The sequence below is a fragment of the Glycine soja genome, chromosome 17 (genome assembly GCF_004193775.1).
Source record: "Glycine soja cultivar W05 chromosome 17, ASM419377v2, whole genome shotgun sequence".
In the NCBI taxonomy this organism is placed as follows: domain Eukaryota; kingdom Viridiplantae; phylum Streptophyta; class Magnoliopsida; order Fabales; family Fabaceae; genus Glycine; species Glycine soja.
In genome coordinates this window covers 4,006,662-4,076,943 of record NC_041018.1, presented here as the reverse complement: position 1 = coordinate 4,076,943, position 70,282 = coordinate 4,006,662, and the positions used below count along the sequence as shown (strand labels likewise).

At 32.2% G+C, this 70,282-nt stretch overlaps 8 protein-coding genes across 13 annotated transcripts; 2 read left to right on the top strand and 6 right to left on the bottom strand.

Annotated features, from left to right (window-relative positions):
* Positions 1-4,035: 4,035 nt before the first annotated feature.
* LOC114393339 (casein kinase 1-like protein 1) lies at positions 4,036-10,331 on the top strand. The gene is made up of 14 exons (XM_028354638.1): positions 4,036-4,399; positions 4,485-4,525; positions 5,575-5,644; positions 5,783-5,931; positions 6,044-6,139; positions 6,225-6,295; positions 7,569-7,630; positions 7,745-7,808; positions 7,884-7,968; positions 8,054-8,180; positions 8,329-8,411; positions 8,490-8,553; positions 9,259-9,338; positions 9,535-10,331. The coding sequence occupies exons 1-14, from the start codon at positions 4,324-4,326 to the stop codon at positions 9,829-9,831; spliced, it is 1,365 nt and encodes a 454-aa protein (XP_028210439.1). The 5' UTR covers positions 4,036-4,323; the 3' UTR covers positions 9,832-10,331.
* A 2,812-nt stretch (positions 10,332-13,143) lies between these two features.
* On the bottom strand, positions 13,144-13,925 carry LOC114392259. Its single transcript, XM_028353311.1, has one exon. The coding sequence runs from the start codon at positions 13,750-13,752 to the stop codon at positions 13,381-13,383; it is 372 nt and encodes a 123-aa protein (XP_028209112.1). The 5' UTR covers positions 13,753-13,925; the 3' UTR covers positions 13,144-13,380.
* A 1,005-nt stretch (positions 13,926-14,930) lies between these two features.
* LOC114394172 (diacylglycerol O-acyltransferase 1B) lies at positions 14,931-23,070 on the bottom strand. 4 transcript variants are annotated; one of them, XM_028355794.1, is made up of 16 exons: positions 22,680-23,070; positions 22,251-22,331; positions 22,048-22,121; positions 21,862-21,937; positions 21,641-21,708; positions 21,080-21,203; positions 20,476-20,574; positions 19,074-19,175; positions 18,800-18,936; positions 18,050-18,131; positions 17,913-17,933; positions 17,524-17,586; positions 16,867-16,914; positions 15,865-15,927; positions 15,514-15,567; positions 14,931-15,404 (listed from the first exon to the last, which is right to left on the bottom strand). In XM_028355794.1, exons 1-16 carry the CDS (start codon positions 22,995-22,997, stop codon positions 15,300-15,302), a joined length of 1,515 nt encoding a protein of 504 aa, XP_028211595.1. In that variant the 5' UTR covers positions 22,998-23,070; the 3' UTR covers positions 14,931-15,299. The 4 variants fall into 4 exon arrangements, 2 of the variants coding, with proteins under 2 accessions (XP_028211595.1, XP_028211596.1); XR_003662650.1 differs by having other exon boundaries at positions 15,102-15,404; positions 18,046-18,131; positions 22,680-23,064; XM_028355795.1 differs by lacking the exons at positions 14,931-15,404; positions 15,514-15,567 and adding an exon at positions 15,574-15,792 and having other exon boundaries at positions 22,680-23,064.
* A 4,050-nt stretch (positions 23,071-27,120) lies between these two features.
* On the bottom strand, positions 27,121-37,683 carry LOC114393500 (ATP-dependent RNA helicase dbp8-like). Its single transcript, XM_028354857.1, has 18 exons — positions 37,296-37,683; positions 37,101-37,132; positions 36,914-37,009; positions 36,433-36,509; positions 35,443-35,488; positions 34,940-35,000; positions 34,799-34,852; positions 34,599-34,679; positions 33,553-33,592; positions 33,290-33,402; positions 32,549-32,659; positions 31,952-32,068; positions 31,730-31,811; positions 29,848-30,051; positions 29,565-29,634; positions 29,303-29,409; positions 28,426-28,856; positions 27,121-28,057 (listed from the first exon to the last, which is right to left on the bottom strand). Exons 1-18 carry the CDS (start codon positions 37,500-37,502, stop codon positions 27,422-27,424), a joined length of 2,565 nt encoding a protein of 854 aa, XP_028210658.1. The 5' UTR covers positions 37,503-37,683; the 3' UTR covers positions 27,121-27,421.
* A 2,069-nt stretch (positions 37,684-39,752) lies between these two features.
* Positions 39,753-42,475, bottom strand: LOC114393365 (peroxidase N-like). Of its 2 annotated transcripts, XM_028354671.1 has the most exons (5): positions 42,053-42,475; positions 41,481-41,666; positions 41,075-41,240; positions 40,465-40,524; positions 39,753-40,371 (listed from the first exon to the last, which is right to left on the bottom strand). In XM_028354671.1, exons 1-5 carry the CDS (start codon positions 42,275-42,277, stop codon positions 39,950-39,952), a joined length of 1,059 nt encoding a protein of 352 aa, XP_028210472.1. In that variant the 5' UTR covers positions 42,278-42,475; the 3' UTR covers positions 39,753-39,949. The 2 variants fall into 2 exon arrangements, with proteins under 2 accessions (XP_028210472.1, XP_028210474.1); XM_028354673.1 differs by lacking the exon at positions 40,465-40,524.
* A 2,944-nt stretch (positions 42,476-45,419) lies between these two features.
* Positions 45,420-48,400, bottom strand: LOC114393366 (peroxidase N-like). Of its 2 annotated transcripts, XM_028354675.1 has the most exons (5): positions 48,249-48,400; positions 47,863-48,011; positions 46,919-47,104; positions 46,518-46,683; positions 45,420-46,069 (listed from the first exon to the last, which is right to left on the bottom strand). In XM_028354675.1, the coding sequence occupies exons 2-5, from the start codon at positions 47,923-47,925 to the stop codon at positions 45,645-45,647; spliced, it is 840 nt and encodes a 279-aa protein (XP_028210476.1). In that variant the 5' UTR covers positions 47,926-48,011; positions 48,249-48,400; the 3' UTR covers positions 45,420-45,644. The 2 variants fall into 2 exon arrangements, with proteins under 2 accessions (XP_028210476.1, XP_028210475.1); XM_028354674.1 differs by having other exon boundaries at positions 47,863-48,283.
* Positions 48,401-57,008: 8,608 nt separating this feature from the next.
* LOC114392396 (U-box domain-containing protein 34-like) lies at positions 57,009-64,375 on the top strand. Its single transcript, XM_028353523.1, has 10 exons — positions 57,009-57,164; positions 58,687-59,038; positions 59,120-59,241; positions 60,011-60,126; positions 60,578-60,705; positions 60,879-61,168; positions 61,305-61,406; positions 61,946-62,374; positions 62,885-63,634; positions 63,750-64,375. Exons 2-10 carry the CDS (start codon positions 58,879-58,881, stop codon positions 63,933-63,935), a joined length of 2,283 nt encoding a protein of 760 aa, XP_028209324.1. The 5' UTR covers positions 57,009-57,164; positions 58,687-58,878; the 3' UTR covers positions 63,936-64,375.
* Positions 64,376-64,579: 204 nt separating this feature from the next.
* On the bottom strand, positions 64,580-66,715 carry LOC114392397. The gene is made up of 5 exons (XM_028353524.1): positions 66,532-66,715; positions 65,603-65,771; positions 65,421-65,504; positions 65,133-65,336; positions 64,580-65,011 (listed from the first exon to the last, which is right to left on the bottom strand). The coding sequence occupies exons 1-5, from the start codon at positions 66,598-66,600 to the stop codon at positions 64,917-64,919; spliced, it is 621 nt and encodes a 206-aa protein (XP_028209325.1). The 5' UTR covers positions 66,601-66,715; the 3' UTR covers positions 64,580-64,916.
* Between the last annotated feature and the right edge of the window lie 3,567 nt (positions 66,716-70,282).

Here is a 70,282-nt window from a genome sequence, read left to right as displayed (position 1 = left end):
CGGTTTTTCTTTTGTATCACCTTTTTTAACAGTATATTAGCTTAGTGAAAATCCCATTTTTGGAACTTATACGGAAAGTGGGAAAGTGAGAATGCTAAAATGGCCCAACTTTACTCCACTTGGTTTCGCCCTACGCGTGTTAGGTGTAAAAAAAATGTCCACAAAACTAGGGGATTTCAATTTTTTGAATTGTAAGTATTAAAAAATACAATTTTCAATTTGGGGAATTAAAAAGAAAATGGTCCAAATTTAAAGGACAAAGCAGAAGAGGAATAGAATAAAGGAAAGGGAAAACATATTTAAGACAAAAATAAATAACAGAATCGTACTTGAAAGTGTAAGTTATTTTTATAGCAAGTAATGTTGGGTTACTTGTAAGCATATAGGTTTGAGTTTTAATTTAGACTTGTTTTACATGAGTTACAAGATAATTATGTTTGTTCATCTAAAAAAAGACAATTATGTCTGTTCCCTTTAAAAAAAAAGACAAGTATGTTTGTTCATTTTTCCATAAAAAAATAATATTTAAGTTTTTATTTCATTGATTAAAATTTTTGTTGAATTAAATTCGAGGAAACTCAAATATTGATTAGAGATACACCAACAAAATTTACCTATCAAGAAGGTTTTGACTCACAATGATTGTTAGATATGAATCTAATTCTTGCAAACTAGTCCAATATTTGTTAATAAGTTTTGAAAATATTTAAGGAAGTTGTGGAAATTTTTTGAAAATAATTTTGTTTGAATGTACATTGAGGGCTAGTTTGTTTAAAATGAAAATAAGTAATTTTAAAATAAGTGTTTATTTAATGGATATGGGATTTGTTTACCAAATTAAATACAAATCTATTTAGTTTAAGTAGAAACAATTTAGACAAATACATTAGAAAAATATAAAATTATTTATTTTATTTAAAGAAGTGTTTTTTTAACAAATAAGTTTAATGAACTAAATTGTCCCATGCATTAATATGAGCTGAAATCCAAACCACGATTACCACCTACAAAAGTGTTTAGCTCTCAATATACCGTAAATCTCAACTAAGTATGGACGAAGAGCTTAATTGTGTGAAATTATTGTTTGATACTTTGTTTACACTTTTAATACCATATAATTATTAATTAGGTCGATAAACACATAGAATTAATATATTATAAAGTAACGGTATAGAAAAAACACATTCTTCAGTTACATGACACGAACCATTCCAACTAGTCAAATTGAATATCTCATGACTTAATCTTTAAGTTAATTTGATCCTTGTCTATGATTTTTTTTTTTTTTAAAAGAAAACGTGAATCGGCCAACTTTCGGTGACCCTTTGAGTTATCGAAGATAGTTTGATGTATTTTTTAAAAGTAAACTTAAAAAAGGACTAACTGTAGGGGATATACGAATGTTTTTTATTATGTAATGAAAGTGCATTTTGTTATTAAATCACGTGTTCTTATTAACTTGTGTTGTCAATGATTTTTTTACATCATAATATGGGAATAGTTTTACAAGAAATTTATCCACGTAAAACATTTCTAACACATTATTTTTATAAAAAACATTTTCCAAGAAATATATACTTAAGTTGATCACTTAATTTGTGATTTGATTGCTAACCTCGAACCTAGTTTTTACAATTTTTATTTTTATTTTGATATGACTAATTTATTCAAAGTCATTGAATTTATTTATGAAAAGTGTCGCGTCCTATAAAATATTTCAATTCTAGACGAATGACGTGCTAGTTATGGTAATATTTATCAAAGATAATTTTGTTAGAAGTGAAATCCAGCATCCTGTTAAGATATATAGTGTTAATTTTTGTGGAATATTCTTGTACCAAAACATTTCTAAATACATGGATATATTTTTGGATGAGGACATATCTAACACCTCCATCTTATACATAACCAATAAAAATTTAACAAATAATAAAATAAAATAAATATATTTATCATTTATTAGAATTAATATGATTATTTTTAATAAGGAAATAATATAATTTATTTCTTCAAATAACAATTTTATCTTATGAAGATATATTAAATATTTACATAATAAATTTGTTATATTTTGTTTATAACTAACTAAAGAATTCTTTTATAAATATATTTTATATGTATTTTAAATATATTTAATTCTTTTAAAGTAAAACTGAAGGAGTCCTACGTATCCATTTTTCTTCTGAACTTATTTTTTAACTAAAATTCTTGATTTTTTAGGTGGCAATGTGACCCACCCATTTCGCTTATGCACTTTTTTTTGGTTCTTTATTTCTTAAATATATTTTAAATACATTATATAAACTATATTATATAAAACATATCAAATAGATTATTGTGTATATATTTATATGCACATTTTAAAATACAAATAAATATTATAAAAAAACATATAAAATTATTATTCTAGGTATTTTTACTGCGTTCTAGGCTAATTTTTAACAAGTCAGATTATGAAATTTTTTAAAGTTTGTTTAATTGAAAAATCAGGTTTAAAATCAGCACATTTTTGAAAAGTTTAACAAGCCAATAACAATAATACATAAAATATATTTATAAGATTTCTCATTTAGTTGGTTAGTTAAGTATTTTATTTCACATAAATAAAAGATAACAAGAGAAATTCAATTTTTATTATATAAATATTTAATACATCTATGATCAAATTGTTATTTAAAGAAACAAATTATATCACTTTTTATTAAAAGGAATTAGATTAATTCTAATAAATAATAATTTTTTATATATTTTATTATTTATTAATTTTTTATTAATTATATGTAAAAATGAGGTGTTAGAATTATATCTATCCAAAAATATCTCAAATACACCATCTTTAGTTTAGTAGAATGATATAGTGTAATTTAAATAGTTAGGTTTACTTACCGAGATGAGACTTTTACTTAATTTCATTTATTATCTTGCACAATTGTTTTAATGAAATAAAATATTTTATAAAATTTATCCAATGAATAGATTTTAAAATTACAATTAAACACTACAAGTGATAGCTTCTCCTGTCTATGTTTTTCTCTAAACATAAGATTATAAAATCAATTCCAAAATATTTTAAATTTAACTCAAAGAAGAAATGATGGCAGTGAAACATTTAATCTAGTAATATAACCACTTTAATTGTTCTATACCTTCATTTTATACTTTTTCTGTCTTTTTTTTTTATGTTGATAATCACACTAACACGTTAATATTATTCATTTTACCCCATCTTAAGGTGTAGTACAAAAATAATTTTTTGATGATAATATCACTGTCCAATAGTAACAGTTTGCATTTTGCAACGGGAGGAGTACCATAATAGAGGCATTGCCCCATTGGCAACTTATATAAATAAGTAATGATTGCATCACAGGTTACAAGGTTAGAGGAGCCAAGAAGGGCGATGACAACCAATTTTTAAAGAGTATCTTTAAGCATAATGCTCATCAAAGTTGCTTAATCTGTTTCGTTACAGCACACTACGTTTTTTTATTCATAAATAAGCAGTTTTTCTCCATAACAGAACAATTTTAAAAATTTATCAAATAAAATCACAAATCAGCACCCATTTTTATTCATCGTTCAAACTTAGACTCTTTTTTTCCCCCTCATTTTATGCAACAATTCCTTGAGTAAAGAATTGTTACATGAAACCAATTAAAGTAGATAAAAGTAATAACATTATATCTATAAAAAATAAAATAAAATTTAAAAGAGGTGACTAATTTATTTTGTCTGTAAAAAGTAATTACATAAATAAATATAGATATCGTTATTGAAAAAATCTGCCTCCAAATCCTGAATTCATGTTTGGTTCCAAAATTCCGAATGGTGAATGGACAAGAGGAAAGTGATTAAATTACTTAGGCGCAATTGGATCACGTGTGGATTACGGCGAATGATGATAGCGGATGATGGATAAGTCACGTGACGGTGGGTCCCATCAGCTACAGGAAGGAAGGAAGTTGCGCCACGCGTGGACAAACAAAAAAATAACCGACGGTTGCAAGAGTGAGAGAGAAACACCAACGCCGCACCACACCTCACCGCACCGTATCATATCCAATCCCATCACTCTTACGCCTTCTTTCTTTTTCTTCCCAATTCTCTCTTTCTTCTAACCTAACCCTACAATTATGCCCCATTAACACAAATCGCAATTACCCCAAATTCCTCACCCTACCGTAGATCCATCTCCTCTTCCTTCGTGAATTCTGGTTCAGGGTGGTTGCCATGTATGGCACTTAGTATTTTTTTCCCCTTTTTAGGATTATTAGGGGTGGGTGGGTTGTGTCTCGCTTAGGGTTCCAAAGTTTGTCGCTTTGAATGGAACCTCGTGTTGGGAATAAGTTTCGCCTGGGTCGGAAGATCGGAAGCGGCTCCTTTGGGGAGATCTATTTAGGTTCTTTTCTTTTTCATGCGCCGTTTTCTCCTCAATTTTTATTAATTTGGCTGTGTTTTGATTAGTTTTGTTGTTTCTCGTGCAGGCACTAATATTCAGACAAACGAAGAGGTTGCAATAAAGCTCGTGAGTCTTCTTCATCAATTGGGTTTTGGATTAATTCACAATTTTATTCATGTTTCCGCAATTTTTTCTTGATTTTTTTTATTTGCCTTTTTTTGTTTCTTTTGAAGCCTGAAATGGAGGAAAAAAATGTGATTTTTGTTTATGCAGTTTAATTTGTGTTGTGTTTGAAATGGGTTTTTGGGAAAGATGGTTTCATGCTTTGGATTATGTGCAAGGGGTTGTGAAATTCGGTTTGGAGTTGTAGTTTTATCGGGAATTCTTAATGACATTGCTGTATGCTTGTATTCTGGATGTCTAGTATCATTTCCGAGTTTATTCCTGCTTCTTATTTCTTGGAGGGTGATGAAGTGCCCTCCTAAGAGGTTGCCTGTGAATGGCATTTGACGTCTAGAAACGATTCTTTGCATTTGAAAGCTTTAAAGAGACGCAAGGATGTAAGTAATATTGTGAATAAAAGTTGGGTTGTGATAGGGAATCTTTAGCCATCAGAAAACATTGTGAAATTTTATCATATGAATCAGAGATATAATTATGGTAAAGGTAGGTTGTACTTGGATCCCATAAGTAATATGCTCTGTGGATCAAGTGCAATGTTTAATGAGCTAGAGCTGCTAACTTGATGCTTGGATGTAGTGCAAAAAGAAACAATGGTTCTCGCATATTCTTCTATAGAAACTGGTAAAGGAGTTAGCTCAAAAGAATGGAGGAGGGGGATAAACAAGAATTAAACACTTCTTGTTTATTCAATCAAATTCCCTCACTCCTCAGCAAAATATTGACATTTCCCTGCCTATTCAAGACTTGTGATACATTATTTTGAAGGTTTTGGATTGGAATTTGGAAGCAATGTCATACTAATATGGCTTAACTTTATATATTGGGAACCTTTTTTTAAAAAAAACTTGTTAAGCCGGTGTTTCAACTTCAATATTGCTGCTAATCTTGGAATTTGTTTTTCTCAATTAGTCACTGGATTCTTGATATCTTCAAGTGCACTAGAGCTGATTTACTTGAACTTTATTTCTGTTCCTTGCTGCGTTTTAAATTAGGAAAATGTCAAGACAAAGCATCCCCAATTGCTGTATGAGTCCAAGTTGTACAGAATTCTCCAGGGAGGAAGTAAGGACCATTCTTATATTAACTGTTTTATACTTCTTTTGTTTGCATTCCCTGCAAGGAGCATAGTAGTGCCTCCCCCTGTAAAGTTATCTCATTTATAATTTATATCTAGCTGTAACCCAAGTTTGTTTTTGGCAGCTGGAATTCCTAATGTCAGATGGTTTGGAGTGGAGGGAGATTACAATGTTTTAGTGATGGATCTGCTTGGACCCAGTCTTGAAGATCTATTTAACTTCTGCAGTAGAAAACTATCACTAAAGACAGTTCTCATGCTTGCTGATCAAATGGTAGGCTGGGGTTAATTTTGTAAACTTTTGGTATACACAACCAGTTACAGACACAAACTTTTGCCTTTCTTTTTCCTGTAAATTTAAAAGAACTTTTTTTTTAATTATCCAGATCAACCGTGTTGAGTTCATTCATTCAAAATCATTTCTGCATCGGGATATCAAACCGGATAACTTTCTAATGGGATTAGGAAGGCGTGCAAACCAGGTGACTAATCTTGTTAAAATGTGGACTTTGTATATCTTGTAGGTTCCTATATATGGAGGTATTTATTGCATTGATGTGCATGTAGGTTTATGCTATTGATTTTGGTTTGGCTAAGAAATACCGAGATAGTTCAACACATCAACACATTCCTTACAGGTACGAATAGTTGGTGTGCATTAAATTTATACTTATCTAGGTTATTGCTGTTGTAAGGCCTTGATGGCATAGTAAAATTATCATAACTTAATTTGAACTACATTTATCTGGTGTAGTTGTATCTTGTCAAGTTGTCATATACTAAACAACTACCATATGAAAATGGCTTTGTTGATTTGGGAGGATATATGCTATTATGGCTTTATTGAGAATATAATATTATATCAAACAAAATATGCAGTGGCATACCGCCATACATTTTTAGAGAGTAGATATACCAGTAATCCAATGTTGCTACTTGCTGCTTTTCTGGGCATTCACTCTAGGTGAAGGTTCCAAATGCCAATCTATTTATAATTCCATATACTGTATTCCTGGTGGGATTTGTAACTTCTGGCTGTAGCTAAACTGGGGATTACCCAAGTTCTATGGTTTTAGGTTGCATGATAAAAACAAGTTCTGCGTTGTTTGAATTTAAACTTGTTATCACAAATCTATCTAAATTTGAATTGATTTCAGTGTTTCCTAGTTTTATCAATAATTTGGTGTTTAACTAGCTTAATGCCAGATATTGTTTAATGCTGCAAACAGACTGTAAACAGTAATTAAATAAATAAATAAGGAAAAACAGAAGAATGTAAGGAGATTAAAGGAGATAGAAATTGACTTCAAAATTAAAGTTTTTCAACAGAAAATTCTTGTCAACCCACCTCAAAAGACTCAATTCTGAATTTTCTTATTAAGTAGATTATGAATTCTTATATTCTTGGGAGGGTTCCTGTCTCTGCTGTACAAGAATAATGCCTGGACCAGCCTGGCTGCTAAAAATTGGAAGGAAGCACTTAAAAAGTAAACTTGTTGCACAAAAGAATACCTTGTTGAGTTCTAGTCTTAGATTATCCTAATACATTCCTGTAATTATGGTCCTGCCCCTGCATACAAATCCTCCCCGTCTCCTAAAAAGTTATATATATATACCGTCTCCTTGAATCCCTCTTTTTGTAGATGACTTCTCATTTTGCGTTGATATCATTGCTTGATTCTTTTCTGAAACAATTTATTCACCTGATGATTTGGGGTGATGAGAAGTGCATTAATTACGCATACTAATTTCGTCTTCTGTTTATTCTAGTTTCTGGTTTCTAGGCTTACGTTGTGATTGTTATAAGTAATATCACCAATATTTGAGCAAATATTTTAGAAGGGTAGACTGCTGCTGTTTGAATATCAGTTTATTTGTAATGTGTAATCTATTCAATCATTAATACTACAGGGAAAATAAAAATTTGACTGGAACTGCAAGATATGCTAGCATGAATACTCACCTTGGCATTGGTATGTGTTATTTCATGATTCTTTACAAACATTTGTATGATAAATGGTTAAATTTTGCTATCTAATACTAATAGATACATGTTGCTTCTACTTCTCTGGTGATTGATGCTTTAGAGCAAAGCAGAAGAGATGATCTCGAGTCTCTTGGTTATGTTTTGATGTACTTCTTGAGAGGAAGGTGATTGTTGCTATCTACCCTACTCCAGTGTCTACCACAACTGTAAACTTTGTCTGATTTCCTTTTTCTTTGTAGTCTTCCTTGGCAGGGTCTTAAAGCGGGAACAAAGAAACAGAAGTACGAGAAAATCAGTGAAAAAAAGGTTTCTACCTCGATTGAAGTAAGTTAAATTATAGGCCTTTTTTTTAATGCATATTAGACGTGCATTTTCATGAATTACACCGAGAATTTATTGCTTATTCCAGGCCTTGTGTCGAGGTTATCCAACAGAATTTGCATCTTACTTCCATTACTGCCGATCATTGAGGTTTGATGATAAGCCAGATTATGCTTATCTCAAAAGGATATTCCGTGACTTGTTCATTCGTGAAGGTTTGTAATTTTTCTTATATAAAAAGGGCCCCTTTTCCCCCACTTCTTAAGTTTATCATTTGTATACTTACTCATATATTTCTGCATTTCAATATATGTAGGATCGTATTTTGAATTTGCTTTGCTTACCAAGTTAACATTTGAACAGGATTCCAGTTTGATTATGTCTTTGACTGGACCATTTTGAAGTATCAGCAATCACAGCTAGCCACTCCTCCAACACGGGCCATTGTAAGTGTTATTCTTATTTCCCCTTTTGGGACTATTTTTTTGTCTGCAACTGATGAAACTTCCCAATGTTTTGTTTAGGGTCCTAGTGCTGGAACCAGTTCTGGAATGCCCCCGGCTGTTACTAATGCTGATAGGCATACAGGTAGTTTGTTCAAGTTCTCTTGTCGAGTGATAGGCCTCTCATATTTTTATATGCATGTTCCTTTATCACATTGTACTTAAGTAATTTTGGTGGCGAAGTGTTCATTTTCTGTTTTCTTTCATTTTCTGAAAATAATTTTCATTTTCTGAAAATAATTTTCATTTTCAGATTTTCAAGATTTAGAAAACATGTATTGAGAAGAAAGTACTCTAAGGTGTCACCGCATTTTCACTTTTTCAGAAAAGATTGAAAACGTTGATTTGTTGTTTTTAGTTTTGGGCCTGTTTTTGAAAATATTTTCTGAGAAAATGTTTTCTTAATTATAAACAAACATATTTTCACTCTTATTTTCTGTTTTCTTTGAAAATGAAAACAGAAAACACTTAAACCAAGCGTCACCTTTATTTCTCAAGTGTATGTTTTCCTTTATATTCATGTAACCATGCTTTTCTAATAGTGTCAGAAATGATCAATTTTTTCTTGATTTAACTCATATTATTTTTATTCATTCTACAGAAATTATTGATTTTTAGCCATCTTCTATTCTTCCATGTTGCTTTCTTATTACTTTCTCTTTGTTTTTCAATGATCCATTGATTTAGGTTTTGAATAGCATGCCTCTTGGAATTTGTTACTTGAGTTTTTAAATGGTTTCTAATTGCCTTCTGATCTGTTTGGTGTTTTTCTATATTTCCCGTCTCACAGGAGGGGAAGAAGGGCGACCTCCTGCTTTGGTTTCAGTGGATTCCTCGAGGCGGAGAATGTCAGGGCCCATTTTAAATACTGTAAGTTTCTCAAAGCCAAAAAAAATTGATCACCAACTGTTATTAAGGATGTTGTTCTGAGTTTTTAGAGAACATGATTTACATGTGGTTCCTTTTGCAAAATAAGATTATCGTTACTGATCTGTAAATTGTATGTGCAATCATAGGTAGCTTTACTTTTTCTGACTTAATAATTTCCTCATCTATGAACATGCAGTTATCAAGTGCCAATGTCTTGGGTCAGTCAAGTGGATCATCTAGGCGGGCTGCTGTTTCTAGTAGCCGTGATGCATTTGTTGGTGCTGAGTCAGATATTCGGACTCGCACTGCTGAGGCTAGCCCTGGAGCAGCACATCGAGGTTTGAGTGGGCAAAGAAGTTCACCAATTGGATCTTCTGATCCTAAGAGAGTTGTATCATCCGGGAGAAATGCTTCTCATGTGAAAAATTATGACACTGCGCTTAGGGGCATGGAAGGTTTGCAATTAGAGAATGATGAGAGGACCCATTATTAATTTCACACCACACCTAGTGAATTTGAGTTGATAGGCACTGCCAACGTTGCCTGTGTTGCTAAGTTGAGCTGTGAGGAAATTTGGATCTGAACTTGAAATTCTGCCTTTGTATTGTTAACTCATCTGGTCAAACCGATGAAGCTGTGAAGCTGAAATAATTTGAGCTAAACCAGGGATTGTGCTTGCTGTAAAGCTCAGTTTTAATTGGCACTCTGGCTGGAACTCCTAAGTTTTATAACATATTTTTCTGTGAGTTATTATATTGGCTTACCAGATGTTTACAGTTTCACGCACGTGGACTGCAAATGTCAAAACTATCAAATACCAGCAAAAAATGTAATTAGCCATTGTACTCTTGTTGGATAAAGATTCCCCTGGTTTACACGATGTAATTGTCTGGCAAATATTTTGGTATTAGGAACACTTGAATGTTCTTATCTGTGAGGTTCCTTCAAAAAAGCTGAAATCATAGCATCTCTCTGGTTTTTCTTGGTTCTATCACAATAAACTTGTATGCATTTTATGTTGATCTGTGAAAAGGTTTTCATTATAAATATAAATGGGATGGATTGTCCGCTCTACTCATCATGTCTGAAATTCACATACTCCTTTCATTTGCTCGTTGATGAAACTAGACTTGCTTAGCAAATTCAATATCCTTATTTGCATGGTTGCAAACTCGAGCTTAAGAAAACTCAAGCTTTCAAAAGCTTTAGTTTAGACTAGTAAATTGAGTTTACTGAATTTAAATATTAGGTTTAATCAACATTTTAGTTCCTGTAAAATATTTCTTTTTGTTTTTAGTTATTATAATTTTTTTGTTCAAAGTAGTCTTTGTAATGCCAGAATATTTTGTTTTGATTCTTATCGTTGCTTTCCGTTAAGGGCTTGTGACTCATGGGATGTCATGTCATATAGGATTATTCAATAGCAACAGTTTTATGTCAGAAGCCAAAATGAAAAAAAAAAACTATTGGGACTATTTTGGAAAAAAAATAAAAATAAAACAAAATAATATATTTATATTTTATATGAACCATACTGGCGTGGCATTCTGTGAGCCATGTTAACACTTGATAGGTGACTAGTAGCAGACTAAAATAAAATTAAAAAAAAATTCAATATGACGTGGACTCATTCAAATAATTTTTTTTGTAAGAACTAAAAACAAAAACAAAAAAGTATAGGAGCAAAATATTAATTAAGCCTAAAATTTGTGATGATATTCAATTATAACAAATCTATCACAGGTTATAATAGACACAAACTTGCATGCTTGTACATATGATTGGTTATCATTTGATTTTACTCTAAAATTATGGTCCATCTACATAGTTAAAATGTTACAAACTATGGTCACATTACATTTCGCATCATAGCATGTTAGAACTTAGAAGGATATAGTTGATAAGTTATTGCTATTGCTACTGCAATGCCCTTTATTTAGCACATATCCTTGATCCTTGGCGATGAGTTGACAACACCGGATGCTTTTGATGCTGGTTCACAATGAATGTTAAGTTCATAGGCATTCTCTTGTGATAGAAGAAGGATCACATGTTGAAAACATTAAGTTTAAAATGGTGAGGGTTTGATCAATTAGTGTAATTAATTCAGTAAAATGTCACATTTATGTTGGCTTCGCAGTGGTAGGTAGCATAAAACACAGTCCTGTCAATTGGAGGCAACAATTATATTGGAGACCCACTAAATTGTTTACTTGAGGGTTTTGTGAGTTTTCATAAACATGAATATATCCAAGTTTATCTTCAAAAAAAGTTTTACAGTAAGTTAATCTGTTGTTCTCTATCTAAGAAAATGGTAAATTCAAGTAAGTCTTAACTCAGTTTTACAACAGTGTTCATTTATCTGATTTAAAATCTGATGTACGAAACTAATAAGATGATATTCATTTGCAATGGGAATATGTTATCTGTATGACCCTGTTATCTAGGAATTCTGTAGAAGTTTTGCTCGTGAAAAATAGTGTATAATGTTGATTGATTTGTAGTAACTTGTTCGTTAATTGGTAACTCAGATGCTAATGCATTATGAATTCTTGGCCTTGGCAGTAGTGACAGTAGCCAATTGTGAGTTCCGCAAATGCGTATGCTTTGTTGACCCATAAGTAACTAAAATCTGATGCTTTGGGTAAAAGCAAGGGATATAGTATATACTTTTTTCGAAGCCTCACGTTTTTTTAGCATCTGGCTATTTTTACATGTAAATTGCCGTCTTAAACTTTAATAGCTTCCTTTGGACTTTTGAATCACTATTCTTGGCCTCACTGGATTGTAGAGATAATCAAAGGTTGAATTTGACGAATACAGACATCTTGAATGTGATCGCTTGTAGAAATCGGGGGTCGGCAAATGTCATCAAAGGGATTGTTGCTGAACAATCCTTCTGCTATTTACAAAGGGCGGATACTATCAGTCAGATTGCTAAGGAACATGCTGACAGTGGGCATGTTGAGTTTCTATCTGAAATGTCGGATGGAAAAATAGAGACTAACACATCTCTGTCCTTAAAGGTTGGTCAGAAAGACAAAACCAGTTGGTTTCATTGGTGAAAATCCTAACGCAAGGCAAGTTATATAGTGTTTGCCATGTACCTAATACTATTAGAATTATGCAAGTCCTATAACTTGTTAATACACTAGCTGCTTAGCAAATCACGATGATCCCCAGATAGGATTTACTTCTCAACAGGGAAAAGAGTGTACATAAGAAACAATTCTGCTGAAATTATGCAACAGTGGAAGAATCATTCAAGAATCTGGAAAGGAATATTAAGAATCATTCAAGAATCTGGAAAGAAATATTAATTGTTTTTTTTTTTAAAATAAAATTAATAAGACTCTAACATGCATAAAATTCACTTCATTCACCAGGTTCTAGTGAATCCCCCCGCGTACTGAAGAAGTCTTCACAAACTCTAAAAGCAGCATGCAGCATCGAAATGTTTGTTCCTGAGCCGTATTATCACTCAGAAAAGGTCCTTGTGGGCCCCGAATCTCAACGACTCAATCAATTCAAACATAAAGTTACTTCAAAGAAGGCTCCTCCTCCTACTAGCATTCAAATTTTCATCAATTTTTCGGATGTGGGGAAAAAAATAGAAGAATATCAACTGGGACAACCAGTGAACCACATTTACTATTAGATATTCACTCGACACATCAAAACGAGGGGGGCACCGATTGAAAGTTATAAGTATTGAACATACATGCACTAATTTTGTCCAAATTATAAGCAACCATTATAAACTTCAGTCTAGAAGGAAATGAAACTCCAAATGAACCAACCAGAGTGAGAAAAGCAAGCAAGCAAGGTGATTGCACTCTTTTGACGGACCAGAATGAACACAAGAATCACAATTTCTCTTCCACATTACACCCATTATGTGTACTTCAGCAGGCACAGAAAAGAAACACTAAAAAGTGCAGCAAATAAAAAGAAACAAATACAAATAAATTATAAAATTAGTATTCTTACATCATATATAAGACACCCCAATCCCCACCCATAGTTGATGTTGTTGTGATTACTAGCCATAGACAACTCTGTTGCACCTGTCCTTGAGCCACTTGAAACTCTTCCTGAGAGAGCCTTTGAGTTTTCCTTCAACAGCATAGACCTTGTAACTAGCGACCCTCTTTTTCCTCTGCAATTCGGGGTCACTAAAGCTCCAACTTTTCGATGTGGACCCGTTTGTGGACTTTCCCTTCTTGAACTTGGCTTCGTTGTTGTTGTTTCCTCCCAGCTGGGTCTGCGTTGTTGTTGTTGTTGTTGTTGTTGTTGGGTGCACCGAAGAGGCGTAGGAGGCGCTGTAGCAGCGGAGATCTTGAATGTTCGCTCCACGGTAGGCCTCAATCTGCATCCTTCCGTCACCGTACGATTTGGATCTGAACTCTTCCATCGTTGGAACAACCTAAGATTTGAGAAAGGGGGTGTTTTTTGTGGAGCGAGGTAGTAGCTGCTAACAGCAGAGGCAGACCATGTTTGTTTATGTTTTCAGCGATGATTTTTGCGTTTTCTTAATGGACTGGCACTGATAGTGGGGCGCTGACTACTATGCCTTTTTGGCGTCGCGTCGGTGCTAAATTTATCTATGAAAAGAGAAATATTAGTTATACTTTTTTTTATAAATTTATTGGAATCATCATTTTTTTAGATTTTGTTATTTATTTAATAATTTTTTTCTAAAATAAGATATAAAATATGATAAAATTAATGATTTTTATTAAATTATAAAAAGTCTTTGATTGAGAATTCAGCTAGCATTACTCTTCTAAAAAAATTAAAGGGTTTTTGTTTTGTTAGAGCGTGGATCAAGGTGCCAATTGAAACGTGCCATGTGTAAGTGTCACGTGACAACCACGCCGTCATTGAAATTTGTTAATTGGATTTGGGTGGTCCGAATTGGATCATGTGCTCCTGCTCTACAGTGATTTATTGCCACTTAATCTGGCATTCAAACCTCACTTTTTTTAGTTTTCTCCAGTAAAGAGTTTTCACTAAACACGTTTGTGTGTTTCACACAAACCCCTCGTTTTATCTAATGTAACTATTCAAGAGTTAATTATTAATTAGTTATACTATAACTAAACTTTTTTGTTAAAAATATCATTAATCAGTAACAAAATTATAAATATCTAACCAATAATTAAACTGATCAATAACAAGATATAAATTTTAAACGACGAAAATGATAATACGCCTTCTCGATTGAGAAATTTAGATCAAGCATAAAACCATTAATTTTTCGTCAACGAAAATTGGACCGAGCACTTGCAGTTACTAAAGTTTTCTGCCAGACGCAAAGCCACTCTTCTGAACATTCCAAGTAACCTTCATGAAGTGTTTAGGGAAAAACTTGTACACAATTCTTTAAGTGTTGTTTGTACTGTTCTTTAACCAGAATTATAGTTTTATTTCGATGATTTATATATATATTTTTTAATGTTAACCTTGATCATGCAGATTATCAAAGTGAAACTTCAATTATGATCAGCAAAAACAACACAAACAATACCTTTAAAGTGATATGCAAGTTTTGTAGAAGAAAAAAACTGCTATAAAGACATCATTCATCCGTGGAACTTGAAGACTAGGAGGAAATAAATATATTGAGCATAAACCATTTACATCTAGCCCTCTACTAATTAACAGTTAACAGAAAACAGTTAGAGTGTTCCTTGGCAGTTATCAATGCCAGTGTATGGCTCTCAAAATTGCATATTTTGATACAATTGCCAGAGGAGAGTTGGTAAGTACATAGATCAAGATAATGAATTAGCCTCGTGAACTGGCATATCCCGTGGAATTCCTTCAGAGCAGCCAATGCCATGGTAGATGAAAGCATTCGTAGAAAACAAATATTGACCAACATATCCACATCAATTTTACAATCTGAAAACTGAAAAGCTCATCCATGTGCACCTTTAAAATGTAATGGCCGTAGCTTCAGTCAAGTTTGCCTTTCCTATTCATCAAGTCATGGTAGTATAGCAGTACACACATAGGTTGACCAAGGATACTGAATATGAACCAAAAAATCATATTTCCAACCTGGCATGAAGAAAATAACATTAAAAAACCAACGAATCAAATTCAAGATGATGGGAGTTATAAGATACATTATGATTTATGAACTGATATACTTAAATAGCAGACGTACCATTGAGTTTCTGAATTTATTTTGCAGATAATTAGTGATCAAGACCAAAGGAACCTAAAAACCGGGCATTCATGATCATGTCAATTGAACCAAAAGTATGGATGATATCATAATCATCAACTACTTCAAACATGGCACAGATTCATTACTTCAGAGAATACTTTCTTTCATTTGGCCATAAAAGAACAGGAAAAGACAAAATCTGGGCAATCCTTCACCTTCTTCGTGAGGGAAGAGGGGAGAAGTTTGGTTTCTTGGAAAATTTGTGTCACTCTTGCTCTAAATTAAAATACTTTAGTTTAATAATAGAAGATGGGAAAACAGAAGTATAATACGGTAATTTGATTTTACCTGAAACATAATTCCACCGAAAGCCCACAACTTGAATATGTGGCAAGGAACAGCAATGCACAGCTGCACTCAGATGATAGAGATATCGTGAAAAAAATTGCACAACTGTCTGTGACAATTAAGTTATCAAATTATTCTTATCTGCGTATGTACCTTTTTCAGGAGGAAAAGATGACAGGATTAATTGAAAACATAATTACAACATGTGAAAAAAATTATTCATGGCTAAAGAAAGCATCCTTGAGTACATGTAGGGAAATTTTGGTGCCAAAGTTAATATTGCAAGAACTCAGGTGGAAACTAGAAAATGTGACAGTCCCTCATAATTGTTATGTCAATCTATTTTAAGATATGGAAGCTGTAACATCTACACATGCCAAGGTACAGACAGGCTACAAGTTACTTGAGATTTTGGTAACTAGCTGCCTAAGGCTAAGGTTTCTGAGGCCATATGAGGTTGTAGATAGTTCAAAGACAAGTAACGTAGGTCCTATACCAATTTTTAACAAATCAGCCACAACTTAGTATCTAATTTTCAGTTCTCTCCCACAGTCTGTTACGAACCCAAAGCAAAGAAAGAAATAAAAGAACACTTTTATCATCTAAAACAGAAAATAGGAAAGATAACTCTCCTCCAAGGGTTTCCCCCTCACAAAGGATTTTTCCTTTCAAAATAGCAAAGCTCAATTCTCAAATGATACCAAATAGAATGGATCATTTCCTCTTAATACCCCCTATTTATATCTAACCAAATCCTGTAACTGACTAATTAACAACTCTAACCGTCTGTAACTAATTTTCCCTTCCCTTCTATCTAACTCCTAACACAGTCCAAACAGCCCAAGGAAAAGAAGGAAAGAATATTCCAAAAATATATTGATTGCAAGATGCTTCCTGACATTGATCAGTGTAGAATGCAGACAAATACTCAAGCAGAAAACCATAATGACATAATACCAAAAAAGGAAGAGAGAAGGCTGTACAGAGAGATGAACAACACACCTCATGGAATAAAGCAGAAACCAGGAAGGCAATTAAAAGAGCAGCAGCCTGTACAATGATGAAAAATCAAAACATTATCTAGAACTGAAAATTAAAATACCAATAATGCTTTAAAAAACAAGAGCCAATCAAAATATTAACCAATGAGAAACAACTATGTTGATAGGAAATTGTTGATAGCAAAGACCAAGGAAAAAAATCACAAAGGTATCAACCATGATTACATAAGAAAAAAAAATAATGGAGTTCGTTTGCAGTTCTTGTTTGTGTTAGTCAAGTTTATACATTCCAAAGTCATTTATCTGAAACGACAGAACAGAAATGAAGTTCAACTATTGTCTACCAATTGCAAACTTTCTACATATTCCTCCAGTGCATCAAACATATCAAACCATACAATTAGTGCAAAAAAAATATATACATACTTTTTTAAAAAAAAAAACTTATGTAATAGGTTTATTGATAAGTTTTTACATAACTGTGATTATTAGGATATAACTAACATACATGTTCCTTTTAATTTAACTATGTTAAATGTGATCATCTTAGTGGCAACCTGAGATGGTAAACAGAGGCTGACAAATCCTAAAAATGTTTTAGAGTTTAGACCAAATAAATTCAGGATCCATTCAGCAACACAGGAGGATGCTTGATTACCTTTGGTAGACCGTGCCTTAAACATGGAAAATATAGGTGGCGGATCATCCATTTGTGAACAGGCTGCAATGTAAAAGATTCCACTCAGATTATACTAATGGTTTGGAACTTTAAGTGATGAATAATCAATGATATGTTCTGAAAGACAGTTTTAAAACCATTTATTCAGTAAGATGGCAAAATGTTGTAACTTCTCTTTCTTCCTTTGTTAAAATAGTCTCGGAGAGTAGTCAACCCTCATTATACACTTAAGGGATAGTTATATCAAATATATGTGTGTGTGTGTGTGTTCACTTGAATTTCATCCCAACAAGAAACCAGAAAATCATTTTGCTGACAACAAGAAAATCAATTTGTTCATCAAAATTAAGTCTGAAAAAGAGACATACCATATTCCACATCCTCCAATACTGATGGAAGCAGCAACAACAGCAAAAATACAAGAAAACAATAAGTCACAAATTCTCTTTATGAAAGACTGAAAATACTGTAAGTAAACAACAAAATATCAGGACAAATAACTTGCATCTTCGACAGTTTTGGCATTCCACCAATCCTTGTAGAATTCACGATCACCAAATCGAAGAAGCTCTGCCAGGATATTTAACCTACATTGGAACAGTCACTCCAATGATAAGCTGCCTCAAATATGAACTAAATCTTAAAAAAACAAAGGTGAACATTTTCTAATATCTAGAAATGAGACAATCAGATCAACATTTACGCATGCACAAAGAGATCTAGTTTTTTCTAATAGTAGTTCTATTAAAGAGGAGAAAAATCAAGCATACATGAATAAAATATCCTCACTGGCCACAGGAAAAATATACAAATCCATCAATAAAATAAGGCTCTAAAATCCCTTCGTATATCTGTCAGAGTGTCACTTAAATTAATCAATTGTGGCACACCAAACAGGCTATAAAGTTAATTTTATATCTTAAGAAGTATATACTCCAGAGTCCAGACAACAATAGTCTCTACATGCACACCTTTAAATTAGCTAGATCCTCCCATTGATGATGTAATTACTATTTAAGGTGTTTAGGAAGGTGGATATCATTTCAACGATGATTTGAAAGATTAATCAATTACAAACTTATAACATCATCATCATCTGAAAATTGCCAGGGTACAAAAGTCAAGGCATTAAACAAAAGATACAAGAACTACAGCTATTCAATTTATGGCAGGTGAAATTAACTTCATAGTTCAGACTAATATCTTATAAGAAAAATGCACACACACATGTTGAACCAAACAAGAGATGGAATACCAAAGGTGGAAAAAGCAATAGAACATGCAGAGCCACACATATAAATTTGGAACAGAAAGCTTCAGAACTCTCTCGGTGGCGTAAAGAAGGTTTCCCTTGAGAGGATGCTGTGAATTTTGTACTATGGGATTAATATACTGCAGAATTTTACAATCAAAATAATGTCAGAATACCAGTAGAATTGGTGAAATAAACCTGAAGAAAAAAATGCACAAAAAAAAAAGAAAGGAAAAAAAGTAGAAATGAACACAATTTATTAACAGGAACTGCTTACTTGTTCTATTATAAATCCCATAACTCCTGTAAATATTATCAGCTTGACAAGTTGGCGAAACAACCAACCCTTTCGAATATAAGGTGTGCGAGGATAGCTTGGCTAAAAGAGCAGTTCATAAAACAAAATAGATGCAAATAAAAATGTGAAAAACCTTGCTCACAGAAGAAAAAAATAACAAATGCAATCTACATGGATATACATTTATGCAGGAAAAGGCAAAGACAAATGAACTGCAGAAACCTACTTAAAGAACCGCAAGCAAAATTTCTGCAACTTAGGTAAACACTGAAGATGCCAAAGCCAATCCAGTATTCTCACAAAGCATTAGAAATGTATGCTACATTTTATGCCAGGGAGTCATGTAATACCCATTCCCTTAAAATCTTATTCTTAGCTTCTAATCATATAAAAGCAAGAAGCAAGCAGAATTATAAGCAGATTGAAGAACACATTGACTAACAGTGGCTACTACCCCCCCTCCCCTCCCCCTTGCATTGACTAGCAGGTTGTGTCTAGAAACTAGCAGATTGCAATAGGAATTGTACATTGGGAATTTTGTATGAATGGAAGTAAAGGGGGAGCATGAGAAAGGTTCGGGAGATTCCTGCTATAGATTTCATTACACAATATTTTATGCTACAAAATGTTGTGTTGTCTAAGCGCATGCCAAAAAAATAGAAAAGAGTATTGAATGTGAGATGAACAAGGTCAAATGGCCAAAATTAGAAGATGGAAAGGAAAGACAGGATGATAAATGGAGAAATTTGCTGAAAGGAATAGAATAGACAATAATTAAAGTCATTCGGAGAAATCCTACTATGTAAGAATCAAGTGATCACACAGCCAACTCAACATTCTGGATCAATTATACCTTTTAGATGGGAACTTAATTCCTAGCAGTGTAATTATGTTCACCCTGTTACGGAGTTAGGAGAGAGGGAAGGGGAAATTAGTTGGGATGGTTAGAGCAATTAGTTTGATTATTAGTTAGAGCAATTATACCTTTTTTTTTGGGGGGGGGGGGGGGGGGAAGTCATTCAAATTTGTTAGCATTTGTAAACTGAGAATCTCTGCTGTGGAGAAACCCTTTGAGCAAAATTCTCCTCTTTTCTTTGTTGTCATTCAATTTTTCAGTACAAGAAGCATTCTTTTCTTGTATTCTGTTTCTGGGTTCCCAACAGCATGTCCAATTAGACACTGACTAAAAACCTCAGACATAGTCCACACCAAAGATATATGGGTAAGCAACTGCACATGGTTGTGCCTATAAGCAATCTAAGACAAGAAAAATGAATGCAAATGTAAAATAGGCCAATCTAAATGAGGCAACACCACAACAATTACAAATAAAAAGAAATTGCTTCCAAAAATTAACTAAATCACTTGAAAGTACTGCTACCTGGTAACATAATGTAGGGGCAACCAGGAAATATGCCAAGCTCTTGAAGCTTACGTTGTAAGGATAGTCCATGTTCAGAGTATCGAGCAGTGCTTCTCCCTATAACACAGCAAACATGTTTGAATAAGGAGGGAAAACAGATGGTTTATCTATGGCACATTCACACATGTGAAGAGCTAATCATCTAGATATAAGGAAGCAATAAAGGGGAACATAGGATGGAAGTAATTCGAATTTAGATGAAATAAAACTGTACTTTAGCATATTATGAAGTTTTAATAGTACATGATCCATAAGCTACTGCTAAGTCAAGCAGGATGTTCTGGTTCAAAAACTAATCATTGTACAACAAACTGTCATCTTTAAAGTATACAAATAAGTGAAGATGACATTTTGTGATATTTATCTAGCCAATTACAAGTGTCAAGTGGAACTTAAGAATATGTTTGGTTAAGGAAAAAATTAGATGAAAGAAAAAACACATAATCATACATTTTCTTTTGTTTAGTTAAAGAGAAGAGGGAAAAGTTGACTTCAAGAAAAAAAATTCAAAATTTTCTCTCCCCCTCATTTTCTCTCCATTTAAACAGAGAGTATTTATTACCTTTTCAACTAATTTGGTAAGTGCTCTCATATCATAGTTTGTATGTGCATAAGACACCAATTTTAACCATACAACACAAGAAAACAGCATTAACGTGACACCTGATACAAAAGCAGAATCACACCTGCAAAGGAATGCTACAAGTTAGTAATCATCTTTCTGGGATATCCTTATCTATGAAATGACTAAGAACGCACAACTGTATAATTACTTTATCCCGCAGCATTCAACTTCATTGCTCAATGTTCATATAGCAATGCAATAATATTTTGCAACAATTCAATTGCAAAATCATAAGAACCAAACATTAAACTAAGGTTCACCCAACGGCTTTAAATTTTTTCTCAAATAATTTTAATAAATGATAAAAGTTTTTAAAATTCCTGTGCAGTATAGTGACAAAGTTTGTTATATAACACCATTATCAACTTAAAACCATATTCTATAAGCAAATTCTTTCAAAATGGACACATGGTGTAACCGCACATGTCAAAACGAAAAGGTCATCAACTGCAGCCCTAGAATAAATTTTGAAGAATGTATACAAAGAACTAAACTGACCTGAGAATAACTAAAACTGGATAGAAAAGCGAAGTTGAGGTAATGATTATATGAAGTACAACAACAACCTGCAATATTCAAGTAATATAATATTCCAATGTATGCAAATATTAAAGATTAAACAGTTAATAATAGCACATACAACTAACCATATCCCAAAACTATTTTAGATTATACAACGAATGAAATCTAATAAAAGCTCACATGGCCTGGTCACTTACTGGTTCGGGTATACACTTCCGTTGTGCCAACTTCTCCACTATAAAGGCAGCGAAAGGAAATACCAAAAGAGAAAGACTGCAAACCAAGCGCACAACCACATACTGTTAAACAACATTTCAAGAAGCAACCGTCAAAACAATTACACAGTACACAGTTAATCCACAAGGGAATTCATCACTCATTACCAACACATGAAAAGGGGCCAGTCTCTCAATGACTTTGAACTAAACCAAAAGCCAGATTTGATCAACCAACCATACTGCAGAACAAATAAAACACTCATTAAAGCAGACAATAAAACCTGAACCGTCAAAATCAAGACCATAAATAAAAGAACAGAAAAATTGTTGCAGGTGAATGTACAATTTAAACATGGAAGAAGCAAAACCTTCATTAAATTCTCAATGATGAGTCGGCTATTCACAGCAACAAGGACTACTATACAAAGGTTGAAGAGGCCCGCGTGACTCTGCAACCGATTCAATAATTAGTAAAGAAATATAATTACATATCAGACTCATCACACCTATTTATAAACCAAACCACGATAATTGCTCCAAAAACCTGATCCACCAATTCAATTGTATTAAATTCAAATCATAAATTCATAACTAGTTTCTAGTATACATAAATTAAATAAACAAGAACTACCTAGCAGTAGCATACACTATTTTAAGCACCTCAAAGACTACGATTCGCTTGCATTGAGATTGAGTAGTTTATTATGCAGAACGGGAACAAAACGGCACCGTTCTGGTTGAGTTTGAAATAGTTAAAGAGTTGTAGTAATCGTAAAGTAGAAGTTAACGGCGAGAACCTGACGGAAAATAGTGTCGGAGCTGAGCGGACTTTCCTTCACTTTGCGGTGAGCGGGGACGGAAGGACGGTAGGCGAATTTGAGGACGGAGAAATCAGTGTCTTGTTTTTCGTTTTGCTGTTGGGAATTGACGGCGGCGGCGTCGCTGTTGATGGAGTCGTCGGAACCAGAATCCTTGGCCAAGTCATCACCGGAACTGTCGGTGGTTGTCTCAGGCGAATTGAAGAGGCCGGCGGTGGAGGTGGCGGAGGGACGGCGGCGCAGGGAAGAGTGGTTGAGAGCAGTGGCTACACTTTCAGGCTCATCGGAAATCGCCATTGGAGAAGAAGACCGAGCGTGTTTTCTAACTCAGTCTTCTCTTCTCCAAAAAAAAAAAAAAAAACAGATTTCTATTATTGTTCTCTAAAATAATGTATTTATATTTCTACATAAATTGGAATTTACCTTTTTTTTATCTGTATCAAGTTAGAATTTACCTGTGCACTACTAATTACTAATTATAATAATTATTTAAATAATTTTTTTTATAAATTATCAATATTTTTTAAATCGATGTCAATAACTAAAATTAATCTTATATAACAATATAAGTTATTTTCATAAATTTAAAATATAAATGATATATTTACAAATAATTCAAATTTCTTACTTCTTGTATGCAATAAGTACTTGATGCATTCTATATTTATAAGACATTAAATTAAATATATTAACTATTTTTTATAAAGTAATTGGAAAATTTTAAATTTTAAATACAAAGAAATCGTCTATGATAAATGAAGCCTAACTAATAAGTAATAATGACATAAATTTATTGAGAGTAAGAGAAAAAAAGAAGAAGAAGAAGAGGGTAGTGTTGTTTGTTTTGTTGTGTTGAGGAATCTGATTTGAATAAATTAAGAAAAGCGGTGGTGAGGATTGGAAAATGGAAATCTAAGACGGGTTTATAAGCGGAAAAAATTATTATGGGAATTGAGCATAAGAGGAGAAAGGGACTAATGAAAGATTAAGGGTCTATTGCTTAGAATTTATTTACTAAAAATATAAAAGTTTTTTTTCTCAAAAGAACTTTTAATTTTATATTGAAACAAATTCTAATAAGGAATATTTGTCTTTGTCATGTTTAGTGTTTGCAAAAAGATATTGTTGAAGTTGAGACGTACCGTATCTTTTTCTTAATCGCTACGAGTACGGCCAAGAAGTAAGTTCTTCGACACGTCTTCGTCTTCCAATTCTCACACCAGTCGCTTTTATTTTGTTCCATTCCTCAACCGCTAGATTCCATGCAAAATTCTTCTTGTTCTTCGCTTTCTCTACTCTGTCTCACTGTTAAGTAATAACTGCTAATTATATATATAGCTTGATAAATATAATAATACGTCAATTCTTGATTAAGTTTAACACTTGCATCAGATATAAGATTGTGTTAATAATTAGACGCAGATGAAGAAAAAAGACTGAGTAAAAAGGTCGCACATTCAAATTTTTATAATTAATATTTTTAACAAAACTAATAAATTAAGATTTATTGATAAAAAAAAGGCTTAATACTTGGATTACTAGCTACCTTAGCCCGAACATTAAAACAGGCTAAATATTTCTGTAACGCAAAACTTTGCTAAAAATCAATCATTTTAGAACTTATTACAGTATAAAGGAAATAAGAAAGGATAGTTAAAATAATTTTCTCAATAAACACTTTTAATGAGAGACATAAGAAAGAAAAATGCGATGATTTTTCCCGTGAACTCAAATTACTGAGATCAGTTTATACATAAACCAATCTAAAAAAAACTCTTTATTTAACTTTTCCAAAATATGAGTTAACTTTTTAAATTGTATTATTAATGCAAAATATTTATTAATTTTATCAATAAAACAATAATTTTAATTTATGCATAAGATGACTTTAACTATGCATAAATTAATTTGAACTTAGCAAGAAAAAAATATTTTTTCTATAAATACTTTTATAAAATTTTATCTAAACATTTTTAAGATCATGTTAAAAATCATTGCTTTATTTTATTTACTTTTTTTCTTCTACTTTGCCATCTCTTTTTCTCTGTGTTATCAACTTATCATCACTTTATTGCTTTGAGTGTAGTGAGAAAATGAAATAATGTTTTTTTTATTGGAGTATTTAGATGAGTAAAAGAAGCAAAAGGATTTTTTTTTCTCTTATTTAATTCAAAAAATGAGAAAAACCAATAATTTGTCATCTTTTTTCTTTTCCTCTATCCAATTTTTTTTTTTAGCTCTAAATAAATGTTACTTCTCTATTCGTTTATTCCATTAACCCAATAGTGTAAAGTTTAACTTCTTTTTTCCCTTCTTTCTGCCCATTTTTTCTCTACTCATGTTCACCTAAATCAAACAAAGCACATTCCTTCAAACTTACCAGCCTACAGATCATGACCACCGAAATAAAACTTACCAATGGATATTATAAACAATATTCTTTCTTTTGTTATTTTTTCTTTGCAAATTTTCTTTCATTTTTTTTATTGAACGTGATAATGATAAAAAGTAACTTCCATCGAAAGAGATCATTAATCTTCATCGGAATTATAAGCGCATATAAAATACTTGATATCTAGACGTGAATCAGACTTTAAACTTTGAATTACTTGTTTAAAATATACACATTATTACCACTTGCATAAAACGTGATGAATAATTCTCTTACTATTCATGTTCACACAAATCTAACAAAGCTTTACGTGTATTCAAACTTTTGCCAGAAAGATAATGCAACGGAAATAACTGCTACCAAAATGGAAATTGACAACAATTCAATAAAATATTCTGAAAATTAAACCTATTTTTTACAGAGCTAAAAACTAAACTATTAATATAAAGCTGCTCACAAAAAAGAAAACAATTAATTGCTCCATCCATCAGTGTTTCTATTTAACTGCAGCCACGTATGGTACCAACTACTAACCGTAAAAAAGAATCTTCAAACTGTTGATTTAATAAGGTACACAACATTGAACAAAGACCAAGCATTGTTGTTTTTCATATGACAGAAGCTAAATCGTCATTAATAATGGCAAAAAAAGAAAGCGTAGAAGGGTGATGACTGATGGAGGGAATCCCTTGGCTTGCAATTATTATCTCCATCTCCATCCATGGAACATCAATCACAACAACAACCCTTGAATAGGGAAAGCAAAAATAAGTACAACAATGCTATAAATGACCAATTTTCATTTTACTAGAACCATTTTCAAATTGACGATATAATATAAAATCAAATTTGAATTTATTTAAATTGTTGAAAAATAAAGCAAAATGACATGAAAAGACATTAGTTGTGATACCATAATGACTGAGATGAGATTTACAGTTCACTGATTCCACTCACTTAGGAAAGAATTATCAGAACGTTGAGAAGAAATGCAAATCACACCTAATTGATTAGGTCAAACATCATATAGTTCAAAGAACAAAACGGGAGTTTCAATATTGAGTGAATGACTAAAGGATACAAAAGAGAGAGGATTTGGGTTGTATTTATTTATTTATAGAGCTCATTAGAGAGCCTAAAATCTAAATAACTAACCAATTTTTAACTCATCCTGTAACAAGAATTAATCAAGAAAACAATCTTTAACAAAAGGTCTCTCTCCTTTAACTGGGTGAAAAGATAAATAGAAAGAAAAATAAATAAATCCACTATAATTTTAAGGCAGTTTAGATAAATAATTTAATTAAGTATCTATTATACAAACACTTATTATGTATTAGTTATTCCTATAGACTTTATCGAAATAACTGAACCGTTTTTGGATGTATTATAAATTATTTTTATAAGCTCTTTCAAACACTTAGTTATTTGACAAGATAATTAAGTATGAATAAACTCTTCCAAGCATACCCTTAACATCTCTCTATTTTAAGAGTAATTAAGCATAACAAAGAAAATTTTGTAATAATGGCTAAACTTCAATTTTATTTTATAACATTATAAGAAGGATGAAAAAAATATTAAATATAATTATATACTTTTAAGTAAATATATACAATTAATGTAAGAAAATTTTTGGGCTTTGAAAGTAATAATTTTGTATTGATTTAATTCTTAAAAGTTTACATATATACAATTTTAATTTCATGAGAAACTAGTCTTTATCTCTTAATCTCAAGATTGGCAATTTATTTAGTTATTGAATTCGTCAATTTTATGATAAATTTAACTTCTCAGACTTAGTTAAATTTATGGCAAAAAGGACTAATTTGTTATGAAATTAATAAATTCAAAGACTCAGGTAACCCGTGACTAATTTTGCCAAACTAAGTCAAAATCACCCTAAACTAAGCCCTAAAGCATCCTAATAACAAGCCCAACTATGTCCCCTAAATTCCTAAGGGCAGCATGACTATGATGTGGAAGTGTTATGTGGCTGCCGTCTGTTGGAGCAGAGGAGACATACTATAACACCAATTCAAGTTCATTTAGTGACCAAATTACAACTGAACTAAGTTGATTGCATAAGAATCGAATATGCAATGAAAGTCGTACACCAATTGGGCCAATAATGGGTTTCCACATAGCAAGTAATAATTACTTGGATATTCAGACAAACTCACAATTTAACATAAATTACTAAGCCTATTAAACAAAGTTTAAGAGCAGAAGTACAACCAAAGAAACGAAAGGGGGAGCGAGAAACATTGCATAACAGTTTCCAAAACGCAAACTAATTTCATCTAATACGACGGATGACAAAATCTGATCAAAGGAGCTCAGCAACATTTGAAGGCAGCTCCTCAACTTGCACGTTGTAAAACTTCTGGATGTCAAACAGCATTTTCTCGTCATCCTTTGTGACAAAGTTGATCGCAACACCCTTCCTTCCGAACCTCCCACTACGACCAATACGATGGAGATAGTTCTCAGGCTGTGTTGGGAGATCAAAATTTATAACTAGAGACACTTGTTGGACATCAATACCACGAGCCAAAAGATCAGTGGTTATCAAGACACGGGAAGACCCAGAACGGAATTCACGCATAATAATGTCCCTGGTATTCTGGTCCATGTCTCCGTGGGTTGCTGAGACTGTGTGGTCACGGCTTCTCATCTTGTCAGTCAACCAATCAACTTTCCTTCTGGTGTTAACAAAAATGACACTCTGAGTGATAGCTAATGTCTCATAAAGATCGCAGAGTGTGTCCAGCTTCCATTCCTCCTTTTCAACATTGACATAAAATTGCTTAATACCCTCCAAGGTGAGCTCATCACGCTTCACAAGGATCCTCACAGGTTTGTTCATAAACTTCCTGGTGATCTCAAGGGCCTCAGGAGGCATTGTGGCAGAGAAAACTCCCACTTGAATCTTAGATGGAAGCAGCTGAAATATATCGTAGATCTGATGATAACAATAAAACCAAGGTTAGAGCAGTTATACATAAATCAATTCTTAGCACTACAAACCCAATAGGCTTGGAAAAAAGTCAATTGAAACTTAAAAGGCACTTGGGTTCATATTTCGTTACATGTTACTACTTACTACTATAAAAGAAAATTAAGAGAAAAGAAACATGCATCTGAACAAAGTTGAAAATATAAATATTCTAAAGATATCATAAAGAAAGTAAAACAGAGTTAACACAGGAGAGTTTACACATCAATATAAAAAAATCCATAGACAAGTGTAGGCATTACTTATCAAAAACATAAAGTATTAGTAATAATTAAAGTGAAAAGTACTAAATGAGTTGTGAATTGAAAAGGTACCTGATCCTTGAAACCTCGGGAAAGCATTTCATCAGCCTCATCCAATACAAACATCTTGATGTGGTCTGGCTGAAGTGACTGTCGGCGCAGCATATCAAACACACGACCAGGGGTACCAACCACAACATGAACACCACTAGATAGAATGCGCTGGTCCTCACGCACACTGGTACCTCCCACACAAGCATGAACCTTCACACCTTGATAATCTCCAAGTGCCCGCATAACTTTCTCAATCTGCTGAGCAAGCTCACGAGTTGGTGCCAAAACCAAGGCCTGGCATTGAGTCAAGCTATAGTCAAGTTGCTGCAGAATACCAGAGCAGAAAGTGGCCGTCTTCCCAGTTCCAGATTGAGCCTGTTGAATAACATCAAGTCCCTTGCAGAAGGGAACTATCCCCCTTTGCTGAATGGCTGATGGCTTCTCAAAACCTAAAGCACAAATCATACTAGTTTAAGGATTGGAACATACCGCAAAGCAGAACCAGTGGCATGACAACAAAAAAACACCACTGTCCATTAAAATAATACAGCATAGTAAGACAAACCCCATGTCTAGTGTTATGTTGATTGTTGATACCAAACATTTTGAAAGATTGAGTAAACCACAAATTTGATCCTTAAAGAATTACCATCTCTCTTAAATGTTCTGAAAGCAAGGCAGAAAACCTACGTAGTCCCATAAATATTAGAAATCGTGCTAAATAGTCCCTTAAAAATATTTAAAAAACCCTTCAAATGAGCACCTGAACTTTAGTGAAACAACTTGGGCACTAAACTGATAGATACTCAATAGTTTGAGGACAAAATTGGTGGTTTATTCATTAAAAAACAATAAAACACCAATGGCAAATCCCAAGAAAGAATATTAAAAATACCGTATGCGTAAATTCCCCTGAGAAGATTCTCCTGCAAACCCATAGCGTCAAAACTATCATAAACCTCGTCATAGGATGTGAAGAAGTCCTGTCCATCAGATGAAAGTCTGAAAGGGAAAAAAAATATAAGGCCATTAAAAAATTGAACAGATAGCAATAACATCCTGTTGCAATCATATCCAACACAAAACAAGAACACGAACAGCAATTTCAGTAATAATAAAACCAGATTGCTCCGAATAATAAAAATAAAAAATCTTACAAGTCACTCATTTTGGAATCATATTGACGAGCATCGAACTGTGACCCCTCAGGTGCTAGTCCAGCCATGACTGCAAAACAAACATAAATTGTTACGCCACGCAATCTATCAACAAAATCGGTACAAGTAAAATTGAGGTTTCTAAATGTAAAAGCGCGGAAGCAAACACAAACTATATGGTACGATCAAAATAAAACGAAGTTTGAGAATAATGAACAGCGAACAGACAAAAAAAAAATGAAAGTATTGTGTTGCGAGAAAAAACAAGAGAGAGAAGAAGGACCTTCAGTTGAGATGATGGATAGGGAAAAGAAGCGTTGTTCTGTTGTGAAGGAAGATGAGTTAGGGTTTCCCGAACTCCTCGGATCTACGCCGCGGAGTCGAGAAAAAGATAACGAAGAGCGTTTCGCTGGTGCCGAACGCAGAGAGAGGGAAGCGAGTATGTGTGTGTGTGTGAGAGAGAGAGAAGTGATAAATAAAAACCAGGGTTACTACTGGACTCTATTCTTTTCTGTGCTTCCTATTTTACCCCTCAGCACCCGGTCTGCGCCCACAGTCAAACTCCCGCGCAATATTTGATCCTGCCTTTCCTTTGGGCGCTGGCCCAATAACACACAGCATGAGATGGGCCTTTATTTTCGCACCTCATACTATAATCTTCCCACTCCCTGACTTTGTTTTGTTATGAACTTAACACAGTTTTAATTATATATTATTTATTTATTTATTATGTGAACGAGTTTGTTGCATTTTTCGCTCTGAACTATGAACCTGATGAGTGATGAAAAAAGTTTAAACATGCTTGTAAGATGCTCTGGAAGCCGTGAGAACGTGACTAACTGACTATCCTCTTGTTTGGGATTGATTTGAGAAATGGGTTAGAATTGGATTATCTGATGCCATAGGACATTGGTTGAAATGCACAAGATGTTTTATTAGGACAGATTTGTCTTGCCAATGGTGAAAAGAGAGCAAGTGTTTTGTGATTTTAATTTTCTATTAAAATAAGAATAAAGAATGGTGGACACCAATCTCTAGTTTACACAACAAAACAAATGCCTAATTTGGGCTCAATTCTACACAAAAGAGTGGAAATTGCAAATGTGATAAAAAAAATTGTAAAAAATCTAATACAATGGATTCTTCTTTCCGTTATGTATTGAAAAAAGACACTCCCACTTTAACTTACAATACAGAAAAAGCTTATTCCTATTGAGTATTATATTAACATAAGCTTTTTTTTTTATTATGCATTGTAACTTGATACCCCTAGCTCAACTTACAATACAATGAAAATATGTTTCTCTCAAGAGTATATTTGTCCAAAAAAATGGAGAAGCGGAAAGATTAAAGTGTGGTGTGCAAAAAAAAAAAAAAAAAGGCCCCACGAGATTTGTTGTTTGTTGTTTTAGATTATGGAAGAAAAAAAAACAAATAATTTTAGAGAACAAAAAACTATAAAAAAATGTGACATTTTGTACTCATTACTAAAACCAAGTGAAATAATTCCTTAAAACAGCAATGTTACTTATAGTTCGAATCAATTGCAAAACTACTGCAAAAACATATGTTCAAAGTTAAATTAGAAATTTAAAACAAAACTTTTGACAGAAATCAAAAGCGGATGGAGGTTATAAAAATTTTCCTGTGACTAGGAATTTATACATATTAACATTTTTCCTACTTGGAAAGACAAATCAAACACTGTTGTACATTTATCTTCGTGATACACTCATTTCGACGATATGAACTTCAGAAAAATACAAATGATGCAGATGAGGAGTCTTTGTATTTTGGTAAATAAGCTGAGTAGCATATTTATGAGAAGAATTGAAGATATGTTACTCATTCAGCATAAGGACTTTAGATGCTAACACTTAACACAGGAAGCAAAAACTTCCGAAGTGATACAAGCTTTTCATACCCTACTCCCATTTAAAAAAAAAAAAAACTCAGTACTAGAAGCCTAAACAGTCACAGAAAAAACAATCTCTTTTTTCAGGTAATCCACATAATACAGATATCCACGATTCACTCGATCAAACTTCAAACTTTCGAAGAGCTTGCCATTCTGTACTAAATCCCGAAGCGTGCCATTCGTTGACTTGGAAATTGTTTTGGGTGGCCTTGAGGTATCAAACTATCTGAGAACTTTGCTTAGAAACACTGGCAATGAAACGTGCACATGTGGCTGCCAAATTGTGAGATAACATCAACAAGACATCCATAACCTCCAACTGCCATAACCTGAAACGAATAATGCGGTAATGCACCCAATATATCAAATAAAGCACAGAGTAACAAGGAGTCCATCAGCATGTTTGAGCTGACCTAAACCAAAGGTACTAAAAACAACTCAATAGCAATGATTTTGAATCAGAACATACCCCTGCAGGATGTAAGGAGATAGAAAAAGATGACGAAGGAGCACACTGTATTTGTGAAAGGATAGTGCCGTTCATGTCAAAGCGATTGAGTAGAGGATCTGTACCAACTGTCAAAATCTGAGTAAAATACAAATAATTAACAAGAACTATGAGAGCTAAAATTATAGTGAGAACTATTGATATTATAAGAACAAATAAGTCGCTCAATATTCAGAAGTGAACAATAATTTCCACATGATAAATACTGAATGATAATTGCAATACTTACATTTGAAAGGAGAAAAATATGCAGGCAATTTTGCACCAGAAAAATCTAAGAGCTAACAAACAAAAATATAAGGACAGACTCCAGGTACTGAACTGTGAATCTACAGCACTATATTCCTTTTACCAGAGCGGATACTTCATCTTTTTACCAGAGCATATACTTTTTCTTTTAGAAGATTACAAATGACCCAATCAATTTTGACAGTGTCACCACACCAGCCCATCAGATACACATATCACCAGACACCAATATCAAATACTATCAGAAAGTTAATATTACTAATGACAATTGAAACAACCGAAGAAAAAATAGAGATATAACTGACTCACTTGATTATTGTCAAATAACATGTCTTGTACACAAGCACGGGTAGGAATCTTTGATATGCATTCTGAAGCAGGAAGGTTCCAAAGTGATATATTACGTCCACTACTGCAAGCCTGAATAAAGGTGACAATGGTCCCTTAACTATTTATAAAACCAACAAACAATTCAATAACATATACACCATAATTTCCCATGCATGTGTTCATTTTACTAGTTTGCCTACAGAGAAAGGACTACCTTAAAATGTGAAGATTATTCTGGCTAGAAACGTGTTTTTTATTGATGAAATAAAAAACTTATTAGCAAAAATAGCTTTATCACTTTGGAATTTTAAGTCATTATTAGAAATAACAATGTCTTCAATCCCAGTTAGCGGCTGACCCAAAAAACACTAAAGTGGGATGACTGCTATTATTTATTTAATTATTATATGCTATATATTTGTCTCTATTATATTGCATCATACAATATATATTTGCTACTCTAAACTAGAGAAGATCAGCAGAACAAAGGGAAAACAAGGGCTAAAACATGGAGGCTGGAAAACAGCAAAACGGGCGGCACACTCCACCACAGTTAGTTCTCATAACATCACACCAACTGCATCTGTAGTTATGCCCAGAAGCGATCAACATTTTGTCTGACTCTGAATATTCATATTTCTTTTATCAAATTAGCATTTGTAGAGCAAAAATATGAAGGGAAGTGGCAAGGAAATTATAAAATAAGAGATATGCTCTTACCAACCAGCTTTCACTTGCATCTAAAGCAACACAGCCAACCCAAGAAGCAGATCCCTTTAATTTCAAATCTCTTGCTGGATCAATCACTTGCGTACACTTTCCACTTTTGCAATCTAGTAAATGTGGTAAATAAGCCACAAAAACGTAAGTACCCAATAACTCTATACCAATATATTTCAATAATCAATTAATTCATAAAAAGAAAAATATGATTAATGTAGTTTGTTCAACTTTAGTGACTTGAGCTGAAAAATGAATGATACCCCAAATTCGAGTCGTCCCATCCTCCGAACCTGTTATGATCTGAACATTGATCAGAAAGAATCAACAGTTAAAAACCTAGAAATAATGTGGAAAGACAAAAAGATCACTAAGCAAAAGAGAAATGGCAACAGAGAAGATGCCTTAGTAGTCAGGATTTTAAAATACTAACCCACATATTTCTAATGCTAGTGTAAAATTTTAACATTTTTTGTAGAAACTAGAAATTATTTCTGCAGAAAAGATCTCTAGTTGCTTCAACAGTATATATATCTCCTTTTTCTCATCTCCCCCTTCAATACCCTGTAATATGGTACATATAACTGTTGCCCTGTCTATGTCTAGTATATGTTCCAAAAAGTATTAAATACTCCCTCCGCCCCTAAATATAAGACTCTTTTAACTAATTTACACCCTTTAAGAAAGTTGGTGTTAATATAGTTAGTAGCAATAAATTTGTTAACAATTTGTATTATTTTGCCAAAATTACCCTTGAGTTTATTGGGACTCATAATCTCTCTCTTTCCACTTAATTGCTTTCACACCTGATTAATTAATGTGTGCTAGTCTTCTTATCCAATTCTTATAAGAGAGATAATGAATTTATCTATTAAATATATAGTATTTATTATAAAGTAATAAAAGGTATATGGGTCAAAAATAATTAATGCAAAAGACAACTTGAAAGTAGTCTTATAAAAAGGGACAAATAAAACTGAAAAAAGATTCTTATATTCAGGGATGGAGGGAGTATAACTTCACGACTAATAAAGACATCATATGTAGTGCAAAAATTAGAAACCGAATAAATTTATTTTAAATAATAAAACTCTATGTAATCTCTCCTCTCTCCTTATTTTATAATAATACATTGTCTCCACTAGGACCATTATGTCTTGTAAAAGCTAGTAAATCGCTACCCTTTATTTAATAAAGTTCAGACCAGTGTCTAAGCAGGATTCAAACTCCATTCTCCACCTTTGGATATATTTCTTTCTGTTAATAATTACCATCAAGTTCAAATGACAATAAGGTCAAGAATCAAGACCTGATCTAATGAGTTGCGAGCAACTATACAATGCAAATAGTCCATGTGCCCCTTGAATACCATTTTCACTTTACCAGTTTCCTAGAAACATTAACACATGTTAGTCCAGTATCAACACAAATACAATTATAAATCAAGTTATCCAAGAAACTTCCTATGCAAGAATTATGTTCACCTTCCGTGAATACATAATTACATACCACATCCCAACAATATGCACAAGAATCGCCAGATGCAGCAAAAACAGATCCCCCCTACAATTAAACAAAAAAATATTGACAAACTGAATCTCGAAATAACAAACAAATTATTGTGACAAAAAGTCAAAAACAATTACAAACCTGAGTATTGACAGCAATAGCATTATTCTCAGGGATAGGTGAAAGCGCACCCCAAGGACCTCTGAAAGACAACAGTGTGTGGACATATAGAGGACAATCAGAACCAAAAACAGAGGTACAAAAGAACTGCTGATAGCCTGCTGCTAATTATAATAAGCTACAAGTTTTCTACACATGCCCTGATTGTGAGAAGAATTTCCTTTTCTGAAAAGTCTCAAGTCAGGCAAATACCATAAACATTAACAATGCAATTGTAAAAGTGAATAAGATAAACAAGAATTTTAAATATCCAAGATTATTTCCAAAACATTTTAAATAATTTTGCAGTGCAATAAACAATAATGCCAAATGTGGAAATGTACAAGAGTATATTCAGAGAATATACAGGAAACATGAACCAAACAACAGTGAAATCAAGAAGGATAAAGCATCATGTAGTTCTGCAGTACTTATAGCAAACAACTGAACAAGCTGAAACATGCTTCAATTCTTTAAAAACTCACTTGTGTTGGGGATTCACCACATCAAGTACAGGCTTGATATCATTTCCTGAAATATTAAGGGATGACATACATAAGACATAACAAATCATTAATTCAACAGTAAAAATAAGTGACATAGAAGAAGTAAGTGAAGGACTGAAGGGGAATGACACAACTCCCAATCAAATCAAATGCATAATAAGGGAGACTTATTGTAGAGGATAAAGAACAATATCATAGTGAGCTTAAGCTGACCAAAAAATTTAGCAGAACCATAATTTTGCTGCATCACATCAATCACTTTGATGTTTCTCATTTAGAATTCTAAATTCTTATTTAAGAAAATGAAAATGATAGATGAAACTGTTAGAGTATTAGGATTCTCATTGACATATCCTTTTATGGGTCTTATCATGAAGTGTTATTGGTCCGTGTTTTTTACTAGTTTTACAATACTAGTACTCAACCTATATGTTAAAATAAAAAGAAGTAATAGATTAATGTATTATATCATATAGTACATACATCAAAGCTTTTTTCTAATATCATTTAAGCTGTGTTTCTCTCTTTTATCTTTTCCATAATTCCATCTTTACCCTATAATTTCAAGTGGAAAAAACCTCAATTCTTATTAACACTTTGCAGTTTTTTTATATAAAATATGTAAAAGTGCAATCAAATGAATCAATCAGATTTAGTTTTATCATACTTTGCAGAAGAACAAATCCAAGGGGCACGTTCTATATAAAAAAGAAACACTAAGATTCATAGATGCAGAAACAAAATAATCGAGGAAAAACAATGATGAAAGTTGCTTCAGAGATGAAAAGATAAAAATGGATGCACTAATGCTCAGGTTAATTTAAAATTCGATCTGAACTGTAACATGTGTTTGGCTCAGTTTATTTTGAGGAAATAATTGCTTATTTTTATCAGCTTCTTGAGATAACTTTTGAAAAAAAAAAATTATTATTTCCCAAAAATTAATCATTCCGAAACAAGCAATATCACCTTGGGAAGAAACAGAATAATTTGAGCTTGAAAATTCGTTCCATCTCCATCCTCGAATCCGACCATCATCACCACAGCTGCAAGATAAAACTACTGTCAGGAGTTGTGCCAAATGGTTAAAATGTTTTATTCTTGCATCTAGTCATGAAAAATCATTTCAGCACGCATATGAATTATATTAACAATAACTATAACGTCTGCAAACACATAACTCCCTAAATAACCAGTATACAGAAATTCCCTTCTCTTTAAAACAAAACCCCTATAAAGCATCTAGCAAGTTCAGAGCTAGCGCATCATGCAACTGATTAATTCCTTCAAGACCATGCTAGTAAATGCAAATACACATTAAAATTTAATTTGAGTCTGCCTCTTTATGTATACACTATGCAGATGCGGATAGGTGTCCTAATGCGGTTCATCATGAGAAGACAGTAGGACGAGACAAACAGAGGTATCAATATTCAGTAACAATTTGAACCTCAGCAACAGAGCATCTTCGCCATCACCATAAAATCTGACATCGTAAGCAGGTCCATCGTGCGCTTGAACGAAGCAATTTGGTTCAGCCAACAACCTAAACCAGTAGCATTGAACACGAAACACGCTTAAACCCTAAAACTGATAAAATAATTGATTAAGCATAAATTCTGTGAAGGCAGACATACTCATCTGTATCGGCATTGACGAAACCGAATGGCTGCAACAAATGCAAAAACAACGAAATAAGAAAAGCTAGTTTCACCATCAAAATTCAAAAGAAATAAACTGTTAACGGCGCTTGAAGCTGTCAGTGAAGTGAAACGATAGTCGAAAGCAAACAAAATTGGTTCGATGGAGGAAGAAATTGAGATGATGCTAACATTTTTTATCTTAGAGGCGGCGATGGAGGAAGAGATGGAGTAGGATGCGACGGAACCGTCGCTAGAGGCAAGGATGAGAGTGTCGAGGTTAGAGGTGTAGGGTGGGGCCCAAGCGGTTCGGAAAACGGTTCGGGTTTGGATTTCCCTCTCCTTGAGAATGGTTTCTCTGTATGCGTCTTCGTCCCAGTTCGTGGCGTCACCGCACATCGTTACTCGCCGCTCGCTGCGTTCGTTCTTCAGCTCCTCCGCCAACAACAAAGCAGTGCACTCAACGACGACGTCTTAAAGAGGATGATGACCCGGGGATTCGGGCAGCGACCGGGATAAACTGGTTGACCCCGCCTCTTTTTTCAATTTTCCAAGTGAGTATTTCTCATTTTCATTTCCTGTTGTACTTTTGCTCTACTAATTATTGTAATTATGTATGAATCCAAAAAAAAAAAAAATCAATTATTTGATATTGAGTCCTTGGATTTCAATTGCACAAAATGAGCTTTTTGACGAAACTGAAGTAAGAAAATATTTTTTTTCTGTATAGAAATTGTTTTTGTTACATAATCATGAGACTATGTCATTTTACCTAGAGACTCCTGATGGTCTTTTGGCTTCACTCAGAAGACACCAACTTGATGATCAATAGCTGATTGTGCCTGCACGAAGACAAAGATAACTAGGTATCTTTAACTAAGATGACATATTTTCTTGCCTACATGGACAAAAATAACTCATGGTAGTAAATTTTGTGTTTTCTACACTAATTTTGTATAAAAAAATCACACAAATTGAGTATCTATAAGTATATATATTACCTCCATCTTTTTTTTTTAAACCATTTCAATTAATTTATATCTCTTAAAAAAGATAGTTCATTCAGTTAAAATGTTAAATTTTTAAATAATTTATATTATTATTCCAAAATTATCCTTATTTTTAAAAAAAGAATTAATCATCTCTCTTTACACTTAGCACTTAATTGCTTCCCACATGTTTATATTCTCCAATCCTAATAATGGGTCATCATTTAATCTTATTAGCAAAATTTGTTAAAAAATTAAATCATCATGCTATTATCTATTGGTAGTTTGTTACATCAACAAAATATAATAAAAAATAATAAAATTATCCCATTGTAATATTTAGAAAATTCAATTTACATAATTAAAAACTCGAGATCAATATCACACAATTATAATACTTTAAAAAGTAAAATTTACTTGTGTTTTTTTCTCTCTCTTATAACTTTTTTTTTCTTCTAAATTATCATTATCTTTATCTTCATCTTCATCCCATATGATTACTTCTACATGTTCTTTTAAGGAAAAAATAGGTTATCTTTTAATTTTTTAGATGATTGTTAATAAATATTAACTTTTTTCAACCATAAAAACAACTTGGGATGTTTGTGGGACAATTTTGCTTGTGTCCCTACCTAATCCAAAATTGTAATGCTATCAATTTCTTAAACCCAGACTTGACCCAAAACATTTGAATTCGAAAACTCTTCCATTTTTTCTTTTCCCTTAATCCTTAATCCAATATTATATCTCTTATAATATCTTCATCTTAACAATACATAGTTAAATCATTGAAGTAAAAAAGCAAACAACTACAATTAAAATAGATTTTATACTGATAAACAACATTAATATAAATATAATATCATTTTTGACAAAATAATATTTATCAAGTCAGGTAGTTATATTATTAATACATAATTATTTAAAAATTATGCTCTAAAATAATTATAACACTGGACTAAGTTAGCACAATTGAAATACAACCTGATCCACAGGGCTTTTTTTTTTTTCTTCAAAAAATTCAATTTATTTCTTCTCTGCAAAACTGAAAAAAATTCACCAACTCATCCTCACTTGTATTTGACTGCTACCAACACAAATGATAAAACAAAAAACGCTAATTTTCATTTTTTTATACCTATTTTCATATCCTGTTCGTATTTTTATTCACCCTACTCTCACCTCCCTCGGATTTAACTGCTACCACTAAACAAAACATTTTCATTTTATTTTCTTTAACTATCTATTCCTTTTCTATTTAGTGACTAACCATGTTTCCATTTTAATTGATTTTTATTTTGACAATAATCTGAATAGAATAATAAGTTGGATTGAGAATAATCTCACATTCAATGTTTAACAAACTTGATAAGTGTTTAGCTGGGTAGACCACCCCCTTATGAACAGGTTTTTAAGGGAACCTTTCGGATGCCTTTGTTACACTATAAAATTTAATATGGTATGAGAGTCATATTCTATCCGGTGGGTGCCGCCAGCCCTCGCCTTGTGGTGACGAGCCAGAGCTCGAGGGGACGTGTTGAAAATAGTCCCACATCGGATGTTTAACAAACTTGATAAGTGCCACTCCTTATGAACCAATTTTTAAAGGGACCTTTCGGATACCTTTGCTGCACTATAAAATTTAATAAGCTGCCCCGTAAAACAAAAAGGGAAATACTTCAAACTCTTGTTTATTTTGTCTTATGTTGGGTTAGGTTCCCACATCCACTGTGTGGGACCTCTAAAGCACATTCCATTTCGAGAAACATAACAACCATCACCTAAATTATCTAATATAACTTGGAAGACGCCCGAGCTTATGCTTATTCCATGTCTTGCAAAGCCTATTTCATATTGCTAAGAATTTATCACTCTGCAGTTTTTCCTAATCTCCCCATCAGTCCCAGTCTTAATATTTATATTCCCCATCTTGATCATAGAATTGGCAAAGTCCCCAAAGAAGAGTCCACTATCGTTGCTATAACTTTGAACTAAAGGTTTAGTGGTTGAATTAGCTTCATCACTAGAAAATAGAATCTGGTCAGAACTGAGAAGCCCCTTTCCACTGAGCAAGTTCTCGAAGTAGTGATTGTCAAATAGATCCGATGAGTTCCGATCAAGGACTGTAGTAACGTTTCCATCTCCATTTTGAGGACACAAACTTTGCAGGTCAGAGAGCATGTCAGTGTCTAGTGTACTGTCTGGTGCACCTGTTCCGGAGAAGTTGGACAATCTATTGCTAAACAGTGTACACCTTGCACGGCCAATAGTATGGGCACCTTCACATATAATTCGATTAATATATATAAGTTACCATACATATATCGAAGCAATTAAGCCAACAAATTAAGAAAAAAAACTTGGATACGTACAGTTTTTTACGAGTTGTTGGTGTAATTCTTTAATCAGTATTAAAGTTCCATCTTCATAGTCTACGTAAATCATTAATGCATATCTTCATTACACAGATTAGTAAGATGAAACTTCAATTTTAATTGAAGAAAAACACCAACAACACCGAAAATTATATCTTTTCTTTTTTTTTTTTTACTCTGATCCAGTTCCCTCTGGGTGCTGCTCTCCAATTAAATATGAAGTTTTACTTTCATATTCTGCACAATCCTTTAATGCATACCTCTATTATATGGATTACTAATGTGAAACTTTAATTCTAATTAGGGAACAACATCTAAAAAATTATATCTAATTTTCTTTATTATTTATTTACAAAAGAATAATGATAAACAAACACCCACTTATTTTAAACATCTAATTACAAAGAATAATGATAAACAAAAATTTTAATTTCTTTTTATCTCTCTTTCTATCCTATCATAAATCTTATATCATAAATCTTATAATATAAGTATTATAAGTATTTTTCTTTCTCTTTGGGTGTCTTATAATATAATGGGTGCTTATGAAACATTTTTCATTTACGAACTAGCCAGCTTGAGAAGTCATGGTGAAGTTCTATGTTACCTGATAAAGAAACAACATCTGTGAGATTAAGGCCCATATTAGCAAACTTTGAAATGATGGTATCCAATGGATCAAATGGTGCAGGAAGCGCCTCATTTGCTAGAGTTCCGTTTGAGACTGTTCCATCTCTTCGTCCTAGCAGAACCTTCCAAGAAGGACCACCACTCTACGAAACATTATAATGACTTTATGAGTGAAATATCTAATCTAATTATGCTAAACCCAAATTCGTTGTTTGAGAAAAAAGTTCATAAAAAAACATGAAAGGTGTAGTTAATCACTTCCGCAACTTGTTTGGGTAAGTAATTATATTTCATTTCCGTGCATGTTCCTTGAGTCGTAAACGAAATAAGAAAAATTAATGAAGAAATTAATATAGAGAATAATGGGATTTGAATAGAATTACCAGGAAAACAGAATCTCTGGCAGCGATGGCTAATATATCAGCACATGAGACAACCCCGTCACATTCACTCTCCACTGAACTTTTGATTGTATCTACAACATCATATCCTCTGGCAGAGTTCAGGTTAGGAACGGCAGACTTCTCTCCATCATCACCACCATCTAGTAGTATTGATCCATCACAACCCTGATCATGTTCAAAGAAAATAATTTAAGATTTAAATGAAATAAAGGTATATCAGATTTTAATGTATATGGAATTGAAAGAAAGAATAATTAATATTTCAGTTTCAGTGACTACTACTCCATGCTTGTATAGGAGAATGGAGCTTGAGATCTTTACTCCAACTCTAAACAGCTTATATTAGCTGGAAATTTGGAATACTAATAATAACGTACAGTATTTCAATAAAATAATAATTTCTCTTTGGATAAATAAAAAATAAATAAATTCTTCAGAGCAGCTTACTGACAAAACTGTGTGTTGAAATACATTAAATCTATCTAAGCATGCAATTTGACTGAAGTGTGCATGCACATAATAAAACAACCATATATGTCACTTAAACTCACATTCACAAAGCAATCATGAAAGTGAAGACGAAGCAAAGAAGCAGCCATTCGCATCTCATTCGTGAGAGCTTTTTTAACCTCTCTCCTTACTATTTTGGAAACGTTAGGACATGATGACTTATAGAAGTCTGTTGTCAGTTCAGACTTTACTGCCAAAAGCAACAGGAACATATTCATATTCATTAACCAAAAGTAACAACCACTCGAACTACATGACCGCTTCATTGCTAATTACTTTGCAAATTAAAGCTCTAACTAATAACTATAAGACCAAAGCAAGGATGCAACTTATTCAAGAGGCCAGGGCAAGATGAATGCATGTGAAAACTTAGAGGCTTAATTTATAGACAATGATACGAGAGATGTCACATTTATGTATTCACATAAAAGCACCACTTGTGACTTAATTTGCTGCTCAGTGGCCTCGTGTTTGACTGAATTCAACATTTGTGTGCTTATACCCTTTAGAGACTGTTTAATTTTATAACCTCCATACGTAGTTAAATCAATCTTGCACATTTAAACACTTACTCTCTTCATAGAATTATGTAATAAAAGTGATCCAGAATAACAACCTTTAAAATATATAATCACTGGACGCGGTAGTGGATCGGTTGTCGTGGAATTGTTCTATTTAACAAGTCATATGACATGAATATGCATTAATTATTTGAAAAATAACTTTGTCGTGTTAGTGTGATGTTATATTGACATGCATGATGTAATAATTATCAAATTCTATGTAATAAAAAGGTTTTCTCTTCGAGTTCATGAATTAAGACGCACCAAAATATATATTATAATTTTATAAACCTCCAATTTGCAAGATTTTCCAGTTAATTGGCACGTGTTCTGTATTTTAATTAATAAACCAAATTTGTTTAATATGTGGACTCATGCATGGGTGCCTCTTCCATTAACTAAGTTTACGATCATAACCTAATATCACAGTCCAATCAGAGATCTACTTGATGGACTGACACTGTGGATGACGATTAGATTCATTAATTCCTCGAGACATTGCTGTACATGTGAGAAGCTTTATGCTGAAAATTTGTCTTTATTATCAATATTCAATATTATGTTTAATTTTATTTTTTTCTGATGGCCATTCCCTCCCTATTTGCCACACCACTTACAGAAGGAGAAGATCACTTCTCTACAACTACCTCTTTAGGTTAATTAATTGACAACTTTAACACAGATAGGAAATCCATTACGATCGGTATATATATAATAGTGGTTTTATATTTAATTTGGTTCTAATGGTATTTTGCGCACCCCTAAAATTAAACTTCTAACATATTAATGTAAAGAGTGTTAATAAGACACAAAGTTTATTAAAAAGAATTTTTATAAAAAAAAAATTATGCACAAACACCCAATCATGCATAATTAATCCATTATGTATGATAAATTTGTTGACTTTTAAAATAATTATCTTAAAGTAATTCAAATGATAATATGTAATTTAATGACAGTTTTACACCATTAGTGTATAGACATTAAATTCATAAAAAAATTATTAAAAATTATGTAATTATGAATAATGGTCAATAAATAATAAATAAGATCCACTTTTGTTATGTATTTTAAAAAAATATAACTAATAATAAAGTAAAGCACTAAATTTAATAAATTCTAATTTTTAATAAATTTAACAAGAGTATAATAATAAAATAATATTAGTAGCATTTAATATAAACATATTTATATTTTTTGTTACCATGATATCGGTATGAAGTATCTATTAATTTTATTGATAATTAAGTTCAGTTACTATGTTATGTTTAGCTACTATGTATGTGTATGTGTATATATGTGCTTACTCGAATAATGGTGTGTTGTGATTGTTATTAGCTTATAATGTTGGCATTGAGAGACTGATGCATCTATGTACATGAGGTGGATCTAGTGATATCAAGATAATGTTTGAAATGACGTGTATGTGACCTAAGTGATCATTTGTGAAAACATCCACCATGTGATAATGGTACTAGTATGTATAAAAATGTCATAAATATCTTGTATGTCTCATATATGCATCATATCATATGTTAAGTCTTTTGAGTGATGTTGAACTTAAACGAGAAGATGATGAATTAGTTGAATATGACTTTGGCATTAGGAGTGTTAATTACATGAATTGTGTTAATTACATGAATTGGAGACTTGGAGTATCCTTGCAAGATCAGGTAAGTGACACTAGTCTCTTATCTTGATTGAGAACGTGATTTTTGGTTTCTCATGGGGTAAAAATTTGTCGATTGCATGTCCTTTTAAGCTTCTTTCACAAGTGTTTTATTAGTATCACACGCATGTAGAGTCTTACATTGAATTCACATCATAATGTATGCGTGTTTAAGAGGATATTTATACTTATATGACTATGTTACAAGTGTTTTTCCATGTGTGATCATATATGTTTTTAATCTTTATATTGTTATGTGTGATGAGATTCACTTCTCATTTATTTGTTTGTTTTAATTTGTGTTTGGACGGAATGTCCCCGAGCATGAGTTTTTAATCATTAATGTAAAATTTTCAATGATTTATTTTTTTATATTTTATTAACATGATTTTGTATAGTAAGTGCCAAAAGTTCTTTAATTTTTTATTATATTATTTATTGAGTTGTATTTCTCTATGTTTATAAAGATGTGAGATGCAATGTTCTTTTTTGGCCAAATAAGTTTTTGAAAAATTAGTACACCTTTTTATTTAAATTTCACCAAACATATTTTGAGGATACTATGTGACTTGGGATAAAAGAGTGTTATAGTAATTACTTTTACCTTATTTCAAACTTAATTTCATTAACCTATATTTTTTTTCATTTCTAATTTCTGTTAAATCAATTACATTTGTTATAACTTTATTTGTCACATGTTTATTCATTTTTTTTTAATTAATAAATTCTTAAAACAAAGTATTTGGTTGAATTTTTCAATGATTCAAGAGTGGAATCAAGTGACTTAATCTCTTTCACATGAGGAATCATGCTTAGAGTAAATTAACTTAGTGAAAGTAATAGTTGAAATAACCTTAAAGGATAAAAATCATTATTACATCAAGAATTCATTTGGTAGACGGAACATCCAACGGTTCTACAAGATTTATACTAAGTTATCATTTTTATCCCTCAAGTGTTTTTCTTATCTCTTTGAATCTTGCTATTTTTTGATGTCTTATGTTACTCTTAAACTTTACATTAATGCTTTTTACCTTAAAATATATCAACTTTTCTTTTTTCCATCACTTAAAATTTAGTGTATACAATATACAAATTATATAGACTAGATCTTATCATTTATTATTATTTATACAAATTTGTGAACTTGCCAAGGAATTAAGAAAACAATCTGAATAGAAAAAAACTGGTGCACATAACATAAAACGAGGGAATCGTTGATACTATCTTTAATTTATCTTTTGTCGGGTTAAGTTGCTCACATTCATCTGAAAAGCACATTTCCACCTACAAATTCCATTTTGAGTAACATATATAAACACCAACCTAAATTACCTAATGTAACAGGAAGACACCGCATCTTCTGCTTATTCCATATCTTGCAAAGCGTTTCTTATCATATTACTGAGAATTTATCACTCTGCAGTTTTTCCTAATCTCTCCATCAGTCCCAGTCTTAATATTTATATTCCCCATCTTGATCATAGAGTTGGCAAAGTCCCCAAAGAATTGTCCACTATCGTTGCTATAGCTTTGGACTAAAGGTTTTGTTGTTGAATTAGCTTCATCACTAGAAAATAGAATCTGGTCAGAACTGAGAAGCCCCTTTCCACTGAGCAGGTTCTTGAAGTAGTGAATGTCAAATAGATCCGATGAATTCCGATCAAGGACTGTAGTAACATTTCCATCTCCATTTTGAGGACACAAACTTTGCAGGTCAGAGAGCATGCCAGTTTCTAGTGTGCTGTCTGGTGCACCTGTTCCTGAGAAGTTGAATAATCTATTGCTAAACAGTGTACACCTTGCTCGGCCAATTGTATGGGCACCTTCACATATAATTCGATTAATATATATTGGTTAACATATATATACTGAAGCAATTAAGCTAACAAATTATGGATTAAAACTTAGATACAGTTACTTAGTATGGTTGTTATTGTTCTCCAATCAAAATTGAGGTTTCATCTTGATAATCTGCTAGTCGTACTCTTTTAATAAATACGTCTATTATAAAGATTACCAAGGTCTAAGAAAGTTTTTTTGACAAAACTTACTTACAGTTCCTTAGAAGTTGTTGTTGCTGTTTTCCAACTAGAATTGAAGTTTCCCTCTGAGGTGTAATCCTTTAATACATACGTTTATTACACGGATTAACGAGGTGAAACTTCAATTGGAGTTAGGAACAACACCACATCACTTAAGAAATTGCATCTAAGTTTTCTAAAAGTAATTTCGAGCTAGCTTGAAGATCGAGATTGTGAAGTTCTCTGTTACCTGATAAAGAAACAACGTCAGTGAGATTAAGGCCCATATTAGTAAACTTTGAAATGATGGTATTCAATGGATCAAATGGCGCTGGAAGCACCTCAGTTGCCAGTGTTCCGTTTGAGACTGTTCCATCTCTTCGTCCTAGCGGAACCTTCCAAAAAGGACCACCACTCTACGAAACATTATGACTTTATGAGTGACATATATAATCATGCTAAAACACAAAATCGTCGTATAAAATAAAGTTTAAAAGAAACGTGGAAGGCATAGTTAACCACAATTTAATTTCCAACTTGTTTGAGTAATTCACATTTCATTCCTTTGCATGCATGTTCCTTGAGTAGTGAACGAAATAAGTAAAATCAATGAAGAAATAAGTCTATAAAATGGGATTTGAATAGAATTACTAGGAAAACAGAATCTCTGGCAGCAATGGCTAATATATCAGCACAGGAGACAACCCCACTACATGCACTCTCCACTGAACTTTTGATTGTATCTACAACCTCATATCCTCTAGCAGAGTTCAGGTTAGGAGCAGCAGATTTCTCTCCATCATCACCACCATCTAGTAGTATCGATCCATCACAACCCTGATTATGTTCAAAGAAAAAAAAAATTGATATCAATGAAAATAAGGTGTAACAGATTATGCTCTAACTTACTAATTCTGTGTCACATAATTAATTGGAAATTCGGAATACCCAATATAACAGAATTTCAATAACATAATCATTTCTCTTCTGATAAATTTCAAAAAAAATAAAATCTTTAGTGCAGTTTACTGACAACGATGTGTTGACACATTAAACTGATCATAATAATATTCTAAGCTTTCATTTTACTGCCCTTTAATTGCAATAAAATATTTTTAGGACAAATCAAAGTTTCAAATTGTGTTTCTGCGTGATTGCATAGACCAATAAAAATTTGATATTGTGGACAATTACATGCAAATGCAGTTGATGCAATGTGCCCTGAATATTGCAACCTCAATAACTGTTGTAGACTGTAATTTAAAACCTTGAATAAATTGCAATCCTTTCTACCTATTTTATTTGGGACTGAGGTTAGATTTGTGTGAGCAACATACCAGTACTCTCTAACACACTTTTTATCATTGGCTAAAATTTATTAGCAACTACAAAATCATGAATTTGACTCATTAAATATGAAGTGAAACTCTAATTATGTAAATTTTAATATCAGGTAATAATAAAGAATGTGTTTAAAAAGGTGTATTAGAAAGTATTTTGCTACCAATTCTTGTAGGTTAGTAGGATAAGAATGATAATAGTATCCTAACAATTTGACTGAAGTGTGCATATAACAAAACAACCATAAAACTTACATTCACAAAGCAATCATGAAAGTGAAGGCGAAGCAAAGAAGCAGCCATTCGAATCTCATTCATTAGAGCTTTTTGAACCTCTCTTCTTACTATTTTGGAAAGGTTAGGACATGATGACTTATAGAAGTCTGTTGTCAGTTGGGACCTTACTGGCAAAAGCAACAGGAACATATTCATTAGACAAAAGTAATAACCGCTGGAACTACATGGCCGCTTCATTGTTATTTACTTTGTAAGCTCTAACTAATAACTATAAGACCAAAGCTAGGATGCAAATTATACAAAGAGGCCAGACAACTATGAATGTGGAAACGTATAAGCTTAATTTATAGAAAATGATACCAGAGATGTCACATTTATATATTCACATAAAAACACCACACCACCTGTGACTTAATTTGCTGCTCAGTGGCCTCGTGTTTGACTGAATTCAACATTTGTGTGCTTATATCCTTTAGGCTACATAACTAAATCAATCTTCCACATTTAAACACCTAATCTCTTTAGAATTATAGTGATCCAGAATAACAACCTTCAAATTAGTATCAACTTCACGTCACATGTTAGTGTGATGTTAGGCTGGCATGCATGATACAATAGTTAATAAATTTTATGTAAGGTCGGCCTAAGAATAAAACAAGTAAAGTTACGCTTTAGGTTACCAATAAAAAAAATATTTTCTATTAATATTTATAAAAGAAAAAAGTTTCATATATTGATAAAAATGTCACATATATTTGTAAAAAGGCCTAACATATTTAAAGTAAATTAGGTCTCACTTCTTGTTGGACCGACCCTAAATTTCAATGTAATGGACAGGTTTCAACTTCCGTCGAGTTCATGAATTAAGACACACCAAAATATATAATAAAAACCTCCAATTTGCCAGATTTCCCAGTTTCGCACGCGTTCTGTATTTTAATAACCCGAATTTGTTTAATATGGGAACACATGCATGGGTGCCTCTTCCATTAACTAAGTTTACTTTGACAACTTAATATCACAGTCCAATCAGAGTTCTTCTTGATGGACTGACACTGTGGGTGACGATTAGATTCATTAATTCCTCGAGACATTGTTGTGCATGTGAGAAACTTTATGCTGAAAATTTGTCTTTATTATCAATATTCAATATGATGTTTAATTTTTTTTTTCTGTTGGCCATTCCCTCCCCATTTGGCAGGCCACTTACAGAAGGAGAAGATCACTTCTCTACAGCTACCTCTTCAGGTTAATTAATTGACAGCTTTTTAAGACAGATAGGAAATCCATTACAATCGATATGTATTTTATATAATAATGTAATGTATGCCAGAATGTGCACCCTAGCTACTTGTAATGTATCAACAGTATACATCAATTTCTTATACAATGAAATTATTTATTAATATGATTGCATAACATAACATGACTAGCATAGCAAATACAATTTGTATTTTTTAACAAATTAAATTTGTTAGACAAAAACTATATCAATGCAGCTGCCTAATTATTAACATTTTTTTTGTTAATGACACTTTTTATATTATAGCGGTCGTGCTTGTGCTTGTAAAGTAATGCAGGACATTGTTCATCCTTGTATCTTGTATCTGAAACTAGGGGTGGGTAAGCGGACTGGTCCGTCCCGCGTAAGGTCCGCCCGTATAAGCCCGCATTGGTAGCGGACCGGATCAATTCGTCATGCTTCTTACACGGACCAAATAAATTGATCCGTCCCCGCCCCGCGAATCCCGCGAGTCTAATGGGCCGGTCCGCAGGCCTAGTTTTAAAAAAAAATTAATTTTAATAAAAATATAATACAATCAAATTAAGTTCAATACAAAGGTAAATAAAATATCAATAATTAGTCAATTACATCACTAAAATAAATAATGTCTTAACAAAAGAAAATCCAAGCAATAAATCTAAAATATGAAATTTAAACATCTCCAACAACAAATAATTTCATATTTGAAGTAGCTTGAGTCTTCTCCATCTCCATATCTTCATCTTCTTTTCCTAAAACTCAAAATAATAATAAATATTAGAATAAAGTCAAGTTAAGTGATTAAAAGACAATAATTATTACATATTATTTACCCTGCATATCAAATACTAGTAACCAATTTTTAGTATATATCAAGGCTTGTACGTTGTCAACAAGAAGCCTAGTTCGATATTTGTTAAGCACATGTGAGGAGAAAAAATGTTCTTAGCTTGCTACAACGGCTAAATATGATATGAGTTATTTTTTATAATAAAAATATATTAAAATATCTTTAAAAATATTTATTTAACAATTATTTTTAGCTTAAATTGATATTTTTATTATTTATGACTTTCAGATATGAAAATGATAGATTAAAAGAGAAAAAAAATCGAGAAAATATCAAAAAAGAAGATTTTTAGCAGGTTATCACTTATCTTTCTTATCTTAATCTTTTATTTTTCTTATCTTATCTTTTTTTATCTTTATCATCTTTTAATTTATTTATTTTTATCTTTATATTTTTATCTTATCTAATATATTTCTTTATCTGTTATTTTAAAAGAAAAGTTTAAAGTGAAAAAAAGAAAATCAAACCTAATATAATTGGGTCAAGATCACACAAATTAAATCTAATGCGGGCTATGGACAACCCGCGGGCCAAACCCGCATAGTCCGTAGGTTAAGCGGGGTGGGCCCAAAAATATGACATAACCATAGACCGTTTAAAAAAATTGATCCGTAACCTGCACGGACCGCGACCCCTGTGGGTCAGTCCATAGACCTAAGCTCGTTTACCTACCCCTATCCCTGTCTGAAACTATATGTAACAATAACCAGAAGGCTATGATTGAAAAATATAACCGACAACATTTTTACGCCAAAATTTTTAACCAGTTTTTGTTACTAAACTGCTGTATTTTCCTGTTTATTTTGACAGTACTCCAATAACCATGAAGAATTAGATCCTACAAACAACAACATGTCCACCATGCAGATGCTAATAAATAACAATATTAAAAGGTCCTCCTGACTACTAGTCCACCACTTCTTACTGCTTCGAAGTGGTGGCCGAAGTTGATATGCACATATCTTTCTCTGGCTTCAATAGGATCCTAGTTTAATTAGAATATTGCTCAAAATTTGGCAAGTTTCATCAACATACCACACTTTCAAATTGAATATGTTTATTCGATGATATTAAACCTTTATAGGTTAGGGTCATATAAAAATTTAGTTTGAGCACAATATTGCAGCAGCCGGCACCAAGCAGCAGATTGCAACGGAATAATTGGTAAAAAATGAAGCCATTTGGCACATGGGGGGTGGCTTACTACAAATAACAATAAGTAATTTTGATTAATTTGACACTGCATGCCCTTTTCTCACAGCCTGGTTTACACCATATCTGGACTCAAGTGAAAGAGTATGTCCCATAAAGTTATAAAAAAATATGATTTCACGTCGAATGTATATTTGGCTAGGATGAGAGAAATACAAATGTGTGTGTGTGAAATAAAACTTTAAAGAAAACTCTTATTTATAATGGGAATTAACATGGGCCTTTCTTATCCTCTTTTTACAACTCAACCCAAGCCCAAAAGAAAGCTATATGGAATCAAGCTTGAAAGCAATGAGAGCTTTGAGGGCTCCTCGTTTGCTTTTTTTTGTTTTGGAAGGCACCACGTTTGCCTTCTTCTACCTACAACAAATTCATTCACAGCTTCAGCTGCCATCTAAAAATATGTTTTCGTTGTACATTTTATATGAGAAAAAAGATTATACACTGATAATGTAAAAAGTTTTAGGCTAAATTACAAATTTGGTCTTCTTATTTGTTTCAGAATTCGATTTTGCTCCCCCTGTAATTTAATTCACGAATTGAGTCTTCCATTTTTTTGCAATTCCGTTATTTCAGTTCCTAATCTTGAAATTGGACGTTGACGGTTAATTGCTTACCTTAACGGTCACGTGTTGTGCTTTTATTAAATGTTGACCGCCATATGTTGCGATTTTATTGGAGGCCGACATTAATTAGGTGCAAAAAATTAACGTACAATAAAAGCACGATACGTGAAAGTTAGTGTTGGCAATTAAGAGTCAACGTCCAATTTTGGGGTTGAGGACTAAAATAACGATATTGTAAAAAATTGGGGGACTAAATTCATGAATTAAATTATAAGGGAATCAAAATTGAATTCTAAAATAAATAGGGGGATCAAATTTGTAATTTAGCCAAAATTTTACACAATCATCCAATCACAACTTATTATGTATGATAATTTGTTAACTTTTAAAATAATTATCTTAAAGTAATTCATACGGTGATTTATGATTGAATGATAACATAAGTACATAAACATTAAACTCATTTTATATAAGAGAAACATATTTTCGTTGAAAGGCTATGTTAGAAATAAATTTTTAAATCATGTGGGGGTGTAAATAAAAATAAGGGAGGTGAGAATAGCAATTCCCCTTCTTTGTGTTGGGGGTGGGTTACCAGACCCATTATCTGTCATTTTTGTGGAGCTCAGCAATACCATTAACTTTTTGTTTGAATTTTCTAGTCATCTTTGACAACCTTGCATTAAGTATAGTTTTGGATTAATTTTGTTCAACCACATTATAATAGAGTTAGTTCTCTTAGCGGGACAGAAATTAGTTTATATTTAAATAAGGGTTGACAAAATTTATTTTGAGTAAAATCAATTTTGTAAAAGTGATTTTGAAGTAATGTAATTTATGGTTGAATATTTTATTATAAGATCAAGTTAGGAGTAAAATGTTCTATAAAATTTTAAATTTAATAAAGAAATTATTCAAAGTTATTTCAAATTAGAATTAATTTTAATATTTGTTAACGTCAAAATTAATCATGTAAAAATGTATTCAAAATTAGTTTTCCAACACCAAACCAAACATGCACATGGAACACTTCAACCAACCAGTTTTATGCAAAGTAGTTGTAATTTCTCACAAGTCACAAGAGAGCAGAATAAGTTCTTCCAAGGCGGCTGATACTCTGCTGCTGGCGGTTTGACATTCTCATGTAAAGAAATCACAAAAAGTACACTTCAAAATTGGAATCTTCCATGGCCTGTTTGGAATTGAGTGACAAAAAGTTGTGCCTTCATCATAGATATATACATACCTAGAAATACATTTCCTTCGTCCAACTGAGACAACTCAAACATAAATTGAGGACTATCAATTGCTACAGACAAAAAAAATTCATATATTCCCCTTGTTCCTCTACACAGACAAATACGAGTATGTTTAAAAATCAGGTAAAAGATTACTTTTAAGGCAAAAATACTTTTGCAAAATGATCTGGATTTTTATTTCTGTTTTTATTTTATTTTTATTTGTTAAATCTGTATTGAAATATGTGTCTACCAATTTTAACTAAAAAAGAAACATGCACGTATGTAGCATTTTTTGTTGTCCTTTAATTTCTTGAATGAAATGCCATGATTTGACTGTTATTTTCATGTTTAAACACACGAATTTGACAAATGTAATTGGAATCGAAACTCACAGCTCCATGCATAAGCCCTTGGTAATTAGTGGCTATTACTTAATTACTAGGTATTGATTTGTGGAATCAATAATTCTTGGTAAACTTAAATCGTTGCTTTAAAACTTTTTTTCGAGCCAATAGAATGGTCTTCCTTGAGCATGACGTACAATAAATTATTTGTTAGTTTAGCACTCAACCAGGAACGCCTAATTGGCAGATCGACACGTACGTCTAAAATCTCTGACATTAGTTTGTACAAATTTCCTTAAGAAATAATAACATTTAATGATTCTTGCCTCAGTTGTTTTTGTTTAATTGATGAACGAATATATACTTTATGCATAAGCCACTTATATATGCCAATATAGATTTTTGTATGTGCACAACAAAACATCTCTTTCTTACCATGCTATTTGATTTTCCAAGGTTTAAGTGGCTTAACTTTCCTGCTTTAAGGATAAATTATAATTTCACTAGATAGCTATCTTCCCCTTCTTTATTCCTTCCTTATTAACAATTACTTGATAAGGATGGCCACGTAAAATTGGCATTTATATCCTCAACCTTTATTTATCAATAAGCTTCCAGTGTGTAAAGGTTTGTAACGTTAACCACATGTCAGAAATAATACATGGTCAACTTAACCCACCAGGCCCCATTCTCCACAATTGTCCAATAGTGAAATAACTATATAAATCTTCACCTAGATGCTTATTATCTTCTAGAATGGGCACTTTGAAAATAAACTTCAGCAGATAAGCTTAGATGACTTAAGACAGGGCCACAAAATGCAATATACAAATTAACATGGAGTAAGATAGGCTAGAAATAATCAGAAAAAAACGTTACTAACTTTTTCAAAATTTTGAATTTTAGTTTCTAAATAAAAGTTTGACTAATCTTAATTTCTGAACTTTTATTTGGTTAATGTTTTAATTCTTGTGATCAAATATCATGGTAATGATGTAATATTAGTTGTATTAATATTTTATTGTAATTTATAGTGGTTCAAAACTTTCAAAAAATTACTTGTATGAAAGGTGTTAAACTATTTATAGTGACCAAAACCTGTGACTAATACTTATAAAAAAATTGCTTCTCCAACACAAAAAAACAAACTTCTCAACTTCCAAAACTAAACTCAGAAACAAAATAAATCAAATAAACATATTATTCAAAGGAGCACAAGAAATTAACAGCCAATAAAGTCCAAAATAATAACATTTAGCCTTTCACTTGTTTTGATTGTGATATTTGTTCCTTTTAGTCCTTCACTTGTCTCTTGCTCTTCCTTAACCTTAGTCTGTAAAGACCGCGTTTCTTTGGATAACCCAAGTTTCAGCGAGCGGAAATATACTTGTTTTGTTTACTTCTTTGTTTTTTGTGATGTAGATATGGTTGCTTTACTCGCCAAATTCGTGGTGGGTTTCCGTGTGAATGAGTAAAATTTGTGTGTGCAACATGTATCTTTCTAGATTTCCTCTGTTTGTCTCTGGGTTTTCTCGCAATGGGTTCGTCGACGCTGGAGAGGAGGGAGAAGTAAATAGCCAAGAAGAGAAGAACTGAGGAATTTGTTTTTTATGGCCGGGGAAGCAATTTCTGGCATCTAAAACCCGCTAGAAACTGTTAATATAGTTCAAGCAAATCAAGAATGCAAGACAGTTTTTACTGCCAAAAACTAAACGCCATAAAATATTAATAAAACTAATGTCATGTAACAAACTTAATGGTGATATTTGATAGGGGAGACTAAAATATTAATGGAAGAAAAGTTCAACAACTAAAAATTTAACTAAAAAAAATGGCTAGAAATAGTGAGATGTCCAACATTCTTTTAAGGAAAGATTGAAGGTAAGGGACTATATTATTTTTATATCATATATGACAAAATTAAGGGAATTGAATCTCTAATAACTTCCAAGCCAAGTCATACATATTTAAATGTTCAAGATTAAAAAAATACACATAATTTATTAAGTGTCATGTGAATATTAACTAACTTTTTAATCTTGACCATTTAGATATAATTTAATAATTTATATTTATAATTTTCAGTTCTCAACAATAAAAAATGTTCTCACTTGACACGTCCTTGTACATACATAAACTCAATGTATTTGTCTATGCAAAAATGTAGGATTTTGATTGTGATCCAATTCTAATTGTAATTTTTAGTTAATAGATTTTTATCCTAAAGAATATCATCTTGTTTTTATGTTTTCTTGTTTTTTAAATTTTATAATAAAAAATTTCTTTCTATAAATTATGATAAAGGTGATTGATAGCAAGACTCTTTATAAAAAGAAAATTAGGGATTATACTAGTACATTTTTTTCCTAACATTTAATGATATATTGACTTATTATTTAACAAAAAAAAAAACTGCCTTTGTTAGATTCTTTAGCTCTTTGATCTAGCACGTGAGATCCTAAAAATTCTTAGAAGTTTAATTTTTTAGATTGATTATATGACTAATCCTTGATATGAAACAATTTAATTAGTCACACTTAAAAATTTATCAATCCTATCTAAAGATGTATTAGGTACAAATTATTTTTATTTCTTTCTCACAAACTTAACTTATATTATTGTCACTTTCATTAATATTATTTAATGAATTTAATGACACATAATTTTTAACTTATTAAAATGTTAAATTTCCTAAATAATGTGACATCACACATTATTTGAGTGACTATAAAACTTTTTTACTCTACATTATATTTAATGAAATTCTAATAAAAAATATTAACTAAAAATAAAATCAAGAAATTAAACAAAGTAGACACCTGTTGTACATTTATTCTCAGGTAACTGCAACCGAATAGCTGGCACGGCTGCTAACTTGCAACAACTATGAGGCAAAGTACATCCTTTACAAAGTATATCATTGCCCCAAATTTTTCTTTTGAAAGCATTGTATGGTTATTAGTTTGGCAGAAAAAAGAACCAATTAGAATCGTTAGATGAAATGAAAGAGAATTTATCTTCGTCAGCTACGGGCATATTTCATTATTGGGAGGTAGATACCTTCTCATCAGTCCCTCCCCTATATATTGAGAGCCAAACCACTCTGTAGTCTTCACCATCAAGTTAATTACAGAAGATATATATATATATATATATATATATATATATATATATATATTCTAAGAAAACTCATAATATGTATCTCCTTCAATTCTGCCATTGGGTTGATAATTAACAAAGAAGTGAATCAATTACAGAATAGTCTATGTATGCTTCAGGTTTGTTAATTTGTGGAGGTGACAGAAGAGAGTGAGCACTTGGCTCTTTCCTAGCATGGATCTTTCGTGCTAAAAGCTGTGTGCTCATTCTCTATCTGTCACCACCTCCTTTAACTCCCTCTCCTCTTCATTTCATACTAGTCTTTTGTCTGTAGCATATATATACTTGAAAGTTCTATATTAATACTACAATTGCATGATATACTCAAGTGCAAATCATCACATGCATATTTCATTTGCCACTTATTAAATAACAGGTAACTGGGTAATCTTAGGTATATAAAGAAAAAGAAATCAAATTAACGATCATGGATTCTGTTCCTATATGTGACTGTTAATGTGTTCTTAAATTTTCTAGCTTCTTCATTGTATGCCAACCATATGAAGATGTACTACTCTTTATACGTACTGACTGAATTTTATCCTATGATGTCTATATATATTTTGAGGATTGCCAAAAGACTGTTTGTATATGCTGGCTCTGGTGATCATGCAGTTCCTTAGATATCCCAAACAAGATGATGCAAGAACTTGCAATTATGGGACTCGAATTAATTTCTGCTCTGTACGTATGCATTTACAATATTGCATGTACGTATGTTGTTAATTGTTAAAGAGTAGCATCTAATAAGCCAAGTGTTAAAACCACCCTAGCAACTATGTTGAACCTTTATCGATCTTTAATTATTGTAAAAGAAAAATAATGTCAGTGAGTTCCATATATTAATTAAGTTTATAAATAAGTTTTTTTTTGTCAATATGTAAAATCCAAAGATAAGTATCGGATGGTTTATAATAAATCATGTATCTTAATTAATTGAGTTAGATCATTTGAAAATAAGTTTTTGTTTACATAAGATTTCAAATAAATAAGGAGTCTAAAATGAAAACTAATTTTGGATAAGAATATTTTTTTTAAGGCATAAGAATGTCTTGTTTTAAAAACACAAAATCCTAGATATAAAACACTAGAGGAGAGCATGGTGCATGGTTCAGAATTTAAATGAAACTTATATTAGTTCTTTTGAAAATTGAAAATGTCATGACAATTATGTATGAAAAAAGTAGTCAAAATCAGTTAAAAGTTTTAAAGTTATAGTTTGAACTTCAAAGTTGAAAAGTTGTCTAATAATTGAAAGTTATTTATCCGATAATTAAATATAAGTGTTTGGTAAAATATTGAAATATTAATAAATATAAAATAATATAAATAGAGATGTTTATATGATATTTTTAAATAAATTTCAATATTATTTTATGTATAAAATAATTCTAATTTTACTTTTTAATTTATTTTGAACTTTTATAATTTTTATTTAAATATTAATTATTTTAATTCCACTTTTTAGTTTCAATTATTATATTGTTTGAATTTTATATATTTTACTAATAATCTTATATTAATTTTAAACTAAATTTAAAACAAAATAAAAATATCATATGCTTATTTTTTTTTTGACAGATAGCATATGCTTAAATAGTTGTCATAATTCTATTATATTGATTATCATAATAATATCATTGTGTATTTTTAATACCACTGCATGTTATTATTGTCTTGTCGACCAATTATCAATATTTTGAAGTAAAATGCTAAAATGATAAAATAATTAATATTTAAAATAAATAGTATAATATAAAAATCCATAAAATAAAATAAAACTCTATTATGTAAGCTAAAAAGGATAAAAGGTAAACTTAATAAATATTTTAAGAATAACAAAGAAATAAAATTTTAAAAATAGAAATTAGCATCCAAAAATCACTAGCAAACACTACAAATTACTAAAAAAATTATTTATCAAACATTACCAATACAGTCAAACAATTTTATTTTTTGGCAGAAAGTCCAAAAGTTAACTGAAAATACTTATCAAATATATTATATATTTGTTAAAAATGTTAGTCAATAATTTTTTTTTCAATTAATATGAAATATCGACTTGCTTGCCTTCGTCAAATTATTTATTTAATTAATCTACTTTTTTTATGTTTTCCTAAATGAAAAGTTTTAAATGTTTTATATTTATACAATTTCATTATTTTTCATATGTTATAACATACTAACAGATTATCTCCTTACCCAGGGGGGAAAAAATAAAATTTATCCTTTAAATTTCATCTCCCACGTAAAACGAGTTTTATTAGCACAAGAATAGCGAACAGTAAGAGCAATGATCATAAACAGAGAAGTCTTTAAGTAAATTCAACGGTTGGTGCGGTAGTTGAAGACTTGAAGAGGAGCAATTAAATTAAAAGTATCGTTGACCAACTGAAATATGTCCACACCGTCGCGGAGATCGGTTGCCGTTGCCGTGAGCGGCGGGTCCAAGGGTAGCCGGCGAGCAGTGCAGTGGGCTGCGGACAATTTGGTCCCTCAAGCCGATAGGTTCATCTTAGTTCACGTCATCCCTCGAATCACTTCAATTGCAACACCAAGTACGTCACGTCCCTCGCACCAACTATATGATTCATAAGAAGAAACTAACTAACTGAAATGCGTTGTTGTTGTTTTTGCAGCTGGAGAGTATATTCCTATTTCCGAAGCAGACGCCGATGTGTTTGCAGCTTCTGTGCTGGATGCGAAACTAAAATCTGAACAAATCTTTGTTCCGTTCAAGAAACTCTGTGATTCAAACACGGTGATTATTTTCTTAGCATATGCAAATACACACTATTTCTTAACAAATCAAGGGTCCGTTTAGATAAACAAGTATACTTATGTATAAATTGAAGAAGTTTTAGGTTCTGTTTGAATAAACTTCCCTCGTACACACTTCTACGAGAAAGAAAACAATCAATTTATGCACTTAGAGCGTGTTTGGATACAAGGCTAGGTTGGAAGTGCTCTTGAGAGTTTCTTTACTGGAAAAAACTCTACATTTCTAGTAAAGAAGCTCTCAAAAAACACTTGTGGCTTGTATCATTTTTTAGAAACTCTCTCATCCGTTATAATAAGCTATCTTGGAGAACTCACAGGAATAAACTGAAAATTTTCATAAGCTCTCCCAAACAATTACACACATGCTTATGCGTCATAAGAGAGGCCATGCGATAAATTCACATTAGTTGTAAATAAGCTCTTTCAAACACACCCTAAGGCACGACTACTGTGATGTAAAGAAGTCTCAGATCTCTAACTCTCTTAGGCAAGATTGCAAGAGTGAGAATATGTTTTAAAAAATGCAACTGATGAAAACTGGACTTAAAATCTGTATCCCTATTGTGAGGACAATGAGTGTAAAAAAGGAGGAGGAGATATGTTTAAAATACAAATGTAGTATTGGATATGAATATGCATGCTGTTAATTTCAGATTTTCCGTGCTTCATAACTTGGTTTTCTGGTCTGCGCTAGTTTCAACTTGAGATTGAAAAGATGTTAAGGGAAGTTTAATGCGGAAATTTTGTAGATGGAAACAGTACTGCTAGAAGATGACAATGCTGCAGAAGCACTTCTTAGCTTTATTTCGGAGTCCGGGTCCCAAATATTAGTGCTGGGTTCTGACTCCTCAAATTTCATAACAAGGTATGTGTTTCTAAATATTCACAAGTGTTAAAGGCTAAAACAAACATTGTGATTTTTCTGTTTTGTTGATATATCAGTCAATGTGAAATAATCTTACTATATTGGATTATGTCTATTTATCATCAATGAAGTTTCATAGTTATGCTACTACATAGTATGATTTACTGTAGTGGAAAATATAAATGTTTTAGAGCTTTTATATGACAGATCGACTTGATTTCAACTTCCTATAGGCATCTATTATCTAATTAGGTTTTTCCAATTATGAGTTTGACACTTGCATGCTAAATCTGTCACCTCAACCGAAAACTTTCGTTGGAAGTACAACGAAATTAATTTTTCAGTTTTTTTTACAAACAGTTCATCTAAGGAAAAATGGATCATAAAGTAATATACAACAATGCTCCTTTACTAGTTCCTAGCTTCTAAAATCCAGTTTTTCTTCTTCCAGGAAGCTAAAAGGACCTGGGATACCAACTACCATTCTAAGATGTGCTCCTGACAGTTGTGATGTATATATTGTAGCTAGAGATAGAATTATATCCAAGTTGGCTGACTTTTCATCTTCACGTTCTCATGGTATGATTGAAGATCTTGCATTTCAGGATTTTGGTGTCTGCACCTACACCCTGATTGTGTGACCATCTTATATTGGTTTTCGATGATGCTTTCATAGAATTAGGGTCTTGAATTTATCTTTATGGATGAAGTTGTATAATTTCTGATTTTTTTTTTTATTTACCCTCCAACAGAGACTAGCCCTAGGTACTTCTTGTCTACTAAAGTAAATAAAGAGGACAATGGCATTGGCAGAGAAATGTCTGGAATTAGTTCATCCTCAACTGAACCTAAAATTCTAAGGAATTTCCGGTTTTTATCCATATCAGAGCGTAGTTACATTGGTCTGCAATCATCTAGTCGTAGGAATTCTTTTGAAAATTCTACCAAAAATGAAGAACAAAATTCAGAAAACTGTGGAGATGATATTGAAACTATCAGCCTCCACTCATTTGATTCCATTGCTTCTGCACAACGTGAACAGGTGACTTTTTTCTTTTTAGTCAAAAGGAACCATTGGGGGGGTGTCACATATGAATAACTTCTTGTGAAAATGGTATACTTTTTATTCTCCAACATGGCTGTGGTGTTCATATGATGTGTACTTATGTCTTATGCAGTTAGTCATGCAAGAAGAAGTGGAACGGCTGCAGCTGGAGTTGCAAAATACTATCACCATGTACAAACAGGTCTGTGAAGAACTGGTTCAAGCTCAAAACCAGGTGAGAGTTTGATAACATTTGAGATCTCTTTTGTTTGTAAAAGGAATTACATGTATGGGTCTCTAATTCAGCTAAGCTATTTTCTTTTATCCCCCTTCCTCCCCCCACGTTCTCAATGTCTAAGCCAATGCCTACGAAAAGTATCAACCCAATTATTTGTTAAAAGAAAAGGCAAATGATTTTCCCTAAGAGCATATAATGCTGCTTATCAATTACTTTTAAACATAAAATTTTGGATGACTAAAACCTGATCCACAGCCTTGAAGTCAACAAAATTAAAATTCAATAAATAAATCAAAGCAAAATGAAAAAAAAACTGGTTTCAATCATATTCAAACATAAAGCCCATGCCCTCTTTAATTTCAACAATTATTCGAAATTTAGTTTTTTAAGAGCCACAGCCATGTCTGCTTCATTGTGGCACAGTTGCTAAAATTGGACTTCAATTAAATTTTTGGTTTAGAGTTTGGCACTTCACAGTAATTATGCTTCAATCAGAGAACTTTATATCTTTATGAGTTAGCACTTTTTACTTGCAGGCCCTTTTACTTTCTTCTGAATCTCTTGAAGAAACTAAAATAGTTAATGCTTCCTTAAAAAGAGAGGAGATTTTGAGAAAGTTTGCTGCTGAAGAGAAAACAAAGTACTTAAAAGTCATGAAGGAGCTTGAGGAGGCGAAAAATAAGTTTTCCAAAGAGTCATATGAAAGACAGATGGCTGAACTTGATGTCCTTAGAGAATCAATAGAAAGACAGAGAATTGTGGATACATTGCTCTCAAATGACAGGAGATACAGAAAGTACACCATGGATGAAATCAAGCTAGCAACGAACTTTTTTGCTGAGGACTTGATAATTGGTGAAGGAGGATATGGGAAAGTTTACAAGTGTAATCTTGATCACACACCAGTAGCTGTAAAGGTTCTGCACCAGGACGCAATCAACAAGAAAGAGGAGTTTCTAAAAGAGGTCCTTCTTGTGCTTGAATTTTCTTCCCTTTGAAATTGTTTATATGAGAGTGAGATTCTGAGACTAACTCTTTGTTGTGTCCTTCTAGTGGGGTTCTTCATATCATATTTTAAATGTTCTAAGAGTCTAAAGCATGAACTGGTATATAAAATTTACAAATGTAAGCTTTAGTATCCAAGTCCCTTGGAAATTTTAAAAATTGGCTATCCCACTACCTCTACCACCGGAAAAGTTGACTGATAAAAAATTAGTAATAAACTAATCCTTGACAGATCAAGCTTCCTTAGGATTTACTCTGTTCGTTCTTTGTGTGCTGCAATAGTCCTCGTATGAAATTTGCTGATTTAAAAGTTGATTGAATTTTCAAACTATACTCCCTTGCATCACATTTTTCAATGCTTCCTAATGATAGGTGCCTTTTAAATATCTTAAGTTAATTCAATATTTGTATGCTGCAATAACAAGAGAAAGCATTCCTTCTGAGTTTCTGTTGTCTCCCATTTGTTGCAGGTTGAGATTCTTAGTCAACTACATCATCCTAATATGGTATTGTTACTTGGAGCCTGTCCTGAGAGTGGCTGTCTTGTTTATGAATACATGGAAAATGGAAGTCTAGAAGACTATCTTCTAAAAAAAAATGGAAAACCACCACTTCCTTGGTTTTTTCGATTTCGTATAGTTTTTGAAATGGCTTGTGGGCTCTCATTCTTGCATAATTCAAAGCCAGAGCCTATTGTCCATCGAGATATAAAACCTGGCAATGTCTTGTTAGACAGAAATTATGTGAGCAAAATTGCAGATGTTGGGCTGGCTAAACTCCTTGTAGAAGTCGTGCCTGACAATGTCACAGAGTACAGAGAATCAATTCTTGCCGGTACTCTGCATTACATGGACCCAGAGTATCAGAGAACTGGCACTGTCAGACCAAAATCAGATGTATATGCTTTTGGAGTTATAACTCTCCAATTGATAACTGGTCGACATGCGCGTGGACTCATTGTGACTGTTGAAGATGCAATTACAAATGGCTCCTTCCGTGATATTTTAGATCCATCAGCTGGAGATTGGCCACTGGATGAGACAGTGGAATTGGCTCAAGTAGCCCTTAAATGCACTGCACTCAGATGCAGAGATAGACCAGAGATTGATACTGAAGTTCTTCCAATGCTCCAAAGATTTTCTGATGCGGCAAATGCTAGTGCAAGGATGGGAAGAAATAGTGTAAGTGCGCCAAGCCAGTATTATTGTCCAATCCTTCAGGTATAATAAACCTGCACTTATCTGATGAACATTTGGTTATTGTGTTTTGATATCTTTGTGATGCATATCATTTTCAGCTATTTGTTCATTCTTGGTTGATTTGTGAGTACTGCAGGAAATCATGGATGATCCATATATTGCTGCGGATGGGTTCACTTATGAGTACGTAGCAATCAAGGCATGGCTCAGCAAACACAATGTGTCACCCATGACAAAGCTTAAACTTCAGCATTCTGTGTTGACTCCAAACCATACTTTACGTTCAGCCATTCAGGAGTGGAAGTCTGGAGTGACCTTTTGATTAGTAAGCAGTGAAATTTCTTACTAGTTACCGCTCATCACAACCCACTTTTACTTGGGGCATAAAAACAGTCACAATTTGAATTGTACAAAAGGTTTGAAAGATAGGTGATGAGATGGAGAGATAGAAAAAAAAATATTGTAAAAAGTATAGTAAGAAATTGTTGTATGAAAAGTATAACTCTGAGAATTCAGCTGCACGTGCTGCTATTTTTTTTTTTTTTCCATTTAAGGTTGCATATAAACTTTCTTTAGCCATTGTATTTATAGCACAAGAGAGAAATGTTAGCAGCGTGACGGCGTGCAGACTTTTCTTACGAACTTTGGACAAGAATGAAAGTTTATTGCGGATGAAATATTAGCATATTCATGTATATCGTGACATTGTTCCATTATTAAAGTATTGGCACGTTATAAATCTAATGATCATAATATAATGGACTTTTATTTGCTTTCTGTTCCGAAGTTAATTATTGCCATTAGGAATATTTTGTAATTCATAATGAAATTTGAAGCTTTGTGATGTAATGGTGCAGATAGAACATACTAATTACTTGTGCGTATAGAAAGAAAAGAAAAATAAGTAAGATAAATTGTTTACGATAACCCATTTGTCCAAACAATGAAACTCTTGGCTTCTGAATATCTCCAATTTTACGCCGTACTTGTATGTTTCCCTTTCGTGGAGCCTCTAGCACTTTGATGAAAAGATCACTTGCCATATTCTAATTTCTTTCAATCTTATTTCTCAGTATTCACGTACCGTTTATCCTTACAGGTGTGCTATATATAAGATGAACGCCAGTATTCTATTGCTGCTAGTGCCACTGCATAGCAGAGTAGCAAACAACTTTACTATGGCTCTTACTAGTTACAATCCCTTCAGCCTTTACATACATGTAATCATTTGTAACTTTATTTCTACATTCTGGTGACTTATAGCGACAAAGGGGTGTAGCCTAGCAAGTAATATCCATAAACATCAACCATCTACTTGTGTAAACTCTAGAGCATTTGCATCGGGATCACGTGCAAAGATTGCTGGTCTTCCAGAATGACTAAGTGTGTAAGGGATCCCTGAAAAGTAGAAGACCACAGAAAAGTATCATAAAGCAGATCCTAGAGCATGTCATTTAAAAGGCTGTAAATCATGGTGAACCGCAAATTTATGTTGTTTAAAGAAGGAAAGAAGTTGTACCCGCTTTATCAAAGATTGCTTTCAGCTTGGAAACATCACGAATCGCAATACACGTGTGACGATCTCGACCACCATGTTGAGCTCGTCCAGTTAAAGGGTCAGGGTTTGGAAGCTCCATCAAATGAATCATCTCAGAGCCTACCCACAACCAAGCACCCCTGTATGGAAGCTTATCATGTGGCCTTGCTTCATTAATCTTGAGGCCTAAATTCCATTCAATTTAGTTATTCATGTACTTCATTGTAACACGATGTACACAGATAATTTTAGTTTGACAAGCTGGCATACCTAGAACGTTTTGATAAAATTCAAGTGATCTTTCTAGGTTTTCACATAAAATTCCAACATGGTGCATACAAACGACCCCGTAATCTGAAAATTTCCAGCAACATCAAAATACAAATAATGGATCAAAAGCAACTCTGAAACACATGAATAAAGCAGACAACGAACAATAACCAACTACATACCACTTTCTTCATTGATAGAGACTGATTCTTTCTCAAGTACATCCCCTTCAACAGCTGCCTGAGATTTTATTGTCAAACTAGGAACATGCCATCTCCCATTTCTTACACTAGCACGACAAAATTTGGATTGCAGGTTTGTGGTCATGGGAGAAAAGCTTACATAATTCAACTGCAACAAAAAAGGTTTGTGGTGAAGTGTCAATTAACAATGGCTCACTGCTCAGAAACTGCTGAAATTCAGTTCGAAACAATTGAAGTTACATGCTTTCAAGATTCAAAGGCATTTGTGATTTATCACATGATACAAATTGCTGGCTTGCCAAATTGTATCAAATCAAGTTATTCAAATCGCAAACAACTATGTTTACTGCCAACACCAAAAAAGCACAAAAGAGACAGAAACATGTCAAAACAATCAGAGGCAAGAGGAAGTCATGTGGTACCAATATCCCAATCAGTGATGTTTTTTTTCCATCTGAAAAGGCATCAAATGCCCAAGAAAATTCACTTTTCTCCCTCCAATCCTTCCGATGGATAACTTTTGACTACGGACAATGGCCATGTTTATTGTTTACCAACAACAACACAGAGGACAAGTGGCACAAAACATATCAAACAAGTGATGACATAGTAATTTATTTCCTGAGCATTTTTATACTCCTAGTAAGCTATGCTATTATTAAAACAGCCCAACAACATGAGTAGCTCATGCATTAGAAATGCCTGGATTTTGCACCTTGTAATAAAACACCATGAGGTTGCACAATTAAAAGACAACCCCACCAACTTCCAAATTGGGAACAACACGTAAAAAGCAAACACATCCACTAAAGTCTCCAATTTGGCATATTGTAAGCAAAAGTGCAAAACAGAAAAGGCAAGAATACAAGTGACAAGAGATTAATGAACATGATGAATTCCAAAATCACCTTTTGGTTCAAAGGAGAGAGAAAGGAAGGTGATTTGAGAAGGGACGCCATGGCAGAACAACAATTCATAGGGTGTCTACTAATTTGGCATATGATTTAGAAACCCCGTATGAGTATAGTGAGTAATGAATGAGTGGACGCAGCACCCTTACCAGTTTCTGGTGCTCCTCAAATTTCAGAGTAAACACTCAACACTAGCCACTAATTTGGGTACCGGGCACTATTATAAAATCCCAACATAGTAGAGACCAATCAGTAAATATGTATAAGTCTGGAGAGTATCACAATTTGCAAAAAAATACCGATTTTTAGTTTTTCTTATTATAGTATGTACTTATGCTACGTACAATATGATTTGGTGAATATAATGTGAAGTTTTCGTTGAAAAAAATTTACTTAATAATAATGATGCATTATATTTTAAAATAACCTTAATATTTTAGAGGACGTAAATTCAATTATATAGCAATTAATACAAGTTAATTTAAGTGGATGGTGATTTTTTTTAAGCATGTTATTGGTAAAAAAAAATTATCCCACCATAAATAATAATAAATCTTAGTTAGAAATTTAAGTGCAAGATGAATATTTTTTTTCAAACAACATAATTTATTTTATAATAAAAAATCAATTAAGATTAAAATTCTAGATCATTTAATTATGAGATACAAATTCTTACCACTTGTTTCAATTCATTATTAGCAGTGAATGGTGAATTTGTTATGTTTATATCATGATTCTTATTATATATGATTTTAGTTCTAATACTTAAATTTATATTTAATCATATTTTGATTATTAAATATTTTATTTTTAAAAGTATTAATAGGTGTATTGTGTTATTGTGTATGGTTTTTTTTTGTCTGCGTCACATAACTTTTTTAAATTTGATACTTATATATTTTTTTTTAAAAAAAATAGATAAATGTTGACCGATGTTTTTTTATATTATTGTGATATATATAATGTTAGTATATTAATTATTAGTTACTTTTTAAAATCTTCATTTGATTTTTTTTTTAAATGAAACAATATTTTATAAGTAACATTCTAACACTTTTAAAATTGTGTAAGCACTTAGTAACATATATATCTAAATACTAAAAAATATTTTTTTAACTAAAATATTTGATTTTTTTGGTAGAATTTTGATGTATTTTCAATAATTTTGATCCTTTGTGCAAATTAATCTTCCATCCTACTGAATTACACTTAAAGTTTTTTTGTTCCTCTTTAAAACTTAAAGGTGTATTTAAAATTTTGTATAACAAAAAATGTTTAAAAAATCTTAATTAAGTTGTTTGCTTTTTTTCTGTTCTCTGTTTGAATATTATATCGATTTCGGAACAATAATATGTGGCTTGGGTCCCCTGTAAAGCTTGAACGTTTTTGGGAACTTTTTTTTAGAGACAACGGATGTTAACAATTAAAAAATAAATAAAAGCGTTCTGCATGACATATTTTGGGATTTAAAATATTGCTTGTGAACAAATTTTGTTGCATTTTCCTTATATTTTGTTCTCAAGCAATAATTATTTGTGTAACCAAGTTGTTGATATGATTTAGGTTTAATTACTCATTTAGTTTTTATAGTTTCCAAACTTTTATATGTTAATCCCTATAGATAATAAGTGACTTTTTCAGTCTTTGTAGTTTACCATTCCGATAAGTTCTTACCGTTAAAATTGTTTAACATCGTTAAATTATTGTTGCCGGTCATTCTTTCCCAGAGCTCCCTCTCTTCCGAGAGGCCCCCGTCTTGCAACGGATACTGTACTTTCACCCTCACTGTCGCCCGCTACAAAATCGGTGTCACCGTCAACCTCTTTGACACATGCAAAGGTGAGAAATGGAGATGAAAGTTTTGACGGCACGGTGTACGATAAGATTTTCCGTTTGAGACATAATACTCAATGATGATTCATAGTTGACGGCAACAATCACGAGTTCAGATTCATTATGGTTAAGTGCTATGTCTCAAACGGAAAACCTTGCCGTACACCGTGCCGTCAAAACCTTCCTCTCCATTTCTCACCTTTGCATGTGTTGAAGAGGTCACGACGATGCCAATTTTGCAGCCAGTGTTGGTGGAAGTGTAGTATCCGTTGCAAGGTGGGGACCTCTCGAGAGAGAGGGAGTTCCGGGGAAGGACGGTCGGCAACAATAATCTAACGGTGTTAAATAATTTTAACGATAAAAAACTATTGGAAATTAAATGGAAAATTATTGGGACTAAAAAGTCACTTATTAATCATAGGGACTAAAATTAATAAATTTAAAAGTTATATAGACTAAATGAGTAATTAAATTTATTTAAGGGTTTCATTCTTAAATTTAACAACCCGAAATTCAAGAATCCAATCATACAACGCTGCAGAAGTTACTCTAACATTGCAATTATGAAATGGAAATGATCTGACCAATCTCGCGGCATAAGGTCTTATTTATTTTCGATTAATTATTTATTTATAGATCAAAATATCAAATTAATAAGTATAACGAATTAATTAATCACTTACTATATAATTGAAAATTATTTAATATGTCATTGTCACTTAAAATACTCAAGCAACCGAGAGCTAGGATCTAAGTTCGTGTTGACGAAAAAAACAAGTAAGCTTAAGACCCGTGATAGATACATACAAATGATATAATGGTCAACCACCCTTATGATGAAATACACGCACAAAAAAAGAAGATGCATGTGGCTCGCTCGAACGAGGTGCTTAAAAATTTGAATTACGGTTTTGATTTTTTTTAATACTTTAGGAGTGAGGAAGAATTGAATAAATTGTATGTACATTTTTCTAATATAATGATACCATCACGTGTTACGCATGATATTACAGTAACTGACCTAGTATTTTTTATCTTCCATTAATTGTTTGATTTTGTTGATGCTTAATAAATTATTTGGGGACTTCTTTGACCTTTAAAAAAAATATTTGGGGACGATTAACATCAACTTTGATAGAAAAATATGTACTAAATGTTGAATTTGTTATTCCTAGTATAATATCAAAAGAAAATAGTTCTAAAAGTTAAATATGATTTATAAATACTTCATCGATGTAAAGCTGTTTTTCCAAAGTCAAATGTTTTCACAACTTAAATAAATATTACGTGGGAAACTGATAATTCATATGATACGTTCGTATAACCATTTGGCAGTGAAAATTTTAAAACAGTTCAAAGTTCAAACTATTTTCGGGTAGAAAATTCAAAATTTAGTCAACTATTCGATCGATCTCTCTACAAACTACACCAAGTAGGGTGAGAATATATTAAATGGTTCGGAAAACAATGGCTTAGCCTAACTTATTTATTAAAAAAATAGAATTTTAGTTTGTGTATTGCACAGGGTAGATATTTATTTTATAATTTATACAACTAAAGTTTATAATAAAAAAATTAAATATATAAAGTATATTATAATTAAAATATTTTCTCAAAAAATTATAATTAAAATATGTAATTAATAAATATTTTATACATATATGAAATGGAAACATTCCTAATTTTCTGTAAATTCTTATACGGGCGATATTATTATGAATTTTGCTATCTTAACGATAGGAATTTTAAAAAAATATTTAGTGTGTAAATTATATGAAAATACAAAAAGATCATGAAAAATATAATTTTATATATCTTAAAAAAAGGCTATTTAGTTTTTTAACTAGTCTCTTTAGGATACAAATTAACATTTAACCATTATTATTTTCCAAGAGTTTAAAGGGTGTTACTTTGA

Coding starts and splice junctions, on each gene's coding strand:
- LOC114393339 (XM_028354638.1), top strand. CDS start 4,324: ATGGAACCTCGTGTTGGGAATAAGTTTCGCCTGGGTCGGAAGATCGGA. Junction 6,140..6,224: donor TAGGAAGGCGTGCAAACCAG/GTGACTAATCTT, acceptor ATGTGCATGTAG/GTTTATGCTATTGATTTTGG. Junction 6,296..7,568: donor CATCAACACATTCCTTACAG/GTACGAATAGTT, acceptor TTAATACTACAG/GGAAAATAAAAATTTGACTG.
- LOC114392259 (XM_028353311.1), bottom strand. CDS start 13,752: ATGGAAGAGTTCAGATCCAAATCGTACGGTGACGGAAGGATGCAGATT.
- LOC114394172 (XM_028355794.1), bottom strand. CDS start 22,997: ATGGCGATTTCCGATGAGCCTGAAAGTGTAGCCACTGCTCTCAACCAC. Junction 17,587..17,912: donor ATTGGAGGATGTGGAATATG/GTATGTCTCTTT, acceptor TTTACATTGCAG/CCTGTTCACAAATGGATGAT. Junction 15,568..15,864: donor TCGGTGGAATTATGTTTCAG/GTAAAATCAAAT, acceptor CCCGGTTTTTAG/GTTCCTTTGGTCTTGATCAC.
- LOC114393500 (XM_028354857.1), bottom strand. CDS start 37,502: ATGTGCGGTGACGCCACGAACTGGGACGAAGACGCATACAGAGAAACC. Junction 34,680..34,798: donor GTGCATATTGTTGGGATGTG/GTATGTAATTAT, acceptor TAATGTTTCTAG/GAAACTGGTAAAGTGAAAAT. Junction 33,593..34,598: donor CTCGCAACTCATTAGATCAG/GTCTTGATTCTT, acceptor ATCAATGTTCAG/ATCATAACAGGTTCGGAGGA.
- LOC114393365 (XM_028354671.1), bottom strand. CDS start 42,277: ATGAAGCGGTCATGTAGTTCGAGTGGTTGTTACTTTTGGTTAATGAAT. Junction 41,241..41,480: donor CCAGAGATTCTGTTTTCCTG/GTAATTCTATTC, acceptor AATGTTTCGTAG/AGTGGTGGTCCTTCTTGGAA. Junction 40,372..40,464: donor CCAACAACTCGTAAAAAACT/GTACGTATCCAA, acceptor TTATATGTGAAG/GTGCCCATACTATTGGCCGT.
- LOC114393366 (XM_028354674.1), bottom strand. CDS start 48,081: ATGAAGCGGCCATGTAGTTCCAGCGGTTATTACTTTTGTCTAATGAAT. Junction 46,684..46,918: donor CCAGAGATTCTGTTTTCCTA/GTAATTCTATTC, acceptor AATGTTTCGTAG/AGTGGTGGTCCTTTTTGGAA. Junction 46,070..46,517: donor TGACGTTGTTTCTTTATCAG/GTAACAGAGAAC, acceptor TTATATGTGAAG/GTGCCCATACAATTGGCCGA.
- LOC114392396 (XM_028353523.1), top strand. CDS start 58,879: ATGTCCACACCGTCGCGGAGATCGGTTGCCGTTGCCGTGAGCGGCGGG. Junction 59,242..60,010: donor AACTCTGTGATTCAAACACG/GTGATTATTTTC, acceptor GAAATTTTGTAG/ATGGAAACAGTACTGCTAGA. Junction 63,635..63,749: donor ATTATTGTCCAATCCTTCAG/GTATAATAAACC, acceptor TGAGTACTGCAG/GAAATCATGGATGATCCATA.
- LOC114392397 (XM_028353524.1), bottom strand. CDS start 66,600: ATGAATTGTTGTTCTGCCATGGCGTCCCTTCTCAAATCACCTTCCTTT. Junction 65,505..65,602: donor CTCTATCAATGAAGAAAGTG/GTATGTAGTTGG, acceptor GGAAATTTTCAG/ATTACGGGGTCGTTTGTATG. Junction 65,337..65,420: donor ATTTTATCAAAACGTTCTAG/GTATGCCAGCTT, acceptor AATGGAATTTAG/GCCTCAAGATTAATGAAGCA.